The sequence below is a fragment of the Hibiscus syriacus genome, unplaced genomic scaffold (assembly GCF_006381635.1).
Source record: "Hibiscus syriacus cultivar Baekdansim isolate YM2019G1 unplaced genomic scaffold, ASM638163v2 tig00111621_pilon, whole genome shotgun sequence".
NCBI classification, from domain to species: domain Eukaryota; kingdom Viridiplantae; phylum Streptophyta; class Magnoliopsida; order Malvales; family Malvaceae; genus Hibiscus; species Hibiscus syriacus.
Window position 1 is genome coordinate 2,677,935 of NW_024063138.1, and position 55,194 is coordinate 2,733,128.

The window sequence follows — 55,194 nt, forward strand, 5'->3', positions numbered from 1 at the left end:
AGTCCATGCCAGCTTTGCAAACGCTCGAAATAGGCTTTCCTGGGTAAAAAAAGAAAAGGTTGTTCTTGGCTAAAGAGTGTTTGTTTTTGTTAGAAAATGAAATTGGCTGTATATTCCAAAATATGGTTAACTGTCCAACAACAATGAAACGAGAAAAAGTAATTTAACAAAAACCAAACCCATAAAATAGTATTAATGAAAAAAAGGGAATGTTGTTTTCAAGATTCGAATTTCTGTAAGCTACGTCTATAAGGTGTGTACGGATTACTAATGTTATGAATTACCTTCAGTGAGACTCGATCCCACGACCACAAAGTTAAGTACCTTGTGTTATACCAACTGAGTTTCATTGTGAAGTTGATAATACCATTTAGAAAGTCATAACATTTCATATCTTGGCATACCAAAAAGATCAAAGAGCAGGTGAAAATTAAATGAAGCAAACAAAATCTCCAATTGAAGTAACACCACTATACTATAGAAATGTTGAAGAGTCAAATGACTACATAAAATACAAAGTACACAATTGCGGTTTTATTATCAGTATTAGCTAATAAAATATAGGGTAAATTTTGCATTTAGTACCTAAACTATCAGTTTTGGTCAATTTTAGTACCAAACTTTCCATTTTTCTAAAACCATATCAAATATTTAGTTTTTGTTTCATCTTAGTACCTCATGTTCCACCTTTCGCATTGGTCATCCGTACACTGGATGTATGCCCCGTCGGCCTGTTCAATAAGTTTTTAACGACATGATATTAAAATGAAATCTTACGTGTGATAGGTACTAAAATAAATTAATATTGATAGTCAATGTACTAAATACGTAATTCACCCTAAAATATACAGCGCACATGAAAGTTGAAGGCATCGTGTGTCAGTTGTAGTACTATGCCGAGAGTTGCTAAAAGTAAAAGATTATTTGCCCTCTATTTGTTATTAAAACTACAAGCATTCTCCCTGCATAAATTGATTTTTTTATTTAGAGTAAAATTACGTCAATGTTCACTAATATTTGGATAAGTTTTTATTTTTTCACTGATATTTGAAAAGTCACAAATAACTTGGATAAGCTGAGTTAGTTGATTTAACATGCAACGTCAATATTTCGTTACTGTAATAACGATTTATTAATAGTTGTTAACGTCAAATGATCATTTTATAACAAACAATAACATTAGTGACCCATTATAACTTTTCAAATATAAGTAGTGAAAACGAACATTTATCCAAACATTAATAATCATTGGCATAGTTTACCCTTTTATTTATCGTATTTTTCTTCTAATTATTTAAATTAAATAGTTAATAGATTATGAAAAAGTTTTTTTCCAATGATTTCTCATATTATCAGTGGCGTATGTATATGGAGATCAGGGTGGGTAAGTGTCGAATTTCTTTATGTTAATTGTCTATTTTATTGAAGGTATTCATTTTGAAATTTTATTTGTACATACCTTATACAAATTTTTTTATTAGTAATACATATATGCCTAAAGTAAAAAATATTTTTGGATATACCATTGCATATTATCTTTTTTATTTTTGTATTTTTAGTAAGCTAAAATAATTATAAAGTAGTATATATTATAAATACTCTTAATCATTTGATAATGAATACTCAATCGTCATGCTACAATCGATTATGCTTGAACCCATGACCTTTGAAAACAACAATAATTATTTTATTTTTATATTATTAAATGTATGGTTTTAAAAAAATAATTAATGATAAAATGTAAAAAAAAAAGATTAACTTTGGAACTACAAACGCGCAAGAAACAGTATATGAATCCGTTGGTGTTGCGAATGAACAGCGCATAACGAGAAAGAGCATCGGAAATTTCATGGAAATGAAAAGATAGATCCATTTGGCTCTTTCTATGTGGCCATTCTCACCACAACTACACAACCCCTTCAATCTAACAAATTATCTTCCCTCAACTCTCTGTTTCTCTTTCTCCTTCAATTGATACAACCTTTTCACAGGTTTCCTTCAAACTTTGATACACTTCTCGTTTTTTGCTTGAAAACAAATTGTGGGCTATCTTCATTTCGTGTGAAAGCTTATTGATGGGTCAGAATCTTGATACCATGCGCCAAAAGCAATCGAAAGACGAGTTGCTTTATCAGGCTGCAATTGCTGGAAACGTGGATGCCATTAAAGCTCTGGGCAGAGAAAGTGCTGGCCTTGAGGTGCATAAACTTAACTACGTATTTCTCTCCCTTTTTTTTTAAAATAGTTGTATTCATTCAGCTTTCTAAGGTAAATTTGATGGAAAGCAAATAAAGAGATGCCCTTTAGCCAACGTTGGTTTGCCTTTCAGCTTGCTTTATATTGTATATGTTGAGTCCAGGAAAGATAGTTAAATATAATGAAAGTAGTAGTTTTTTTTTCACTTATGGTTAATACGTGCTTGTGTCATTGTGTGTGATTTTTGTATGATGAAAGTTGTCATCTGAGTTGTTTTTGTGATGTAGTGGATAGACAGAGATGGAAAGACTCCCCTCACTGTGGCCTGTATGAATCCTGAATTAATAGATGTGGCCAAGGCACTGATTGAAATGGGTGCCAATGTCAATGCTTACCGCCCTGGTAGCTTTCTTTTGATTGTATATTTTGATTATTGCACAAGATTCGCTTTTTATAATAATCCGTTGTTGCACGGTGCATGTACTCTTGCTTTATGCTTACAACTTTTTAAACTGCATTAAACAGGCCTAATTTTGATTTTTTTTTTTGTCATTGTAACATGTAGTATGTTGTGTTAACTCTGCTTCTTAATTGACCTGCGAATGTTTTAGGGCGTAATGCCGGGACTCCGTTACATCATGCTGCAAAAAGAGGCCTAGAGCGAACTGTTAAACTGCTTCTTTCTCATGGCGGTATGTCATCCTCTTAAGTTATGTTCAGGATGCTATTTACTTTACTCTTGGAAAAGGGGTGAGGAGAAGGATGGGGAATTATGATCTAGTTTGGTATTTGTTACATGTATTATGAACACTTCTTTGGCATTAATGTTTTCAGCTAACTTTTTATTGAGGAATGATGATTCTCATACCCCACTTGAGGTCGCTAGAAATAAAGGGTGTGCAAATGTTGTCCGTGCAATTGAGGTATGCTTGAGGGAAATTAGTCTGTATTTTATTTGAAGTTTTTACCTTTCAATAGCAAGCTGTTTTCTTAAGCTTCATGTTTGTTTTCTTCTATCCAGAATCATATTTGCTGTTTCTCTGGCTGGTTTCGGGAGTTTCATGGTCCAGGCTTTCTTGGTGGATTTGCTGCTCAGTTGTTATCACGGAAAATGTCCGTAACATCTTCCACGCTTTCAAGTTCATAACCAAATATATAATTAATTGTTCAAATTCCTTGTAATGAATTCATTACTTGTGTTGTGTGCTAATTACCATGCGTTCTTGCAGCTGGGTTGTGATTATACCTTGTGGTTCCAATAATCCCCAGAGGCCTCCCAGACTTCAGCTTGCCATATACTCCACTTTGCAGGTTAGGCCACTACAATGGTCAACTTGTTTGAACGCAATGCTTTAAGATTTCTATATTCAATTGGGCCATTATCCTAGACCATTGGAAGAATATAGTCCGACTTCGAGGATTATTCATTAAATAACTTGTGAAGAGCTGTTCCTATATCGATTTAATTCATTACATAATTGCCTTTTGGTTTTCCTTTTAAGTTTGCTTTAGGGGCATAGATATGATTTTTACCAACATTCAGTGTTTTGTAAATTGTTTTCATGTGAGAAGGGAAGCTGTAATATGCAATCTTCTTGGTGTAGTGACATAGTGTAGGCCTTTGGTTTTACCTCCAATATAGCGCCCAAACTGAGTGGTTTCTAATTGGTGGAATTTTTAAATAGTTTCATAGTTGTGCTATGAGGATTTTTGTGTATACTATTCAGTCGAAGAGATGACATGATTCTTTTAATTTTTTGTATATTTATATATGATACCTACATTCTTGATATGAACAGGATGCCCAGCCTCAGGCAGTCATTGCTCTTTGGAAAGCCAAAATTGAAGAACCGAAATTTAATAAGTCGGATCCATATCTTGCCATATATGATCAGTCTACCAGTAACTTCCTACATCCTATAGCTGAACCTATTGCCCTTTTTTCTTTTGTTTTCTTCCCCCCCCCCCCTTCTGATGAGTAACTGATGAGACAAGTATCTGGCTGTGTTAAAAAATGCTTTTAGTCCTGTTATGGTTCTTTTTGTACTTTCCTCCCCTTAGGCACTGGTTTGGGGTTCTCATTAATTGAATCGGTTGTTCATTCTGTTGGTGTTGCATGTGATCTTTATGCATCTATAATGCTCCTGCATCTTGCTTGCCTCGTTATTTTAGGGATCTTATCAACTTTGCTGTTTGATGGCTTCTATACAAATTATTAATATAGAAAGTGTTGATTAAGGGTGTAAGTTCATACCAACAAGCAGTTGGTCTATCCTTTAATTATACTCTGACGTTTGCGAATGGAGCAAACTAGATTTGGAGTGTCACCCCCATAATGGGCCTCAGTAAAACCCGATCTAGATTAGTTGTTCAATAGGATACTGGTGATTAATCAGAAAAAAAGGTATAAGTTCAGAATCTTCAGATCTATGATTGCTCTTGTTCTCTTTTAATTATACCTTTGTTTTATCCTATATATCAATAAGATCGACTTTTGTCATTTTCCCACTGTATGTCAACCCCCCGTTTGAACTTTTATACTCATTTCGTTTTTATCTATTAGGAACTCGATACAAGCTTGCATCTGGAAATGAGGGGGACAAGCAACAGCTTCAATGGTTATATAGTGCATGCAAAGGAACTCTTCAGGTACATGTTCAGGGATCTATAGGTTTAGTTGATTCTATAGATATCCTAGTTGAAACTAAGAGGTCTTAGTTTTTGTGCAGAAAATAAACTAAATACATGCATGTTCGAAGTGGGAATATTAGTTTTTGCGATAAGGAATGATGTAGATATCATCTTTGGAAATAGGTGCTTTGTCTTTTCTAGGAGGAATATTTAGTGTTACTTCAAAATGTGTATTTGTATTGACGATTTCGAATAAGTTTCATCATGACATTCTTGTGAAACTAGAATCATTGCATCTTTGTAATTGTATGGGAGAGCCGTTTTGAATGCCGCCTTCTAAGTTGAGAGGCTATATAATCGGAGTAAATGTTGTCAGTCCTTTGGATTGTTACACTCTTTGCCTTAAAGATCTGGTTTATGACTTAGCATCTTGATTTGTTTACAAGCCAAGTTATTCGAGGGAGTGCCTTTTTTCTTATTAAATCTGTCATATTTCAGTTGGGACATTGAATCTTTTTGTTCATAACTCAGTGGTTTTGTTTTAGTTTTGGAAAATTGAGTTGTGTTTCACAAACTGTATTATTTTCCCTTGTTTTGTTTATCTTATTATATACAATGTCGTACTAACCAAAGTTGCAATTTTCTAGGTTGTCCCTTCCCCAACAGTTCTTGATGCAAGTGCAGCAAATGCACATCAGACTGCTGCTCAACCTGCAGACTGTAATAGTATCCCGTTCTCTGGGACAGTTCTTGCAAACGGGTGGGAGCCGGAGGATTCTACAAACACCGAAAGTTATAACGGTTGGGGTCCTGCTGATGCACCGAAACATTCAGAGTTAGGCAACACAGGATGGATTGATGAACCAACCAGAAAAGACTACAATGGTTGGGGTGTGCAAGATTCCTGGCCTACTGGCAAGCAAAGTCAGCATGTCCAAACGCTTGGGGACCACAGTGGTTGGATGGAAGCACGACCGGAAAAAGGAAACGACTGGACTGTGCCTGATTCTAGGCCAACTGGTAAACGAAGTCATCATGTCCAAAACCTCTCGGATCCTCCGCCCCTGGTCCAAAAAAGTGGATTCAACGCTTCCGTATCTTCATCTCCATCTGCTCCACCAATTCCTGATGATCTTTTAGTTGAAGAATCAAGATGGTATCCTTTAGTTGATCTCGATCCAGCATTTGTCTGCTCCGATGACAACAGAATATGGAGCCTCAAGAACAAATGATGCCAAAGGAGATGGTGGTTCCTCTTGTATAATATGTTGGGAAGCTCCGGTACAAGGTGCGTGCATACCCTGCGGTCATATGGTTGGTTGCATGTCTTGTTTAAATGAGATAAAGACCAAAAAAGATTTATGCCCCGTTTGCCGATGCAAGATAGATCAAGTTATAAGGCTCTATACTGTATGATGGGTGCAAATTTGGTCGTCCTATCCATGGCAGATTATAGCGTAAATGAAATGAAACCGTTATCCTGATTGTACAAAACCTGGAATTATCATATACACCTGCCAATTTAATGATTTCTGCCATGGTACCAAGAAAACACATTAATTTAGTGAAATACAGAAACGAATGTAATGTTCGTTTCAATCGATTTTATTTATTTATTTAATGTTCATCTCAATGAAAAACGCTCTAAACTCTATAAATCTAGCATATAAATAGTGATGGCACTTTCACCTTGACTCAACGAGTTTCGACCTGAATTTATAGGGTTTTTTTTTTTTTGTTGAAAGTCGGGTTTGAGACGAATTGAATTTGTGAGGTATAAGATTGGATCAGGTGTAGGTTAAAAAATATGGTAAACTACATAGGTGACCACTCAACTATGGCCAAAATGATTTTTGACCACTGATGTTTCAATTTGATCAAACAAACCATTCAATTATTTAAATGCTTCAATCAAGTAACCTGCGGTTAACAATTAACAGAATAGGTGACGTGACAGTTAAAAACATTTTGATATAATTACACATTTGGTCCTGTTACTTATATATTCTTTCAATTTGGTCATCATTTTAATAAATTAAAATAATGACATGTGTCATCATTCGATTGATGACTAAATTTATTTTTAGTTTAATAGAATTACTTTCCTCCAATCAGAGAAAAACACGTGTCACCATTTGGTTGAAAGAAAATAAACCAATCCATAAAGTGGAAGGTAGGATTTAAACAAAGGACTCATTGGGTCTAGTAGAAACCATTGGACCAAGACATTCATTTGGTTTTATTTTATACAACAAATGATATATATCTTGTATCTTAGTAAATTTTACTTTAAACAACAAATAATATAATTAATAAATAGAAATTAAAAATATTTTTTACATTAACAAAAAAAATATGAATATATAAAACATATTAATTTTTAAAATTATATAATTTAATATTATATATGTTTATATATATTTTCCTTTTCTATATCGTATTTTTACTTCTTTTGTTTTTTTATTTTCAATAAGTCTGCTTGTGTTGTACGTTTTCATCTGCCTTTATGGTATGTTTTCTTATGTTTTTTGACATGTTTTTTGATTTTTTGGCCTTTTTTCATTTATCTTTTTTTTTTCTAAGGGCTGATTTGACATCTCCACGACTTATCAAGATGACATTTATCTGATACCTTATGCGATATTAAGTTGCTAGTTTTATTTCAATGATTATAGGAAATTTTTCTAATTATGTGCTAATTTACGATTGTGATTGTAAATCTTTATTTTAATTTGAGATATTTTCTATTTTGAATAAAATTAGTTTCTTCTGTAAAAAAATATTTTTTTTATCTTAACTTATTAAATATATTTTACTTTTTTCTTAACAAATTAAATATATTTTATTTTTATTTTGATGTAAAAATATATATATTATCTTTATCTTCGCTTTAAAATATTTTTTTATTTTTATCTTAAATTTTTAAAAAATATATTTTTAAATATATTAACTTAAAATATTTTAAATATTTTTATTATTATTTTAATATATTTTATATATTTTTTATTTGTTCATGTAAAAATATTCTTAATTTTTTTATTAATTAATTATAATATTTTTTTGTATAAAGAAAAATTTAGATATATATTATTTGTTGTATAAGGTAAATCAAATGAATGCCTTAACCTAATGGTTTGGTGCTTTCTGCTACACCCAAGGGCGCCTTAGTTTATTTTCATTAATTAATTAATGGTTTATTTTCTTTCAACATGATTGGAGGAAAGTAAATCTATTAAACTAAAATAAATTAAAATAAATTAAGTCATTCAATTGAATGATGACACGTGTTATTATTTTTAATTTATTAAAATATGATCAAATTGAAAGAATATATAAATAATATAAACTAATTGTGTAATTATAACAAAATGTTTTTAATTGCAACGTCACATGTTCCGTTACTGTTAACGACTGGTGGCTTGATTGAAATATTTAAATAGTTAAGTGGTCTGTTTGATCAAATTGAAACATCGGTGGTCAAAATGATTTTTGACCATAGTTGATCAGTCACCCGGGTAGTTTACCCAAAAATATCCAATCCGACCTGACTCAGGATAAAAGTATAATTTTCCTCCATACATCTAAAGATAATTGTTATATTGTCTCTCTATATATTTTTAATTAAGTCCTTATTTTATAGGAAAAAAATTATATTCAAGTCAGATGAAGCTTCTCTATACTCAAACCGGATGGTTGGATCCAGGACAGGCTATTAGGGGGTGCACCCTTAGCAATCGCTTAGGGCTCTATCTTTTAGAAGGCCCCTATTTTTTATTATATTTTTTTACTTTATAATTGAATCCTTTAATTTCCTTAAATTTTATTTTTATCTTTATAATTGAGATCCTTAATTTTTGTAATCCTACTTTTTATCTTTATAATGAAGACCCTTAATTTTTTTTCAATCCCACTTTATACCTTTTTAATTAAGTTCTTAATTTTTTAATCTTACTTTCTACATTTATAATTCAGACCCCTAATTTTTTTAATCTCACATTTTATCTCTATAATTGAGACCCCTAAATTTTTCAATCTCATTTTTTTACTTATATAATTTAGGCCCTTAATTTTTTAAATCTTACTTTTTACCTTTAAAATTGAGACGCCTAATTTTTTAATCTCACTTTTTACCTTTATAATTGAGGTCCCTACTATTTTTCAATCATACTCTTTACTTTTATAGTTTAAGCCCCTAGTTTAATTATTTTTTACGATTTATTAATATAATATTAAATTAATTGTCCAAAGTATAAAACATACTTTTGTTTTATAAGGGCTTATTTAGTTGGAATTATATAGTTTTTAAAATATTTTTTAGAAAATACTTTACGGTGTTTGGATGATGTTGTGTAAACCATTTCCAATGGTTGATAAATTTTCTAGAAATTATTTATTATAAAAATTAGATTCACTAAATAATATTATTTATTATAAAATTTTCATATTATTATTTTAAAATATTTAGATAATTTATTTAGCATTATTTATGTCAATATTGATATTGAAATATTGTATTCTATTACAATATAATATTATAAATTATATTAATTATTTATTTAAAAAAAGAATATTATTATTAAAATATTAAAAATTAGAATATTATATCCATTTTGAAATTTATTAAAAATACATTTTAAGTATTTTAATTAAAATATTATTTTATAAAAGTAATAAATTACATAAACTTTATTAATACATATTATTAAAATAAAAATACAAAATCATATATTTTTATAATATAACTAAATATACTATTATAATATTAAAGTCATTAATAAATATATTTTAAATATTTTAATAACTATATTTTTATTAAAACAATATTAAAAATATTTTATTAACATTAAATACATAAAATAATATTATTTTGAATATTTATGCTTTGGAGTGGAAAAGTTCAAAAAATAATTTACGAAAAATCAGAATGTATATCATTTTCCATAAAATGCAAAAATTTGTTGATCAGGAAAAATGTTTTATATTGATCAACCTATTTTCCGTTAATCAAACGCTGAAAAATAAAAAAACATTTCAAAAAAAAAAATTTACATGAAGAAAAACATACCCAAAGAGTACTATTGTGATGCTAACAATAGAGACGATCAAGATAGTCAATGCTCAACTACAATATATGTTTTTATACTTAGATCATGAATAGTTTCTTAGTGTAGCAAAACGTAGCTCATCATGTCTTTGTTAACCATCAAAGAAGAGTATCGTGACCAATAGTGGTTGGTTCAAATGGTAAGCAACTTTATATCGTTTAAGTAAGATCTCAGGTTCGAGTCATTGTGTATGCAGAAAATCCTCGCTGGGAGACTCACCTACCAAAACTAGGTGTACAACCCGGATCGGTTCAGATTAGTATGCAATAACTAGACATATGAAGGTAATTATCCCTTTTGTTAGAGAAGAAATAATTCAAAAAGAATCAAGTTTAAACATATAAAGGTAAAAAACTAAGTTACACTTATTCACCAAAGATTTAGATGTGTATTAACTCGATAATTTATGTCGTTATTATGACAAATAAAATTATAATTGATATTGAGAGGGTGTGTTGGAATATCAACACAACCTATAATTATTCAGTTAAATTTATATTATATCTAAATAAATTGTTAGTAATTTTAATGTTTGTTTAAAAAGACAAGATATTAGGTTTACAAGAGAGTTTTTCAATATCTTATTCTTATTCTCATAGTGTTGTGAGTTTTGTTTGGGCGTAGATTGAGGTGTTTATCGAGTGAGTTGATTATAAGTCAAGTAATGCTCGATTTGACTCTAAAATTATTTGATTTGTGTTCGATTCGATATTCGATAAGTTCAATAAAATTTTGTTTGATTCATACTCGTTAAGGAAATTTATTACTTGTTTGATTCGACTTGTTGCTTGTTAAGCTCGTGCAAATTTTTTACCTTTTTTATAGAAGCCACTATTTTTATTTTTTTAAAAAAGGAAATATCCCAAATTACAATGTAGATATGCAATCATAATCGTACATTAAGTACATAACTATGACATTTTTCTAAAATTAGCAACTTAAGATCACATAAGGACTATACAATGAAAGATTAAAAAAATCTAATTAAAACTCGAACAATACAAAACATATTTAATCGCATCGACAAACGAATAAAAAAAAGGATCAAGCTATTGAAAGATCATTGAAAAAATAGCAAATAAGAGTTGAGCGACATCAAAAAACTATCGAATATAACGCAAATCAAGTATCAAAATCCAATATGAGGTCCAAAGTATGGAAGATCAATATGATAATATATAAATGTAATCTTGATCAGTCGTGGTGATGTCGAATCAATCCTTAAAAAAGATAAATGAAAACAGTCAAACAACTGAAACAATGTCAAAAGACAAAGAAAAGCGTGTCAATAACAAATGAAAATGTGTTATAAAGACATACTTATTGAAAATTAAAAACAAGAGAGAAACAAAGATTAGATTAAAAAATTAAAAGAAAAATAAAAAATACTGACAGTCGACAACCGACATCAGGATTTGTTCCGCCATCAATCAACAAAGATGAAAAGAAGAAGTATGAATGGCACAACACAAATGAGAAAAAGTAGAAAACTAGGGTAAATCTAATAATATTATATATAGCTTAGTATAAACATAAATTAACAAAAAAAATCAAAATAGTATACGAAACAATTTCAAAGTTTATTTTCTAAGGTAACAATTCATAAAAACACCAAACTAAAATATTATAATCATTATTGAAAGAAAAAAAAGTTTAACAATACATATCAATCTTAAAAATATGATAGAAAACATCTTAAAATTATATAAAAATAATAAAAATTCCTCGAAAACCTATCAAATCGAGTTGGATGTTATTTAACTCAATTCATAAAAATTTTAAACGAAACTCAAATTAAAATCAAATCAATCTATATTGAACATTGATTAAATTTTGACGAAACTAGATACTCCCCCGTCCCATAAAAAATGTCTCTTATTGACTTTTTAAAAATTATTATTTTTTAACTTTGACCATGATTATTTTAAATATTTTAAATAATACAATTTGATAAAATATGTATATGAAAACTGCTTGATTGACGGTTATTAAAATATATTTTTATATATTTTTACCAATAATAAAATTTAAATAATGACTAATCAAAGCTTAAATATATTGACAAAAAAAGCCAATAATGAACAAATTTTATATAACAGAGTACAAATTGTTAGCAAACTACTGCCAACTGGTAAGCTGCTTAACTCAATTAATGCTTCTAATGGTGAGGGTTGAACAGTAAATCTAATAATTATTTAGGTAAACTATACTATTTAACTATTTAATCCTTTTACTTTTATCACATCTTTTAAATTTGTGTATAAGACCACTAAAATATATAATTATTCTCAATTAACCCACTTACCGTTATAATGTAACTGATCAAATAATATGGTAGTTAAATATTTTTGTATAATTAATATTTGGTCTCTACTACATATTATCTAAATTTAGGTATATTTTTAATAAATTAGAATTAATTTGATAATCGAATAAGATAATAACATGTGTCACTTTTCGCCTCTCAAGAATTTACTTCTTTTTGCTTTTCACAGTCCAATTTTATTTCGGAGAACAATAATAATCATAGTAATTATTGAAAGAAAAGAAAACGCGGCGAAATAGCCGGGAGAGATACTTTTCGCGGATCGTATTGTCTCACGTAAACTACGCTGCAGCGCAAATTTCTTTGCTTGCTTGGTTCATTTCGAAATTCGATTATCAGTTTTTTACTTTTTTCAATATTTATATGTTGTTGACATGCAGAACGTTAAGGAATTTTTGTTTGCGTGATATTTGATTTTGATTAGAGAAAATGGATTCAGCGAAGAAGGGTTGGCTTTCGAAGCTACAACCGAAGGATAAATTGAAGGCTGGGCAGAGGAATGAGGAGGCGTCCAACGCTGGAAACGGAGGGAATGACGAAGCCAATGTGGACGATGATGCTCTCTCCAATATCACCAGACAAAAGGTCGCCGCTGCTAAGCAGTACATTGAGAATCATTATAAGGAGCAAATGAGGAACCTCCAAGAAAGAAGGGAGCGGTATGGCTTCCTTCGGCCCTTTACCTTTCTAATATTATGCTTAACTTGCTCAACTATCTTTCATTTCTCAATATAATTACATGGAGGAACGAGGATATCATCAGATATATCTGAAACACTAATATTCAATCCAACTTTTGGCTGTGTGATTTTTAAATAGTTATTCAAAGTTATGGCAAATTGAGGAATTCTCTCATGATTTTTAAAAGACAGTATGAAAAAGATAATGTGTATGCCAAGAACCAAGACGTAGTAATCGATGCACTGATTTATTCTAAAGACATGATTAGTGATAACTAAGAGTCAAAAGAAACACGGTAGAGATGGTTTATGAAATATATCAATTTGTAATTGATTTCTTCAAATGAAACTCTGGCATTGGGAATTTTATTTCTATGTTTGTTAAGCTCTAGTGTAGAGATTATTATCTCCTTTTGCAGATCCATTTTCTAATGATTTGAATTTTGATAGACGAATAATCCTGGAAAAGAAACTGGCGGAAGCTGACCTCTCCGAGCAAGATCAAAATAACTTACGTAAGTACCTGGAGAAAAAAGAAACTGAATACATGCGCCGTCAAAGGCTTAAATTGGGTGTTGAGGACTTTGAATTACTAACCATGATTGGCAAGGGTGCATTTGGAGAGGTATACTTGTTCTATTTTGCCCTTGTGTGGGGGAGTACCTATGGTCCTATACCATAGGTTACTTAATTTCCTCCTCCAGATTTGTTGAGTTACTTAAAACTGTGTTTATGGTGCAGGTTAGAGTGTGTAGGGAAAAGGCAACAGACCTAGTATATGCTATGAAGAAGCTTAAGAAATCAGAAATGCTTCGAAGAGGCCAGGTATTCATTCATTCTGCCATGTGGTATTCTTGAGGTTTTCTACTTTATTTCATTTTTGGATGTTTTCTTCGTTATTTAAGGTTGAGCATGTGAAAGCTGAAAGGAACCTGCTTGCTGAAGTTGATAGCAATTGTATTGTCAAACTCTACTATTCTTTCCAAGATGATGACTACCTTTATCTCATAATGGAATATCTACCTGGAGGAGATATGATGACCTTACTTATGAGAAAGGATATATTGACTGAAGATGAGGCTAGATTTTATGTTGCAGAGACAGTTTTGGCTATTGAATCTATCCACAAACACAATTATATTCATAGGTTAGTATGCACACAAAATAAACTGTGAAGGTGTTTTTTCTTCATTTTTTCTTAACTAGGGTTAACCTTTCGAGTGCTGAACGTCGTAGGGATATCAAGCCTGACAATTTGTTACTGGATAGATATGGACACTTGAGATTGTCAGATTTCGGACTATGTAAACCCTTAGATTGCAGTACCATCCAAGAAAATGATTTTACTGTAGGAGGCAATACTAATGAGGCTGGGGGAAATGGTGAACGCTTATCAGTTTCAAAGCGAACACAGCAAGAGAAACTAGAACATTGGCAAAAGAACCGTAGAACGCTTGTGAGTCTCAGTTATTATGTCTCAACTGTCCCTTTATCCCACTATATCTCATTCAATTAGTTGCTCAATAAGCTAAATTCATAAATTGGTGGCTTTCAGCTATGTTGCCCTTGTTGGGTGAATTGACGGTGGTCTCGCTGTGCATCTTTTCAATCATGGAATCACTAAATGAAACATATTGGACCCTGCATCACTTTTATATCATGATATATATAAATATAAATATTTCTGTTTGTATGTGTTTGTGTTACTGTGTTTGCTTCTTAAAGTAATGGTTCTGAGTTATTTGAAGCACTCAGCAGTGACTGTTAGATGATTTTTTTTCTTGTCTAATGCTTGCATTTTGCAGGCTTATTCTACTGTCGGTACTCCCGACTATATTGCACCTGAAGTCCTCTTGAAGAAAGGTTATGGAATGGATTGTGATTGGTCAGTATTTATGTATTTTGAAAAGAAATTCCATCTTGTTGCAGATAGCAATACCTTGGTCTGTCAGACATTGCAATTTAAACTGTAACGTGGTAATTTAAAAAAGAATTCGCTATGTCTAGTTGCAGTTTAGAGGATTTTTCATTTTTAATTATTTTATATAAAATGCTGACTTCATTTTTAAAGATTAGCTTTAATATCTCAGTGAGACAATGTGAATAAAAGTAAAACTGTTCTCTGATGATGTCTATAATTTATTAATTTCATGCACATAGACAGTATCATAGGTTATTGTGACTGATTATTATTTTGCGTAGGTGGTCACTTGGTGCCATTATGTTTGAAATGCTTGTGGGATATCCACCTTTTTATTCAGATGATCCAATGTCAACATGTAGGAAGGTAACCTGACAAATATTGACAATTGATTATGTAATTTTTCCTTCTCATTAGATACTTTTGCCTGGATCTATCTCGTATTATTTCTGTTAATTGTTGCTGATTATGCCGAGGCTGGAATGTGAAAAGAAATTGTCAGAGTCCATCAACATATATGTTTTTCGCATATTTTCCTTGTTTTATGAATTTTTATTTGAAAAGGCAGTTTCTGGTATAATTCTTAGACGCAAAACAGGTAATATAGTACAATAAAATGATTGAAGCGAAGTAGAAAAAGGAGGAATTTAAGAAGTTTCTTTTGTCTAACAATGTCACATTTTTTTATTACTGGCATAGATAGTGAACTGGAAAACTCATTTGAAGTGTCCTGAAGAGGCAAAATTATCCGAAGAGGCAACAGATCTAATTAGCAAACTCTTGTGTGATGTTAATCACAGGCTAGGATTAAATGGGGCAGGTGAAATTAAGGTATTGTTTGGTGTGCTCTATTCTATATTCTTGGATATGCTCCTTACACTTGTTTCCAGATAAAGAAGTTATCTTGTTTCTTTTTAATTCTCCAGGAACATCCATGGTTTCGAGGTGTGGACTGGGATAGAATATATGAAATGGATGCTGCATTTATTCCTGAGGTTAATGATGAGCTAGATACTCAAAATTTTGAAAAGTTCGATGAGGTACTGTTATCCCTTGATTTTCGAATTCAGTACTGCTAATCATGCTGCAACTTTATTGTATTATGATGTTAGTTTTCTATTTGCTTGTATTTAATTGTGCAGTCCGAAGAAATGTGTTCTAGGCCATCAAAATCTGGTCCATGGAGGAAAGTAAGCTTTCAGTATCATTTGTATTGTATCAAAGTAATCTATATAGCATTGTTTAATGTTAGCAGATGATAAAGTTGTCATTCTTTTCTTTGGCTCTCTACTGTAGAGTTCTATAGTTGAATACTGCTTTTTCTTCTTCTTATTGTTATTATGCTTATGTCAGGATGGTTTTTTCATGTATGTACTGTTTGTCTGCTGATAAGCCAAAGAGGTCTTTTTATGATGAATTTTTCATGGCATACATTATTGTTTTTTCTTGATCATCCTTCTATGTTGCAGATGCTTTCGTCCAAGGACGTAAATTTCATGGGATACACGTACAAAAACTTTGAAATTGCCAATGATTTTGAAGTGCCTGGAATGGGTATTATTCCTTCTCCGCTTTATATGGAATTATGTACATAGACAGCCATGTATTTGTTCCATAATCATGTGTAAGAATGCCTGTCTGACAAATATTTCTAGATGCTTAAGCTTATAATAATAATAATAATTTATTATTATTATTATACGCTGCTTGAATACCGCATCTCAACTTTATAGCCCCATTCTGCTGTGTCTGAAAAGTGGTTGTTTTAGTATTTTGTACTTAGTATTTATCCTTAATCACAGAATTTCAAGGGTTATGCATTAGATTCTTGTGGAGTTTGAGGGCACAGTGAACTCATATTTATATTGCTATAATTTCATCGAGGTCAAATGAAACATGGCTGGAAAGTACAACACAATCTATCTAGTCTGCTTTTGATTTATTGCTGGCATTACATAATAACTCTGTTTTTGTGACACAAGATTTTTACGAGTTTTAGTATTTTGAATTTGGAAATCACCTTTTAAAGTTGACAATTTCTTTCTATTTTTAGCTGAGTTGAAGAAGAAGAGCACCAATTCAAGTAAACCATCGGTCAAGACACTTTTCGGTACTTCTACATTTTTTCCCTTATTTATACTTAATATGCCGTTGGTTGTTATTTCTACATCCGCAGACATATACCTTACTGCCACTATCTTTAACATATTCAATTTTTCTATCTGATACTCAACATAGATGGTGAGACAGAGACTTCAGAAACACCTAGTGATCAGCCTGTTCAAGGGAGCTTTTTAAATCTCTTGCCTCCTGAACTGGAAGCCATTGAAAAGCAGTCTGGATCCCAGTAACTCGACCCATTTGTTTGAACTGTTAGAAGGACAAGTTGGTTTGGGTGACTAACTAACCGCATCCTGATACTTGAACGGAATTTTTCCATGATGTCTCTTGCATTTGGAAATGTTGGCGGCTCATGTTTTATCTACTGGAACTTCAGGTTTGATTCACCTTTAAGGTCTAAAGACCAAGGAATGCTACTGCTGATCAAAGTAATTTTTTTTCCAGTTAAATAAAGGTCAAAACAAACAGGAGGAGTGGAAAGGAAAAATAAAAAGAAAAGAGAAAGGAGTATCTACTGATTTTAGTAGGTGCAAAATATTTTCTTCTGTTTATTTTTTTTTAATGTCAAAGGCTGCAGAAGTGTTGTACAAAGATACAGATGCATATCATACCATCATGTATACATGCTTTAACTTTGCAATATGTTAACAATTTAGCACCATGGTAGATACTGACTCTGCTCTCTATAGTATTCATGTTTAAAGAGTCTTGCTTGCCTTGAGATGGTCTGAATAGGGAGAAACTCTACCAAATTTTCCCTTGAAAAATTTTATAAAATTTGAAGTTTGTAACCGTAGATGTCATCTGATATCCTAGACAGGCAGCCACCTGATAGACCTTGAACGGATGTGTTTGTTCCCAAACTTCTCCCACCCCTAGGTCCAGCTGTGAATACATACACAACTTTGCCACATAACCACAAGTGTTTTAGATGGAAGCCGCGGTGAAAATGGAGGGAACGGTAGAGGGTTGAGTAGATGAGGTTCGAGCTTGATAATGCTTGTTTTGGAATGTGTTTTCAGTTTTACAATCTTGAAGAAGCTCATAGAATGTTGCTTGAACTGACCTGATGACTTCTCATTATGCTCTCTTTCTTCTGCTGAAAGGATTGTCGCATATCTTGTTAATGCCGTGTCTCGTAGAGTTATCATGTTTAGGGATTTGCGCTCTCCATTGTCAAACCATAAGAGCATTCAATGCGCCTTTCAAGCCTTCACAACAAATATAACTCTCCCCTTTATCAAATTCGCTCTCTTCAAACTATTCTCTTTAAACTTATTTCATTATTTATTACCATCTCTTGACTAGACAGCACGAACATCTTGAACCGCCACAATCCCACACTTCCTGTTAACATCACTAAAATCCAATCAAAGTAATCCACTGCAAAAACCTTCATTATTGCAAAACTCCAGAAACTTGAAAGCTTGAGTAATTCTTGTTTTCTTTCTTCTGTTAGTTCCAGTCTAAGCGGTGGAGATGTAAGTATTGTCTCGTGGTCGGACTGTGAAATGTGTCCGAGTAAATGCACAAAAAAAGGAGGCCCCACCCGCAGTGAACCATATTAGTATGAAGAAAGGCACAACAGAAGAGTGAAGCATTTTTATAATTTTAGCTTTATAAATAAATCAAATGACCAATTAATCCATAAACTCTAATAATAAATACATATTTAGTATAATTCATGGTTTGATTTTTAAATTATACCTGTTTACTCATTTTGATAACCTAAACTCACCTAATAATTTTATATAAATAGTAAAGCTATACACAAACTTTAATTTGATATGTAATATGGAACATAAATTCTAATTTATATTTTTTTCATGCAATATTGAATACATTATGACTGTTCAATTTTTATGAATTAATGTAATAAAATTACCCACATTAATTTGAAATTAAAATTTTCCCATACATATATAAATAATTGAAACTCAGTGTGTGTGAGTATATATGTATATATGAGGATGAACAAAGATCATGCTGTCTAAATAAATATCAATTAAATATTCTTGTTATAAGATTTAAATTCAAAAGCAGCCGTTTTATGAACGAAGCAAAATATAAATTCGTGACTATTTCAAAAATTATTTGATTCAGACAAACGTGTTCTCATGTACTTTTCATTTTCACCTTTTAGTTTATTTTAAATTAAATAAAAAAGACAAATATATAATAAAGCTTCCGTTTCTTTTCTTTTCTTTTCCCCCCTTCCTATCTTTTTCTCCTAAATTCTCTTCATTTCGCCGTCTTTCAATCGTTTTTCATCCTTAACAAACAGCTGCCGAAAACTATTTCTTTACTATTTTTCTTTTATTTTTATCCCAAAGAAGAAAAAAAGAACAAAAATTTTCTTATTTAATTTGATGCTTTCTTTGTTTTCGGCCATTTTTCCAGACGTCTTCTTTTATTTGATTGCATATATGGATGTTTAGTTTCCCATGTTGATTCGTCTTCTTCTCCTCAAGTCAGTGTAGCTTTCTTTTCCTTACCAAATTAGGGTTTCCTTTGCAAAATTTTGGGATTTTATTCTCAAGTTATGCCTGCTATGTAGTTGACGAAACTTGGGTCTTTTTAATGATCATTATAACAAAAGCTTCTTTCTTCCTTTCTTGCTTGCCTTTCCGGGGCTTCGATTGAAATCACCGAATTTTTTAGCCTCATCTTTCGTCTTATTGTTCTTTTAGTCAAAGCATCGGTTTTTTTATCTTGACGATTTTGTCCCTGCTGGTTATTGAAGAAGATTAAGATTTTTTTATATCTTCAGTTGATCCATTGGAGGTTTGCTATCAATTTGGTAAATCCCCCAAGCTTTGAGGGTGTTGGTTTGAGGGGAATAGACTCTGAATTTGACAAAAGTCTGTTTAAAACAACTTAGGTTTTAAGCTCTTTTGGGGGCATCTGGTATTATTAAAAAGAGTAGCTTTTATATTTGTGGTTTGAGATGGATCGTGTAATTGGTGGCAAGTTCAAGCTTGGAAGAAAAATTGGGAGTGGCTCTTTTGGAGAGCTTTATTTAGGTATAAAAGTCCTTATCACTTTAATGGTAAATGTTTCCTGTTTCTTTGTCTGCATCGCATCTCACCTTTTTCTGATTTTTTTTCCTTTTGTTTTTGAAGGGGTAAATGTGCAATCTGGAGATGAAGTTGCTGTCAAACTGGTATGTGATACAACATTGAGTATGCTTTTTTGGTAGTCTCTTTGTTGCTCTTCTGCTGGACTTGTTTGCAGCTGTGTTTATCAACTGCTAATGATGAATTTTTGGTCTTTGAATTAAATAATATTTGTACTGTTGTTAACCTTTGACTTTACTTGCATTGTATTATGGACATCGAGTAATAACATGATAAGAAATAGGCTCTTTTAGTAACTTTTTTTTTCTCAATAAAATAAAATAAGTAAGAGTTGGTTCGCAAATGCAGTTCAAGTTTGCAGATGCTTTTCTTCAGTTGTGAAACTTGTTTTCCGTATCCAGCTCTGTTCATTCAATTTCCAATTTGAAGAAGAAGAGTGTTTTTATAGGAATGAGAAAATGGAATCATGCTTCTTATAGCAAAGGTGTTTAAAATTATCATTGCTTAAGTTTAATTTTGGAAGACAATCTATCAACTTTGATCCAAATTCCAACTTGTACTGCTCTCTGCCTCTCTCTTTTTTCTTTGAAACCAATATGTGGTTTTTCTTTTCATGTGCGAATGCATGATTTTAGGTGAGAATTTGAAGGGTGCGGATTAATTCCTAATCATGGTTTGTGAACAACAAGCAGCTGAAAACAATATTGTATTTGGTGAATTTTTTTTTAACTTCAAATGCAATGACCTTTCTCCCCCCCAAAAAAAACGCAAACACAATTCAGGAATCTTTGAAGACCAGGCATCCACAACTTCATTACGAGTCAAAATTGTATATCTTCAGGAGGAAAGTAAGTCTCTGCCTTGCTCTCTCTTCTGTATGTCTGGAAAAATTGTTTGGTACGGACATTATAATTTGACTAAGTCTTTGTGGGTTTGCCTTTTCCACTGCACTGTCACTATACGAGAAAAAACTGAGAGAAAACATGCACTCTCTGATGTGATGGATCATTGGTTTTCTTACTATATTCATTTAAATGAGTCTTCACTCTTCACTCCATCCACAACTTCATTACGAGTCAAAATTGTATATGCTTCTTCAAGGAGGAAGTAAGTCTGTCTCTGCCTTGCTCTCTCTCTCTGTATGTGTCTGGAAAAATTGTTTGGTACGGACATTATAATTTGACTATAGTCTTCTGTGGGTTTGCCTTTTCCACTGCACTGTCACTATACGAGAAAACAAACTGAGAGAAACATGCACTCTCTGATGTGATGGAAGTCATTGGTTTTCTTACTATATTACATTTAAATGAGTCTTCACTCTTCACTCAGTTTAGTATTAGTCTTGGTAACTGTTGGTTTTGAAAGACAATGGCAAATCTCTCTCTATAATCATGCACTATCTACTTAATCTTTTAAAATTTGTTCATTTTATCTTTGAGTAACTTGGTTTGGATTCACCTTGGTACAGCGGGTATTCCCCACCTCAAGTGGTTTGGAGTTGAGGCGGATTACAACGTCATGGTAATTGACCTTCTTGGACCCAGTTTGGAAGATTTGTTCAACTACTGCAGTAGGAAACTATCATTAAAAACCGTGTTGATGCTTGCTGATCAATTGGTAAATATATGACTTTTCTGTTAAATAATTAGTTTGCAGGTATTTTACTATTTAATTTTAATTTCCCTCTTTGTAACCTTTTCCCCTCTCCAGATTAATAGAGTAGAATATATGCATTCGAGGGGTTTTCTTCACCGTGATATAAAGCCTGACAACTTCTTGATGGGCCTTGGACGCAAGGCAAATCAGGTACTAGTTATTGTGTTTTTCTTGCATGTTACATTGGCAAATAAAACACATGCATACTTATTAAACGGTTAGTACAGCCAGCTTTATTTTTTCATCTCTAGTTATGATAAAAATATTTTCCATTGTAGGCGATAAGACTTTGTTACACATCAAAAGCTTGAAATATTCTGGTATATTTTTCCTTTTAAATTTTGTTTCTACAGGTATATATCATTGACTACGGCCTTGCAAAGAAGTATAGGGATCTTCAGACTCATAAGCATATCCCATACAGGTGATTATAACTCTGTTGATTTCATAATGTAGAATTTCAAATTTGAATATCTCAAGATTTTATAGAGAAAACAACTGATCTAGTTCTTTACTGCAGGGAAAACAAGAACCTCACAGGCACAGCTCGTTATGCGAGTGTGAACACTCACCTTGGTATCGGTGAGTGATTTTCAAATAGTAACAGCAAACCATAAATTATGGATGCAACTTACTTCTTTCTTTTATTAACTTACATTCTTCAATGTTTCTGGCAGAGCAAAGCCGAAGAGATGATTTGGAATCCCTTGGTTATATGCTTATGTATTTCCTAAGAGGAAGGTTGGTGTATATAGTATTGACATTGTCATATTTGTTTTGCATTTCCAGATAATGTTGTTACTGAATCTTCATTCTTAGTTCTCTTTACATTAAATTTTATTCAATCGGCACTATTCTTTGCTTCAGCCTCCCCTGGCAGGGGCTAAAAGCTGGCACAAAAAAGCAAAAATATGATAAGATTAGTGAAAAGAAGGTTTCAACTCCTATAGAGGTATGATCACTTACGCCATCCAACGAATAATTTGTTCTCTTTAGGAAACTTTTTTGAGTTATTAATATCACTGATATCTGGATTTTTCGTGCCTGCATACGACCTCTTCATCTTTATAGACCTGGTCTGTTCTTTGTATTCCCTTTTTTCCCCACTTTTGTGGAATGTCTGATGAATAGTATAAACTTTATGAAGCGATTTGAATTCTGGGATGGTACACTGGAACCATAATTGCTATTTCCACGAATGTTTTTGAAAGGATGAGATTTCCTATGTAGTTCTATGATGTTTGTTATGGTGAAATTTATTTTAGCTTACCTGGCAAATGGAAGTTTGTTGTATAAATTTGACAAAGGTTTGGTATATAATCCCAAAATTTAGTGTTAACCCATCTTATGGTTATTATACTTGTTTCCTTGCTTAGTAACAATGGCATATGTGTATTTAACAGGTGCTCTGTAAGTCATATCCATCTGAATTTGTCTCATATTTTCAATACTGTCGATCTTTGCGGTTTGAAGATAAACCAGATTATTCATACTTGAAAAGGCTTTTCCGAGACTTGTTTATAAGAGAAGGTTAGTTATTGTGATTGTGGCTTCCTTACTAATGGTTAGTTTTGTAATTTTTTTTCTTGGTTCTGAAATTCACTTTGTTGCAGGTTATCAGTTTGACTATGTCTTTGACTGGACTGTGTTGAAGTATCCACAGATTGGCGGTAGTTCCAGAAGCAGGGTAAATGTTTTATAAACTTCTAGGCTCTTGATTGCTTCCACCTTCGGAATATTTACAGCTTTTCTATCTGTTTCTCAGCATGCTAGTGGAAGGGCAGGTTTAGCTGCAGGACCATCCCTTGAAAGACCAGAAAAAATCTCAGGTCTGTTTTCTTTAATATAGATTGATTTCTCATTAGATACTAGACTATCATCAAACCATATTCTTGGAACTTGAATATTTGATACTAAACTATATGGTTCGGAAGATGCTCATTTGAGTTTATAAAAAAATTATACAATGTGGATGAAGGAAAAATTTTGTTTGTTTTTCAGAATATTCTTTTATTGCTTTTACCAAGGATGATATGATATTATACTAACAATAATAACCTCTTTGCTTTATATTTTTGAACTCGCTTATGGGTTATTCCCCTTGACATCAACATTCAGTGGGAAGAGAGGTTCGGGATAGACTCACTGGTGCAACTGAAGCGTTTTCCAAAAGGAATGTTTCGAGTACTAATCCTCGTCCTGATCATTATAGAAACAAAACTGCTGAGGATGTAACTTTGTCCAAGCATGCGGTGAGCTTTAATTTTCTTTCAAATATTTTCTTTTATCGAGTTCCAATCTTGCTTGAACCTTCTCTTTTACCAGGTGTAAAGCTTATTAGCACACCAAATTCCTTTCTAGCGGTGTTATGACAAAGCTTTAGATCCACATATTTCTCCTTCATGATTTTTGCTTTCAAGTTCCAATTTCATATCCTTCTGTTTCTATTATATTTTGTAAGCCAAGCCAAGTTGGAAACCTGCTGTCTTTAATCTCAAACTCTGAATTAGAATTAGGTGATTTATGGAGTCGTGTCGAATTTATTCCAAATTTCACTGCGTTGTGATCGATAGACATATAAGGAACATTGATCCCTTATTTATTCATTAGCTTAATTTTGTTGAAGCCAATACATTTTAGTTGCCATAGTACTGAGACTGATTTGATCTGTCTATTCAGTTTTTTTTTTCTCTTTTAACTCTGTTCATCTCTCATGTTTTGTTTTTGGCTCATCTTCCACATTCTTATTTTTTGTTGGCTTGCGATTCCCAGCACCCTGATTCAGGTAAAAGACGCAGTTCTTCTCGACATGGCAGCGCTTCAAGAAGAGCTATAGCAACAAACAGGCCAAGTTCATCCGGCGAACCCAATGACATTCCACAAAACCAAATACCATCAAGTAGTGGTCGCTTGTCTACCACACAAAGAACCCAACATTCCCTCGAGGCCAAACATTCTAGTCGTGCCGCCCCTGTTAGAGGAAGCCGTGACGATCACCCTCTTCGAAGCTTTGAACTTCTCTCGATTAGGAAATGACGGAGAGTCGTACATCAATCTTTAGTCGTTTTTACAAACTTGCTATCTCAACTGTGTATGAGGGGGAATATCACCCAAGATTCAATGCCATTACAACAGTTCATGCCACATCACTCATCATATTGCCAAATTTCTGTCCATCGATTGTTCGTTTTCCCTTCAAGAATTTGTGACCATTGTAAGTGTTTTAGACAACATAAAATTGAACTCGTGTATCAGAATATTATGTCATATGCAAGTTGAATTTCTGCAATGCAAAAAAAAAAAAAAAATACTAGCCGGTTTCTTTTCAAAGTTAGCTTCTCGCTATATCAGGTGCATCAACGGAGTCTACATCACATAAACAAAGCCTCTATTACAGCTTATTCCATTGCAGTGGCAATCATTTTCAGCTAAACATAACTAAATCTCAGCTAAAAGCTGTATGTCGTGTTTGATACATAAGCAAGAAGCTTAATTATTACATTAGTACAGAATTTAAGTTTGAAATTAAAAAGATGAGTAAAAAGTCACTATTTAAAATAAACGATATTCATTCATATTTTTTTTTGGTCTTTATTCAGTCTAAGTAACGTTTGTGACTAAAACTGAATAACAGGAGCCAGTTTGTTAATAACTCATGTACTAAAACATAGTAATAAAAAAGATAAATTACACTTAAGGTCACTTTTATTTTTTATTAGTCTTATTCTGATCATTGATGCGTTAATTCGATGATATTGTACGTTAGGAAAAGTATTACTTTTTAATTTAATATCTGAGTTTTAAATAAGGTAAAGTATATAAATAGTTCCCTGAATTTTTAGGGTACTTTTATTTTGTTCACTCAACTTTTGAAACATACAATACAGTCATCGAATTTTTATTTCGTTTTCATTTCTGTCCCTGAAGTTATCTCCTTTAGTTTTTTCACTGACATGACAGGTAACGCTCGTTGACCCATCCCCTTCTTCTTCTTCTTCTTATCCTTCTTATTCTACCACCGTTGAAAACTAACCTCTAAAAGATAAAAAAAACCCAAAAATCGTAACCCCATTGAAAATCACAACCTCCACAAAATCAAAAACTCAAAAATCGTTTTGAATAGATCCCAGAAGCATTGGCAACGCCCAGATGCTGTGAAAGTTTTTCCATGGAAAGGTTGGAAATGCTTGGGGATTCCGGGGTTGGGCATGGTGGGTAGTTAGCAAATTTGGTTCCAAAGGTTGGACCTTTCGCCTCGTAGAAAGCTTTTTTTGTAAATCCATGACCAACACCATGTTTCAATAGAATTTGTAAATCCAAATTATAGACCAAAACACAAGACTGTTTAGAAAAGAATAGTATGATAACATTGTAACAGGTGGAGAAGCAACAGGGATTGCTCCAATTCTTCAAAGGATAAAATGAAAATCTATGATCAGCATGACACGGGAAGAGAGCAAAACTTACCTTCTGCAACTCAACCTAAATCATCCGACTTACCCTTCTCGACCGGAACCCATGACCAATTCTTACACGAGCCAACTCGACCATTACGCACTCTTCCAACACCCGAAGAGCACACACACATAACGTCGATAAAAAGGGGCAATTACACAGAGAAAAAAATTCATATGCAACCTCTGCTGCGGTAGATAAAGTGGTGTCGGCCAAGAACATTGTTGCTTCAAAGCTCGGGTACGACAAAAAAGATCAGGCTCAATCTCAGAGTCCGAATGAATCACGTGAAGATCAAAACACAACTAAGGCACGGTGGTTAGTTAGCAACTTTGGTGCCAAAGGTCTGTCAATTGTACCATTGTTGACACCGGAAGCAGACCTGTGGAGTGGCGTTGTCGATGGATACTCGCCTTTTAGGCTGAAGGACTTGAATAGTGGTTGCTGGAGGTTTGATGGCAATGGAAGAATGCCTTGGTTTTCCGGTTGTCATCGTGGCTGGTTTCGGAGTGGTTTTCTTTGTCGTTTGACGATACTACCATCGACATTCTCGATGTCTTTCTGATGGTGGCCAAAGGTGATGTCGGGGGTACGAAGTTGCTTATTCTTCGCAGTGGTAACCTCACTTTCAATGGACCAAGTGTTTGGGGGAGGTGGGAAGAAGAAGAAAAGGAAGAATAGAATTGACGGAAGGCTACTTGTCACGTCAGCGAAAAACTAATGTAATATCATGGACAAAAATGAAAACAAATTAAAAATTCGATGACTGTATTATAAATTTCAAAAGTTATGTGACTAAAATACAAACTTCCTAAAAATTCATAAACTATTTATATACTTTACACTTTAAATAAAATAATAATTTGACCCTTAAACTACAAATAAATTCTAATTTGACCTATGAATATTATATAAAATATTAATTCGATCATTGAATGAACCAGTCCCCATGGCTCACAATCATCGCTAGTTGCCAACTATATTGTATCCAAAATTTCTAGTTTCATCTTTTTTTGATCTCCTAAACGCTAATCAGATATCCAGTTCACTAAAAAATACATAAAGCTCTACAAATCTAACTTATTTTTTTACTTCTTTTAAAATTAAATCACAATAATAATATGGTTAATATTCATTTCAAATTGAATACTCGAATATATAAAATGCAAAAAAATAATGATTTTCAGCTAAGTTATCGATTTTTTGTTGTTGCATATTCGACGTTTATATTTACTAAAGTCATATTTCAAATATAAAACTATAAATAAAAAGTTTTAAAATTAAATACATCTGCATTAAACACACCCTTTTTCCTAAAAAAATAAAAATAAAAATGATAAATAAAGCAATCATAATATATGTTGATACTAAATAAGAGAGTTTGTTAAAGCCTTCCTAGAACTAGAATTTTCAAAATGACACAGAACTTATTATGTCTCCTCAATGCTTTGAGATGCAAACCTAAATTTTCGACAAATATCTGGTTTTAATTAGCTAGTCTAAACTGTGAAATGATGCACTACCATTGAATTAACGAAACTTTTGCTTAAATCCGAAATTTCCCCTTCCTAATTCTTGTCTTGTCATCACCATTCACCACCACCCTAATCACACCTTTGTCAAGAGCAGTCCAATGTTCTTTTATCCAAAATTATCTTCTTCTTTTTTCTTTTTGATTCTAAAATTGATTTCTGTTTCTTGAAGAAAAGGGGAAAGGGTTTGATCTCCTTTGCAGCCATGAGGTGATGCAATTCTTTTTCTCCTGTTTTTGCAGGCTAACCAAAGCCAAATGCTGTTTTAGTTTAGGATCAAAGCCTTTGGAGATGGCATCGAACAATAAGATGAAGGGCCTTTTAAAAGGCCTTAGATACATTTCTGAAATATTTGGTATGCCATTCCATCTCCTGCCTATATTCAAATTTTAGCCAAATGGGTGTTGCAGACGTTAGTAATCCAGAAAGAAGCCACGAGTCCTGAGAATGAGAAATGTGTGAACTTTTGTGTCTTTGCAGAGAATGAAAAGGAGCCTGAAATGCAGATTGGTTTGCCAACAGATGTAAAGCATGTGGCTCACATAGGATGGGATGGTCCATCAGCAGTAAAATCTGCACCCAGCTGGGTAAATCGATAGACCTACTGTATTATTACTGTGATTAATTATGACAATTAAGTTCTTTTCACTTTTTTTCTTTTACATATGATAACAAAAACTAGCATATGGGGTGTGAATTCTGGCTTTCATTTTTGTAATGCAGATGAATGAGTTTAAATCTTCACCTGCCAATAATTGTGAAGCTCGGGAAGAAGATCCTCGCAGATCGGTCTCTCAAGGTACCGCATTCCAAATTAACACTTCAACGTTTTTATGGAATCCACTTTACATTTTAAACTTTAAAATTCACCTTATATTCAATTTAGTTCCTATATTCACTAATCTTAAAAATGTACAAAAGAAAATGAGAATAAGATAAGCTTACGAAGTCGTAAATGAGTTTAAAAACGAGCTTATTCGATAATATAAACGAATAGAACACGTATCTGCTCACCCTTCTATTAAACGAACCTAAACTATTTTGTTTATGGTAATTTATTTAGTTTATTAGACGAGCGTACCATATTGATTAGTATTGATTTTACAGACGAGGTTAACGTAGAAGGTTCGAGGAGTCGAAGCTCATCAGCAACAGACATGGCAGAAGTGCCAAAATCATCGAAGCGCAGTTCAAATTCTTCAACAGGAGAGTCAACAGGGAAGGAAAAATCAGATAAACCAAAGCATTCAAAGAAGAGTACCAAGACCACTTCTTCTTCAAAGGAAACTTCTGAAAACCCCACAAAGCCTAAGAAAAAACCAAAGGAACCCAAAGAACACAAGGAACCAAAAGAACCAAATGATCCTACCGACTCAGACAAGAAAAGTAGACGACGAAAGAAATCCAAAGACTGTGCTGAAGGATCCTCCAGGCGGTCCAGGACCCGGGACTTGGATAATGGATCCGATTCCGGGTCGGTAGCTGGGATCCGAGAGGACCGACTAAGTGGTTCGGGTTTTGATGAAGGGGAATTCTGAGGGGAAAATTATTTTTTGTTTAAACGTTGGTGACCATTGGTTTTGGTTGTATACTGTAAAACACTGATAGGTACTAGCTAGACTGAAACTCTCTTTTGCTTTAGTAGAAAAACCAAATATACTTGTTTTTTATTCCCACATCGAGGAAGACCTAACCTTTTATGATAAAAAAAGCTCCATTGGAATTAATTGTTGAAACTTGGAACTGATTCAGCTTTCAATGGATGAAAATGGACTGTCAAATAGATGAGACTGATGATCATGGATGGCTATATTATGAATTGATTTTCTTCTTTTGGATGGATATATAGTAATGGATTGTTCATGTCTGCATCAACTGTGATAACCTACATGGCTTGTGATTTGATTAATGGACAAAACACAGCAGAGAAGTAAGTTATTACATTATCGGGAATGTCTAGCTTGTTGCATTTATTCAATACTCTCGAGCAGCTGCCCATGCTTTTACTTTGGATTACCCTTTAACCTTAACTTTCACCAAGTTTTAGCATCGAATTTAGCCAGTTGGAAACAGGTATGTTACGGAGACATTACATGTAGTTTTCTTACTTCAACTTGCCTTCTAGAGAACAACACTCTTTGAATAACTCGTGACGATGGATCTCAAAATAACATACAAGAGTTTGACATTGGCATCTCTGTTGCTTTAATGACGGCGATGTCTTACCCTCAACCTCCTTCCCTTTAGTCTGTTGTTTTGGAATTTGAGGATCCGTCGCCATTGGTGGTTTAGGCTGAGTTTTGGGTTTCGGAGGTGACTGAAACTTTTGGTCTCTTTGTTTTTGAACAGCAGAGGTTGAAGATGAAGCTGCCGGAGCTTTGAGATGAGGAATTATTCTTTTGGGCGTTGATGGTGAGAATGTCAATTCTGAAAGAACCCTGAATTTTCTCTATGATGCAGTTTTCCGTTATAAAAGAAGTTTGATTGTGTTCTACCCCAGTGCTTTCTTTGCTTGAACTGTAGTGGTACGAGAAGCATCTACATAGGTCACGTTAAGCTGTTAAGCTTGATTGAATCGACTTCGTGTGTTCTTCTCCATAGGGCAAGTCGAAGAAGGAAGATTCAAAGTAATCATTCACAAGGTTTGTCATGTTAGACTTAAGTGATCCAAATTTGATGTTCTCAAAAGATTTGTCGAGCTTGATGGCCAGTTCTAATCTTCATATGTTTATGTCGGGAGCTAAAGTGATGACACAAAACTTTTCGTTGGTTAATTTTCTAGATGAAGGTAAATTTGGGAAGAGAAAAATTGTAAAAGATGAAGTAAGTCAATAAAGTAATTTTTTGTAAGTTTATATGTGTTGCCATATGATAGAAAAGATACGTATTAAAATATTATTGGTGGGCATAAAGAGGGGTACGTATAAGGGGTCGACGGTTTTAATTTTTAATTGATCTAATAAAGTACGAGTCACGTGTGCAGAAATACATATATAATTAATTTTAACTGATGATAAATTGATTAGAAATTATTTTTTTTAGAGAAACAACTAATTTTATTCAAAATAGAAAATATTTTAAATTATAAGAAATATTTATAATTACAATAGTAAATTAAGTACATAATTAGGAAAATTTCCTATAATCATTGAAATAAAACTGGTAACTTAAGATCACATAAAGACCATACAAGAAAAGATTAAATCTAACCAAAAAACTCGAACAAAGATAGATACAGACAGATTTGGTCGCATCGGCAAACGAACCACAAAAGGGATCAAACTATTGAAAGATCACCGACAAACAACAAATCAGACTCGAGTAACATGAAAAGCTATCCACGAATGTAAATCAAGTATCCAAATCTAATCCGATGGTCTAAAGCAGGGAATATCACAAGATATCAGATAAGTACCATGACGATGTCAAATCAACTCTTGGAATAAAGATAAATGAAAATACGACCAATGAACCAAAAAAATGCCAAAAAAAACATAAGAAAACGTGTCATAAAGACAGATGAAAATGTGCAACACAAACAAACTTATTGAAAACAAAAACAAAAAAAAAAATAAAGATGTAATATAGAAAAGAAAAAGGTAATGAAGAATACCGACGGTCAACAACTAATATTAAAGTTGATGTCACCGTCGATCAACGAAGACGAAAAAGAACTTTTCTTGGGTTTTATTAGAAATTAATGTTAATGTGCAAGAATACCTATTAGGAATATGAACCCTAAATTATACGAGTTAACTTTCTTAATTATCTCATCGTTAGAAAAGTGAGAGCCATCACCTCTAGATGATTTGTTGCTAATTTGAAAGATCTAAATCAAATATTCAAGGTTTTCTTTTCATTGAGAGAGTCAGGTATGTTTCCACAAATAATTTATTGTTCTTCATGGTACATCCTAGGTTAATTTAGGTTTTATATTAGTTTAGATTTTATTTATGGTTCTAATAAGGTATAAAAGTATTTTAGAGAGAGAGAAATTCTTATTACTCTACAGATGGGATATTAAAAAAAAAGCTAATTTATGCATAATTGTAACTTTTATAAATAATTTAGGATAAACTATACCAGAGACTACCCAACTATAATCCTTTTTCATTTCGATCACTATTTTTGAATTTTTGTCAGTCAAACCACCCAATTATTTAAATGCATTCAATTAGGCCACTTGTCGTTAACCGTTAAAAGGAAGTGTTGACGTGACCGTTAATAAAATTTGTATTTAGTCCTTATTACTTACACAATCTATCAAAGTGGTCATAATTTTAAATTAATTCAATATATTTAATCCTTCATTTATATAATGACATCTGCCACGATATCAAAGTGGCACCATCTGATGAAAAGAAAACAAATTGAATTGAAACTCTACCCCCTTGGATGATAAGGAACCACTTCAACCACTAGCCCAAGGCTATTTTCTAGTATAATGCTTACTTCAACTAATATTTGTCTTATAATATAATAAAGACTGGAAAAATAAAAATAGAAACAACACTAAAACGACTCAAGTCAGAGCAAACAATATATTTTAAAATATATTATTTTTTGGGTGGTTCGAATATAATAAATATATTACTTTGACCATTTGAAATATAATAAAAATAGAAACAACACTAAAACGACTTGATTTGAATAAATTAATATTTTAAAATATATTGTTTATATTCAACCCGTCCCACCCAAAAAACATATTGTTTATATTGTTTAACAAGAAGCACTTGCTTTTAGTCGGTGGTTAGATAAAGATCGGATATTATTAAGAAATATAATTAAGTCACGTTAAAAAATGAGATACAAAGAAGTGTTGCATGCTATATATTTCGAAGAAATGATAATGAGATGCTAAAAACTATAGTGCTGTCCTTTTTACTTTAGTAACACTGGGGGTACAAAGAAGTGTTACATGCTGACTACCATCTGGCTGATTTCTTTTCCAGGTTCTTGCTTATATCCAGACCGCACAGAGATCCGGGCTTACTTTACACCCTGGTGTTCTTGTTATCTTGACATCATAAATTGTACCTGCAGGGATGCTGTTATTATACAAATTCTTCATGCTTTGACAATATATGTTTTCAAACTGTCATCATACTTCCACTTGCGTTGGCTTTCGTGGTGGTGTGGCTGTGGGTTCACGCTTGAATGTAAAGAGTTCATATAACCAGCTTTATTGTTAAGATGCATCTGATACCAATTCGGCAACAAATATTATCACCAAAACTACACAAGTCCTCTTTCTCTCATCAACGAACTAGTATATGGATGACCTTTTTATTTGTGTATTTTTGTTATGTTCTCACAAAGTTTATTCAGGTATTGTTTCTTGATTTTTGGTTTAGTGCAGGTGTTTGCAACGTGTACAGTTTTATTTGGTACAATTGCATCTGTTCTGGATGGCTGATCCATGTGCTTGGTACTGTTTGTGTGATAGTACTGGAGTGACTTCGTCTCAGATTATTTTTTTATATTGCTTTGTTTTGAAGCATGCCTAGTCTTATATTATTGCTTTTGGTCATGGCTTAGGTTTACTCTCTATGATTTAGTATATTTGAGCTGATATTTTGCGTAGTTACTATCCCTTTTCCGATGATGGATTTTGCCTGTTCTTTACACAGCTGTAAGCATGAAAGTTGGTTCAAAGTTGCAAAGTATTTAATGGATGATGTTTCTAATCTTGTTAAGTCGGATTATGTGAAAGATATTCAAAAGATTATCTCAGTCGTCTTCTCATCACTTCCATCAAATTTTGAAGAGTTCATCAAGTGGGTTGCAGAAGTTAGGAGAAGAGAAGATGGTGATCAAAACCTTAGCCTAGAGGAGAAAGGAAGGCTTTCTCTAAAGGTGCTGTAAAACTTCATTCGTCGTTTTTGTTTCCTTTTCCTTTTAGTAATTCGATTATGTTTGCTATATAGTTCTTTGTAAAATTGTACACTACAAGTTTTGTCCTTCCAGGAAGCTGTGTTGAAACAAGTGCAGGAAGCTGGTCTTTTTACACACGTCGTAGAATTTTTATCATCAGTGACTTTATGCTGTAGAAATGCACCAGCTTTAAGTCATGAAAATAATCTGCCCGACATTGCTGCAACAGTTTGTTGCCAAGGTTCAGAACTGTTGGCTGGGAAGTTTGGTTCCCCAGAGAGGTATTTCTTTCGTGAAACGTGTATTACAAGCTTGAATGCTAATGGTGACAAGCCTATTACATTGGTGTCTGGGACAGTTGTAAATGGTAGCTCTGAGAAGGGCGTCGACGTGCTGGCCCCTTCATGCCCGAATAATCCGAACTATTGTGGCTCTAGCCCAACTAATTGCAGTGGGATTTACCCAGCTGGCAACGATGTTCTCACAGCTCTTGCTGGCATTGCCTCCTGAAACATGGCATGGTATCAAAGATGAGAAGCTTGAGTGAAATGTCGTCTCTTGTCTCGACCGAGAATCTTCTCATTTTGCACCGGGAAGAGGTAAACAACGTAACATTGGCCTATTTTTGTTCTTTCTATTCCCTTCTATGGATGCGTTCAAATCATATGATAAAATAATAAACAGATATGGTAGTGAAATCAATTTTTTTTTGTTCCCGCTGACTTTGTTTTGAGTTCCTAGTGAGAATATGACCAAGTTCAAAGGGAAGAAATATAATATAACCGCGTGTGTCGGTTACCTTTCGGATGTGTCATGAGATCATTACTCTTCTTTACCTCTCCAAAGCGTGACAGTCGCACCTTCAAAATTTTCTAACAAACTGCTAAAAGAAATTATGGATCTATCTTTCAAAGATTTCTGACTAGTATTATGTTGGTATGGCAGGTATTGCACCTACGACGGCAGCTGCATCTTCTGAAGAAATGCTAGGAGAACAAGGTAGATGATGATCTAGGTGAACCTTTATGTTAGCGTATTACACCATCCATTATTTTCCAATAGCTTTACATTGTTAACAAAAAAAGGGGGGAGGGGGGGGGGGGGGAAGAAGAAGCAAATATTACACCATCCATGAGAAATCTGAAAAGCTAAGATAGAAGTGTAGACATTAATCAATTTGTAAGAGGCAGGGCAAGGGCCGTCTGTTTCCAGGAATCTATACCTCATTGCAAACCGGGAAGGAATTACCTATTCTTTTTAATTCTTGGTCCTCCCAACTAATTTAGTTCAAAACTCTCTTAATCATTATAAGTGCACTTTGTAGCCTTATTGTAGGGGTTAATTTTGTATTATTTTTTCAAAGTACGGTGGAAAAAATATTATTAGATTACCTGATTTATAATTTAAATTTTTTAGGTTGTTATGACTATTTTTCTTTCCAATAGATTAACCTATTCTGTTCCCAACGTGCCCCTCGTGAAATTATAAAATTTACTAGCCCCTTCACTCTTCGTCTTGATTATTTTTACCACGTAAAAATAAAACATAACTTACTGAACACATCATTTTAATAATTAATAAAACAATCATAGTAATAATTATAAAAAAAAACTACAAAAGAAATGCATGTATATCTGGAACATACAAAGGCTTGCAACAAACCATCCAAATTTTATAATCATTTCATAACGTCATTGCGGAGCCATAATACCCTACCATAAGATTATTATAACTTGAACCAAATTTGCCAACACACGAAATAAACTTAAAATCGAAGAAAAGGGTTTGTTAGAGTTGGGGTAAGTGACATGTAAGCAAAACGGGCTTTATTTCAGACTTTTAATTGTAAGCCTAACTGTCAAGAAGCAAAATTCCACGAACCATTTTCGTGGGGGCAATAAGTTAATCATTAACAAGATTCAATGAGCTTAATTTATTAAATAAAAAACCATAAATGTTGTGAAAGACGATAAGAAACACATATCTTAAAGCATCTTATTTGCTGGCGGCTTTAACTGCTTTTTCCGCGGCATCATCCAAATCTTCAGCTGTTATAAGTGTCATTCCACTTTCCTGCAGTCCCATAGGCAATCAACAAGGATATCGAAATGGCATTAATAATTACGGAGATATAGTAAGACGTTTAAGTGCATCTAATTTCCTAATTACCTTCAAAATTCTCTTCCCTTGCTCAACATTGGTACCTTCAAGACGGACCACCACAGGTACTTTTAGGGCAACCTATTACGCATGCCCAAAAAATTGTCAATGTCTACTCTAAAAGGATTGTGGACATCGAAAAAATCTAATTTAATGCAACTCTCACATTTTTGGCAGCATTGACTATCCCACTTGCAATCACATCACATTTCATTATTCCTCCAAATATGTTCACCAAAATTGCTTTCACTTTCTCATCAGAAGTCAAAATCTTAAACGCCTCAACCACCTGTTCCACAATATCTAACAATTAAAAGTAAACACATATTCTACTTTTTTGGACTAGTAAACGAACAAATACTCTACAGTTATTGTAGCATCAACTGTTTGAAACTAAATTTTCCGTAAAGCTAATAACCCTGCAGAATGACCAGTAATGCCAGAGCCCAGAAATGCATGAACAGCAGCAGAAACAACATAGAATCATGTCCAGAATTATGATCTTTGTTGAATGAGGGTAAGATTAATGAACTGTCAATCTACCAGACCCAGAAAGTAAGCAGACTTGAACCCAAAAACAAACAAATACTACACAAATAAACTGTGAAATTTAATTAAAAGTAAAGAACATCATTACCTGGCCTTCAGAAGCATTTCCACCAACATCAAGAAAATTGGCAGGAGTTCCCCCATGCAACTTAATTATATCCATTGTAGCCATTGCTAACCCTGCACCATTCACCATGCAACCGATTTCTCCATCTAAGCCAATGTAATTCAGATCAGCTTTGGCAGCTGCAACCTGTAATAAGCAAAAATGCAAAATCAGGGCCATTAGTACAAACATTGGATAATCATGTAACTTCTGATACTGTGTTTAGAAGACAACCAAGAATAACCATTTGGCAAACATGATAAAAGAGAAAAGGAGACTATTACACACTTCTCGAGGATCCTCTTGTGATGGATCGCGGAGAGAAAATATCTGCTTTTGACGAAATGCAGCATTATCATCAAAGTTTAACTTTGCATCAGCAGCTACTAATTGGTTGCTAGAAGTCTCAGCGAGAGGATTGATCTGTTGACAAGAATAAACAATTCATACAAAGATGAACATAAGATAAACAGAAATCCATATAAGATGACTGGCTACACATGAGAGAGAGTAAAATGTAGCCAAACAAAGAAGGAAAACCATACTCACTTCCAACAATGTGCAATCAGATTCACAGAAAAGCTTATATAGCTTCTTCACTTGTTCAATAGAATCATTTCTATCAGCAACCTTTGGAGCCAAACCATCCACAACCTTGGCAGCATCTTCATCCGTAATTCCTTTGAAAACGTCAATAGGTACCTATCAGAAATAACTGATGAGTCAGTTGCATAGCCATGATCACTGTGGATGGAGAGATTACCTTGTTGGTAAGCACCAAAACATCATAAAACGATTATATTAACCTTAATAATCATGTCAGGGTATTTCTCTGCAAGGTCTTCAATGCTGGTTCCTCCCTTGCTACAGGCAATTATAAGCTGAGAAACAAAATATACAATGAAATATGCACATCACATTTTGACTTCCTAGTTTTTACAAAATTAATTAACAGGTAAACAAAGAATATTGCTTCCAGCAGGTACAAAGATGAAAGGTTCGTTTTGGGAACATACTGGACCAGCAGTATTACGATCCAGAGTGATAGCAAAGTACATCTCATTCACAAGTGACAACTTTTCACACAGGTAAACCTGTAAAAAGAAAATGGAGTGATTCAAGCAATTCAATCCCCATAGCATAACTAAGACTGACTGCACAGGCTAATTAAAATGCAAGTTTCACTTTTAAAAAGAATTACAGGCAGCTAACCTTGCTAACAACTTTGCCTTGGGGGCCAGTTTGTTTGGTAACAAGTATCTGCCCAAGCATCTTCCCTGCATGCAACAAAAATAGTTATCATAGAAAAACTAAAGAAATTCCTTTGCTTAGGTGAGGATAAATGTAAAAGAAAAATCACTAAATGCTAAATAGCATGCAAACTTCACAATGAATAAGAAACAAATATGTATAACTTGAAATATTGTCTTCAGCAAAGATAAACTAAAAACTCGAGAGGAGCACTCATAATAAATGTATTTACTTCGTAACAGAATGCTTTACTGTAAAGATAAAAAAAAATACCCGCTGTATCTTCAACCTGATCGGTCTTGACAATGTGAACTCCACCCTTAAAACCGTTTTGGAATGTTCCCAAGCCTCTTCCACCTGCCAAAATTTGACTTTTAACTACCACCTGCAGTATAATCCAAGTTACCAATACTTGTATTATGTAGTCATTTTATATCAAAATGCCATAAAATATTTGCTCAAAATTAAATTCTCCAATGAAAAACACATGCCGATAGTTACATTGTTCTTAACAAAATCAACAAGCAGACTATTAAACAACAAACAACTATGGCGCATAAATTTAATAAGTTACCTCATTTTGATTGGGGAATGCTGTCTTGACAGCATCTTTAACTTCGTCAAGAGAAGAAACAGCGACTCCTTTTGGCACGTTAATTCCGTATTTTCCCATCAACTCAGCCCCCTGATTTTCAGATTACCAAAATCACGTCTGTCACCAAGACGCTTACATGACATTTATATTTCCAGAAAGACGCATAGATCCATAAAAACTATCAAGGGAGTAAACTAGAAGATCAATTTCCATACAAAAAAATTCGTCAACTACATGAAATTTATTTCATAAGAATGAAAATCAGTGTAAATTTTAGATCAATAATCTAAGGAATAAAATACAAAAAAGAAAAAAGGTAGTAAATAAACCTGATATTCGTGGATGTTGAGACGGCGAAGCTGCTGTTGCTGCCACTGGCCGGCGACGGAGAGGGAGCGGGAGACGAGTTTGTTTACTAATCCTCTCATTTTAGTAATTTGTTTCCTCTGGAGGAAAGGGACTAAGGGAGATCTGCAGCAAAACCTAGAAAAGACAATGAGAAAGAGATTTTTGCAGGGGATGGGAAAAAAGCGGGGTAGTTAGTCTTAATATACGAAAAAATGTCATATAAGAAATATTAATATTTTTGGTAAATTATTATCTAAAATATTATTATTTTTTATAGGAAATACTAATTTTACTATTTAATTTCTGGTAAAAATAATATTTAAGTAGTCAATATTAATATTTTTGGTAAAAAAATATTTTAGGTAACGTTTTATTAAAAATATTAAAAAATTTAACATTTTTTATAGCACCTTTCATTAACCGTATATTAAGATTGTCGTATTTAAAACATCAAAAAAAAAGAGAGCCCATAGTAGAGTTAGATGAGAGATTTTGATCTAAGGTAGGACGGAAAGTAAGATTATATTTAAGAATAATATTATTAAAATATAATATTATTATTTTATTTTATTTTATTTATTTAATAGTGATACAAAATTACATTATTTAGTTAGAGAAAATAAGATTATTTGACTTATTTGTTATATCAAAATATTATTTCTACAATTGTTTTATCATATTTGATTTTAATGATCTGCAATAGTAAACTAGAACCATTTTATTTTGGTTAGTCTGTCCGTATTTATGAATAAATAGTTTCAACATAATTATGTTTTAAAATGTTTATTGATTAAGCAGTATTTAAGCAATTTTATATAATTTATGAATACTAAATTGCCTAATTGCTGTAAAAAAAATTGATTTGTTTTAAATGTTCAAATATTATTTTATGATTTTACACCCTTATTGAAATATTTTTAAAGTTAATATAGGAATGTTTTAAAAAGAAATAAATTTTAAGCGTCTTTGATCAATGAATGTTTGTAATATTGATGTAATATCTTTAATTTGTATTTCGAGACATATATGTGTTATGGCGTTACATTATTTTTTTCAAAAGTAGAGGAACCTCTCATGCTTTTTTGCTTCTTCTTTTTTTTGTTGATAAAATTGGCATTTAAAATATTTTTGTTATCAAAATAGATATTTTAAATAAAAATAAGTATATAAAGTATTCAATTCTTTTCATCTAGGTTCTAAAAGAGTTGACAAGCACGCAAAATTGATTAAAAAATAATTTAGGTACTTAAATAAAAAAATTAAATACTTTAAGTAACTATTTTAACCGAAAAATAAATTTAAATACTTTGACCAAAAAATACTTTATTTGCTTAAATGAAAAAATGATATATTTTTGTAAACACTCATTTTCGTCCAGATTTTTTTATTTTATATATATATATATATAGTATAATTTTTGAATTTTTTTTGAAAAATATAATATATATTTTTTTAGAAAACGGTTTTTTGAAAACACATAATATACTGTTTAAAAATCGGTTTTTAAAATTATATATATTATATAGCTTTGAAAATGTTTTTTGAAAATATATAGATATTATATAGTTTGCAAATGATTTTTGAATATATATATATATATATATATATATATATAATATAGTTTCTGAAAACATTTTGAATATATATTATATAGTTTTTGAAAACATTTTGAAAATATATATAGAATATATAGTTTTTAAAAATATTTTAAAAATTTATATAATATTTAGTTTTTGAAAACATTTAAAAAAAACTTATATAATATATAGTTTTAAAATCATTTTGAAAACTTATATAATATATAGTTTTGAAATCATTTTGAAAACTTATATAATATATGACTTTTTAAAAACATTTTAAAAACATATATAATATATGGTTTTTAAAAACATTTTGAAAACTTATATAATATATGGTTTTTAAAAAACATTTTGAAAATATATATAATATATGATTTTGAAAACTATATAATATATAGTTTTGAAAACTTTTTTAAAAATATATATATAATATATAGTTTTAAAATATTTTTGAAAAAATATATATTATTATTATTATTTTTATTTTTATTTTTATTTTTGTGGTCTAGGTCCAAAGTTCAGGTTTGGGTTAAAGCCCAACTGAGCCTGTAAGCCTGACCTAGCAAGCAGACCCGGTGGAAGGCCCAATAGAGTCTATTAGGGTTTTCACGTTTCAGTCAGGCGTCGCACAAGTAGCACGCGTGAAATCCACACGTAGATCGAAGCCAACAGTCGACCGAGATTTCTGGCACACCGACGAAATAGCCAACCATGTACATAATCCCAGCTAAATCGGGACTGACCCATCTCGTTTAGCCGATCAATAACAATAAACCTGAGCAAATCGGGGACGAATGGAACTACCCCTTTCAAAGCCGGAAACAGCCCCATCGGGGGGCTGTGTAAATAACACAACGGAGCAACAACAGTGGAGGTAGGGGTGTATTCGGTTTGGTTCGGTTCGGTTTTTTACCAAAAATTGAACCGAACCAAAATAAACGAGTTTTCAATATTTAAACCGAAACCGAATAGTTAAAAAACCGAAAAAACCGAAACCGGTTTTTTCGATTCGGTTCGGTTTTTTTAACGGTTCGGGTTTTTCGGTTCGGTTTATCTGTTTTTCAATAAAAAAATCACTTGAAACTATAATTTTTTTTACAAATATTGCCTATTCGGTTCAATATGGAATAAATGGGTTCCATATGGAAAACCCGAATCGAACCGAATCAAAAAATAAAGCCTTTAAACCGAACCGAAAATCGAACCGTTTAAAGCCAAACTGAACCGAACTGAACCGTTTTACTCGGTTCGTGTCGGTTTTTCGGTTTTCTCGGTTTCGTTGCTCAGCCCTAAGTGGAGGCACGAAACCAACATCGGAACACAACAAGCAACCGAGAGCACAAAACCAACAAACAGTGAAACGAAAACATCGAGCAAAAGAAAAACAAAAGCCAACCAAACCCAAGTAATAGTCGGCCAAAACCGAAAACAACCAAACCAAAAACGATACAAAAGACAAGGCTTTGCCTCATCAAGGGTCGGCGGGGGTGCGTGGAAGCCTCATCGGAGAATAGGAAGCCATTAGAAGTCGAAAGGCCACCGCCGAACTAAGGTAAAAACGAATGATTTGAGTTCAGATCTACGATAATTGGGCTTCTTTTAGAGGAATTGGGGGATCATATTTGGGTTTACGGGGCTAAGGAGAATATTTCGGGCTAGGTTAGTTTTTCCCGGCCGCCGCGGGTGGCGGTCGGCGCGACGAGGAGGTCATCGGGCGATGGCCGACCATTGGCTGTGTAACACCCCCAACCCGGATCCGAGTCCTAGGTGTCACATTGACTTTTCAAACAATCAACTTTACAAAAGAATAAAGAATTCAAATTTATTAAAATAATTAATATACAAAACATATCAAAGCGTAAACTATTCAAATCTCTTAATTACATGCCAACTATATAAATTAACCAAAATACATACTAATCATATCCATTTCTTTTCTGATCTGAACTTCGTAAGGGAGATGTTGACTTGTCTTGCTCCTCTTTGCTTCTCTTCTCACTTTCTGGAACCTACATGTGAAACATTCACATGTTAAGTCGATGACTTAGTGAGACATATAAAACTTACAATGCACTTTATAACAATTAGCAATGCATGATTGTTTTATTCTATCATGTTATACATACTCACTTCATTTCATCACATCATATAAAATTGTCCGCTCTTTGTGAGTACTATAAATGAGTGCGAATGTGTGTACAAGTATACACAATCGAACAAGAAATAAAGTGATAAGTAGAGTATCATCTCCACAGGGAATTGGAGAAGTCAAATAGGTTTGTCAAGGCACTTTACTTTGTCACCTAAGTAAAGTTAGTAATGGTATATACAAATAATAATGCAGTGGAAAAATGATATGGATGTTGTGGAAATGGAATGGTGGTATGGTAGCAAATGGATATGTCATGGCAAAATAGGTTGTGTTTAATGCAAACAAATAAAAATGTCAAGGCAAAATAAAATGTAAATATTGGATTTAATTTATAGGACTTTAGCTCTCTCACATGACAAGCAGCAATGGGAATGAGCGATGGGAGTCACTAGGAAAACCTAAGTCTATTTCTCTGAATGGTACTTCCTCTATGCTTAACCTGCCCGACAGAGTCTACTAAAGTTCCCTAAGCTATCTCTAGTAAGGGACTCGATAGATTAAATATGCCCTGGCAAATTCGATTGGCGTAAACTCCTGCAGTGATCCTATTGGTTCAGATAATAGGATATATCTCGGCAATACCTTTTTGCGGCAGCATTAACATCTAACCTATCGGTTATGCTCTACTCCTTTTAGTCGAATGAAATCATATTCTTATCTCTAAGATGGATTAGGCCTAATTACTTTATAGAACCCCTTTGTTTATGTAGTTCCTCCATATCTTCTCTCGAAGACTAAAGATATTTTGCCTAAGCATTCTCTTAAACCCTAAACGCCTTCTAAGGAAAGACTACTCTCATAGCTCCTACAACCTCAAAGTATTAAGTTTCATAAACAAAACAGATTAAAACATAATAAAGCAACCATTCATTGAAAATAAAACTTAGACATCTAAGTGAACTCCCACCAAATAGGATTAGTTCATGGTGGGGTTCGAAATAAACAAGTTTCATTCGTTCCTTACAACCCAACAACAAAATATGAAAACAAAGAACTAAGGGAATGAGAGAAAGCCTTCGACGTGCACTGGCCAATACTCCTCTTGGCCACCACGAACTGTTCCCAGTGGACTAGGTCCTCTCAGACGCTCAGAACGCCACTCCCTTCTGCTAGTCAAGGAGAAATGCCACGGTAAGACGGATTGACTGAGAGAGTTAAGACCTTCTCACTCTAACTTTTTAAGCTCAAATCAGTTTGGAACTAAAGTCTCTAGCAATGTGGCTTCATCCTCTATTTATAAGGGAAAATTAACCCTTGAACTAAGAGTTGACTTTCCCAAACCATGGTTAACTTTGCTTGGGATTCGGGCAAGACAGGCGATGATACAGCCTGGGTAGGTGGCTGAGTGACTGGCATAATCCCATGGCAGACGCCCAAGGACAGCCAGGATCTGCAGGGTCAGGTGGCGTCATCAGCAGAACCAACGGTTGCAGCGCTGATCCCTCCAGGTGTATCTTCGAGGTGGATTTCTCGGGCAGAGCTCTCGGACAGCTGGATACAGTTGGCTTCAAAAATATCTTCCCGCACATACAGCACCTTCGAAATGCCGGTTGACCTCGACAAATTCATTTTGCTCAGCAATCTCTTTATGTCACGACATTTTCTTTCCTCTTCTCCTTGCTCTCAATACCTGCATATCATCAGACAAGTACCTTTCCCATAAAGTAGCACCGTTGTAAAAATAAAATGCCATGGTAAACCGAAATCCACCACATGAAACTAAATGCTTCTGCATGGTCCTAAATGAGCCTTTAAACACTCAATAACTTAAGTTAAAAGGCCCCAAAATGTGGCCTTTTACGGAGTTATCAAAAATTATATCATATCACATAGTGTTGAGTTAATCGATTGACGGAATTGGCCAAGAGGGGGGTGAATTGGCAATTAAAAATTTGGTGGAAGCTTTTGCAGAAAATTGAAAGTAATTGCACAGCGATTTAGAGTGGTTCGACTTTCTCAATCAAAGTCTACGTCCACTACCTTAGCTATCCACACTAAGGATTTTCCAACAAATTCACTAATTTGTTCTTTCTTTTGAGGCTAAAGAGATAACCTTACAACACCCTCAAGAATATACCCCAATTCTTGAGAACACTCTTTCCCAAAGAGAAGATTACAAATTTGCAAACTTACAAGGAAAACCTCACAAGGTAAGATGTTTGCACAATTCTAGAACAAGAAAAGAACACTCAAAGATAATTACAAATGAGCACAAATGGTGTTCTTGAAAGCAAAATGAATATTGAAAGGAAAATTGGCTTGATTTGCACAAACTTGGTGTTTGATGCTTTCTCTCTTGTTTCTCTATGATTTCTTATTGATCAAGGGCTTCAGAACTTGTTTAAATACACCTTGAATCACTTTTGAACGTTGGGGATGATTAATGAAGATCATATAGCCGTTTTAGTGTGAAAACAATTAATAAAACAGCTTGGAGCGTGGGGGAATCGGTACCCCCTATGGGGAATCAGTTCCCTAAGTGTAAAATTCAAATATTTCGACCGTTATACAAGGGGGGAATCGGTACCCCCTGGGGGGGAATCGGTTCCCTCCGATCATACTGGAATTCTCGGAGCCAAACCATTCAGGGGGGAATCGGTACCCTCTTAGGGGGAATCGGTTCCCTCTGAGCAATCTGGAATTTTTGGCTTTGAAATGGTTCGAAATACTTTGTAAAATTATTTTGAAATTGTTTTAAGATTAAAACTTAATTTTACACTTTGAGTAAGGATTAAAAATGATCTTTGAAAGATTTGGAGTAATGTTCTGATATTCGAATAATTCTATCGAATATACTTAGAAAATCATTTGAAAAATCTTAAAATTCATTTAACTTAATTTGTTATATCGAAATATCAAAATGTTTTCAACAATCTCCCCCTTTTTGATATAACAAAACATTTTAGTAATTTTAAGATTTTGAAATCAAGTTTTGAAATTACTCCCCCTTACTTTAACACTTCTCCCATTTATCATTTAAAAACACTTTAACACTTCTCCCCCTTTTTGTTAAATCAAAAAGACATTTTAAAGAATTTAAACAAGGTTTTGAAATCATTTAGCCAATTGATTATATATAATATAAGCTGCTAAGATCACAAGAAAGAGAAACATTAGCCATTAGTTTCATAATCAATATTCATAATTAATGTGAAATGGCAAAATTGGTCATATATCTAATCATGAAGTAAATGATGCAATAATGAATAAATTTAATCACACCAAATAGATAATTTCTAACCATTCATAAATCCAAACAAATTCAAAGTCAATCAATCCACAAATTCAAACATTCCAAAATATTCAAAATGTTAAAACAACAAGTTTGGAGTTCAAAGCAAAACATTGAATCACATATCCGGATCAGGAAGAGGAAAACGAGCTCGCATAGCGGCCATTTCGTTAGTGAGGTCATTAATACGTGCGTTGGTTGCTTCATTATTTGCACGCATTTCCCGAAGAATTTCTAATTGTTGAGCTCCCATTGTGGATAAATGAGACTCTATAGAAGTAAAGCACGAATCCATAGTAGCGTATCGAAAATCGAATGTCTCCATAAAGGATTAGAAATATGGAGGCATTGGATGCGTTTGTTGTGCTTGCTCTTCGGGCTGCTCCTCGGGCTGTTCAGGTTCATCTTCGGCTTCATCGATGTCTCGCATTAATTGCTCAAGCTCGAGATCTTCGTCAGCTTCGGGTGGAGCTTGTGAAGAACTAGCTCCCGGAGTATTTGCAGGAGATCGAACCCATTCACCGGTTTCCTTATCCTTAATCCATCCCTCTCTCATTAAGGAAAGAAGGTTAATTTGTTTCTTAAGGGGAAAAACGGCATCTAGACCGACTCTAAGCCCAGCTTTGGAAAATAGATTACACAAAATGCAACCATAAACAAGAGATGAACAGAGTTTTTTGTTAGGAACAAGATTTACGGTTTCAACAATTTCAGCAAAAATAATCTGAGGTAGGTTGATTTTAATATTGTTTTCGAAACAATGTAACCACCAAAGATCTAAGGCTCTAAGAGTAGAATAACGACCTCCGAATGGTCGAAACCACCAAGAAATCATTAGATGAAGAAAACGTCCATGAAGGTCTAGGACACTTGCATTATCCCTTCTTTTATAACGAGATCGTAAAACCTGTTTTTCATTTGAAATCCCATCATTATCTAATCCGAATATATTGGCTATGTAAGCCGAGTTAATATATAAGAATTATCCTAGAAGGTAGGAACGAATTCCTATGGTTTCAGTTTCAGTTTGATTTTTAACACAAACGGCATTAGAATAGAAAATACGAACAAGTTGATGGTAAACGATGGGTTCAAGGTCAAAGAGTTTATCAAATTTCCACTCTTGTAAAAGAGGAAGATATTTAAAATTGATAGCTAACATAGCTTGATGAGAAGGAATACATTCTTCCCGGATTTTGTAAGAGTCGAAATATTGATAATACCAAAAACGATGATTTCTAGGACCAGGATGATTGAAACACGAATTTTGAATAGTCAAATTAGGATCAATAGGATTAGAATTAGAAATTGGAATAGGTGGAGGATTTGGAAGTGGATTTGGTTGACGGTGTGAACAACTAGATGAAGACCTAGCACGTTTAGGATTGGACATGGTTTAGGAAATCGGAATAGAATTGATAACCTGCAATTTAGAAAACACATGTATGCAATTCAATCAATCCCAAAACTCAATTGAGTCCTCAATATTTCAAGGTTCTCTAAATCAATCCTAATGGGCAAAGTTTTTGAAAAACTTTTGAAAATATGGTTTTGAGAAACAATATATGTATAGTTTTCATAACAACAACATAATTTAATCAAAACACAATAATTTGAAAATTAACATTTTTTTTAATTTCGAAAATTTAAAATTTTTTTGGGAAATTCTTGTGTTTTTGATGAAATTGGTTGTAATATCTAGTTTCTAATCACTAAACAATCAATGCCCGATCTAAAGTTCATCCTAGAACTAATTAAAACAAGTTCTATGTTCAAAATCAATAAAATAGGGAGTTTAGAAAATTTTACCTTGAAGGATGAGATTGAGTGGATTTTGATGTTGTTTGCACGATTTTAATGATGATTGCAAGTTTAGGAGATGATATTTGAAGTGAATTCCGATTAAAATCGATGATTTGAGGCAAGAATGGAGATATGGAGAGAGTTGAGAGGGAACGGCGGAAGAGAGAAAAGGGTTTTGAACAAAAATAAGGGTTCTGCCCGTGTATAACCAGAACCCCAGGGGGGTATCGATTCCCCTGTGGGGGGGAATCGGTTCCCCTTCAAAGGGGGAATCAATTCCCTCATGGGGGGATCGATTCCCTCTGCACCAAAATGCTAAAATCCAATTTTAAACACGCAAAATGCTAAATTAATTTCCTCTAGTGGTATTGGCAACTTATATATTGAAAATTAATCATGTTCAAATAATTAAACTAATCTTTAAACGATATTTGAACATAAAATTAATTTTTCATTAAGAATCATAAACTCCCCCTAACTAATAGCAATGAATGCAATCAAAAATTACTATTATAAGCATTTTTCATTTATTATTAAAAGTGCTAAAATTATTTTAAACACTAAGTGAAGATAGGTTGGTCAAACCTAATTCTCTCCTAAGTGTCCAAAATCTTTCATTGTCTAAGGGTTTTGTAAAGATATCCGCTAATTGGTGCAAAGTATCAACAAATTCTAGAACTACATCTTCCTTAGTGACATGGTCTCTAATGAAGTGATGTCTTATTTCAATGTGCTTAGTTCTAGATTGTTGGATGGGATTTTTAGTGAGACAAATAGCTCTAGTATTGTCACACTTGATAGGAATGGTAACTACTTCAATTCCATAATCAAAAAGTTGTTGTTTCATCCATAAAACTTGTGCACAGCAACTACCAGCTGAAATGTATTCGGCTTCAGTGGTAGATAATGCAACACAATTTTGTTTCTTTGAAAACCAAGAAATTAGCATATTTCCAAGGAATTGGCAAGTACCGTAGGTGCTTTTCCTATCTAATTTGCATCCTCCATAATCCGCATCAGAAAAAGCATGCAAGCTAAAGCTAGAGTCTCTAGGATATCAAAGTCCTAAACTAGGAGTGTCCTTAAGGTATCTAAAGATTCTCTTAACAGCTAGTAAATGTGATTCCTTAGGGCATGATTGAAATCTAGCACATAAGTAAACACTAAACATAATGTCAGGTCTACTTGCAGTTAGATAAAGTAGAGATCCAATCATTGACCTATATAATTTAACATCTACACATTTACCTTCTTCATCTAAGTCAAGCTTTGTTGAAGAGCTCATTGGAGTGTCATGAGGTTTCCCATTTTCCAGTCCAAACTTCTTGAGCATATCTTTGACGTACTTAGCTTGATTGATGAAGATGCCATCTTTTCTTTGCTTGATTTGGAGTCCCAAGAAAAATGAGAGCTCCCCCATCATGCTCATCTCAAACTCACTTTGCATTAGCTTAGAAAATTCTTGGCAAAGAACGTCATTACTAGAACCAAATATTATATCATCAACATAAATTTGAATTACTAATAAATCTTTACCTTTATGCTTCAAAAACAATGTAGTGTCAACCTTCCCTTTTGAAAAACCTTTTTCAATTAAAAAATTTAACAATCTTTCATACCAAGCTCTAGGAGCTTGCTTTAAATCATAAAGAGCTTTTGTCAATTTTAAAACATGATCCGGAAAATTTGAATCTTCAAAACCTGGAGGTTGTTCCACATATACTTCTTCTTTTATAAAACCATTTAAAAATGCACTTTTAACATCCATTTGATATAATTTAAATTCATTGAAACATGCAAATGCTAGTAACATTCTAATTGCTTCCATCTTAGCTACGGGAGCATATGTTTCATCATAGTCTATGCCCTCTTCTTGAGTATACCCTTGAGCAACAAGTCTAGCCTTGTTTCTCACTATATTACCACTCTCATCAAGCTTATTCCTAAATACCCATCTAGTACCTACAGTAGATTTATTACTAGGCCTTTCAACTAATGTCCATACTTTACTTCTCTCAAATTGATTTAACTCTTCTTGCATAGCCATAATCCAATGTTCATCATTTAATGCTTCTTTAATATTCTTAGGCTCTATGCATGAGATAAATGCAACATAATTACAAATATTTCTAAGAGAAGATCGAGTTGTTACCCCTTTTGATGGATCACCTATAATTTCACCATCCTTGACATAGTTGTACTCTCTTGGATAAGATACTTCCCTTTCTTCAATGGTTGGATTCTCAAGAGGATCATGAGTTTCCTCATTTTTCATTTCTTCTTTTGATGATGGTTCTCCAAAGTCATGTCTAACGTCATTTGTATTTATAACACCTATATCATCATTCACACAAGAATCCTTCCTCGGAAGGGGATTATCATCGAAAACAACATGTATAGACTCTTCTACAACTAAAGTTCTTTTATTAAATACACGATAGTCTTTAGAATTTAAGGAATAACCCAGAAAAATTCCTTCATCACTTTTAGCATCAAATTTGTCAAGGTTTTCTTTACCGTTGTTTAAAACAAAACATTTACATCCAAAAGGATGAAAATAACTAATGTTAGGCTTTTTATTTTTGAAAATTTCATATGGAGTTTTCTTTAAAATTGACCTAATCATTACTCGATTTACAACATAACAAGCGGTATTTATGGCTTCCGCCCAAAAATATTTTGGCAAATTATTTTCACAAAGCATGGTTCTAGCCATTTCTTCTAAAGTTCGATTTTTCCTCTCAACAACTCCATTTTGTTGAGGGGTTATAGGTGCTGAAAAATTATGGCTAATACCGTTAGAGTTACAAAATCCAGTAAATCCAATATTTTCAAATTCAGTTCCATGATCACTCCTAACACTAGTTATAGAGTAACCTTTTTCATTTTGGATTACTTTTGAAAACGTGATGAATTGTTCTAATGCTTCATCTTTAGTATTTAAAAATAGAACCCAAGTATATCTAGAATAGTCATCTACCAAGACAAATGCGTATTGTTTTCCACCCAAGCTAGTAGTTCTAGTTGGCCCAAAAAGATCTAAATGGATCAATTGTAAAACTCTACTAGTTGATACATCATTAATGGATTTAAAAGAAACTCGCTTTTGTTTTCCTTTAGCACAAGCACCACAGATTTTATCATTATCAAATTTAAGCTTAGGCAACCCTCTTACTAGGTCTCCTTGAATTAACCGTTGCAAAACACTCATACTAGCATGTCCTAGTCTCCTATGCCATAACCAACTATCATGTTCATCCTTAGCAACTAGGCATAAATTAGTCATATCAAAAGAATCTAAATGCACCATGTATATGTTTCCTATTCTATAACCAACAAGCATAATCTGATTAGATACAATGTCAATGACTTTACAACCATTAATTTCAAATAAGACATTGAATCCTTTATCGCATAGTTGACTAATACTCAATAGATTATGCTTTAATCCATTCACATATAAAACATTTTTAATTTGTATGGAAGAGGTATTACCTATTGTACCAATACCTTCAATGTGACCTTTTGAATTGTCTCCAAAAGTCACTTCTCCTCCATTTTTGGCGTTAAGCTCAATGAACCGACTTTTGTCTCCGGTCATGTGTCTTGAGCATCCACTATCAAGGTACCATGAATTTTAATTTGTTTCCCGTGCCTTGTAGCAATGCTCCTTTCCCTACAAACATAGATTAATTTTTGATTTTTGGTACCCAAATTCTTTTGGGTCCATATTCATTAGTTTCCAAAATCCTAGTCCCCTTAGGTATCCATTTGTGTAGGATATTTTTATCTTTAGTAGTAATGAGTTCTTTCGGAACCCACATACTTCTAATGATTTTTCCATTAGAGGTTCTTTGGGGACCTCTATGATTGTAGTTTCTAAAACTTTTTCTAACAAAGTTGGATTTTGAATTTCCACATTTTTCAAAATGTTTTGTTCCAACTTTATCAAAAGAAGTTTTAAGACCATCAATTTTCTTTTGATGATCATTATTGATCTTTGAAAGTAAATTTTGCAAATCTAAATTTTTCTTTTCAAACTCTTCTAGTTTGATTTGCAAATCTTTGATTTTACTTTCAAGATCGTTGTTGGTTTTGGATATGAGTTTGTTTTCATTTTTCAATTTTGAAACATCATTTTTATATTTTAAAAATAATTTCTCATAATCCAAAGCCAACCCATTATATTCCTCTAATAACTCATCATAGGATAAATTATCAAAATCGGATGAGTTAGAGGTTACCTTAGAATCTTCCCCAAATGCCATCAAGCACAAGTTAGCTACTTCTTGTTCCTTTTCATCGGAACTTTCTTCATCGCTCCATATAGCCACATGAGCCTTGTACTTATTCTTTGATTGACCCTTTTTCTTTAATTGTGGGCAATCATATTTGACATGCTCTGGCTTTTTGTATTCGTAGCAAATGATTGGGTCCTTCTCTTTCGGTTCATTTTTGAGGCCTTCATTTCGTTTGAATTTTCTTCCTCGATAAGGTCTCATCATTTTTCTGAACCGTTTGGCAAACAATGTCATTTCCTCGTCATCGTTATTCGAATCACTCTCATTTTTTGTGGATTTGAGAGCAACTCCAATGTTTTTCTTCTTCTCCTTCTCCTTTGGTGTCTCGTCAATCTTGTCGAGGTCCACCTCATCTTCGAGCATCATTTCATGAGTGAGGAGTGACCCAATTAGCTCTTCAAGAGTTAAGGACGTTAAGTCCTTAGACTCGATGATTGCCGTCTTCTTTGATTGCCACGATTTTGGGAGGGAGTAGACTAACTTCCTCACAAGCTTTTCATTTGAAATGATCTCTCCATATGATTTGAGACCATTGACAATCGTTGAAAATCTATCCGTCATAGCTTTGATATCTTCATTTGGATTCATCTTGAAATTTTCATAGCTATGCGTTAGAATACTAATTTTAGATTTCTTTACCTCATCGGTACCTTCATGAGTGACTTGAAGTTTGTCCCATATTTCTTTGGCGGTTGTACACGATGAAAATCTTCCGTATTCATCTGGTCCAAGAGCACAAAAAATGATATGGATGGCTTTGGAGTTGAGCTGGAACATTCTTGTCTCTCCTTCACTCCACAACTTTGGATGAGTGAAAGGTTTGATGTTTCCTTCTTCTACAGCATTCCATGCTCCCATGTCACTTTCTTGAATGAAGTACATCATTCTATTCTTCCAATAGGCATAGTTAGCTCCATTGAAGAAAGGAGGCTTGTTGACGGGCATCGAGTCGAGACCGGAGTCGAAGTTTGAAGCGGAGGCCATTGATGACTTTGATTATCGATATAACTCTTCCCGAATCGACTCAAGAGGTGATTAAACCTTCAAATGAGTTGGTCTCTGATACCAATTGTTGAGTTAATCGATTGACGGAATTGGCCAAGAGGGGGTGAATTGGCAATTAAAAATTTGGTGGAAGTTTTTGCAGAAAATTGAAAGTAATTGCACAGCGATTTAGAGTGGTTCGACTTTCTCAATCAAAGTCTACGTCCACTACCTTAGCTATCCACACTAAGGATTTTCCAAAAAATTCACTAATTTGTTCTTTCGTTTGAGGCCAAAGAGATAACCTTACAACACCCTCAAGAATATACCCCAATTCTTGAGAACACTCTTTCCCAAAGAGAAGATTACAAATTTGCAAACTTACAAGGAAAACCTCACAAGGTAAGATGTTTGCACAATTCTAGAACAAGAAAAGAACACTCAAAGATAATTACAAATGAGCACAAATGGTGTTCTTGAAAGCAAAATGAATATTGAAAGGAAAATTGGCTTGATTTGCACAAACTTGGTGTTTGATGCTTTTTCTCTTGTTTCTCTATGATTTCTTATTGATCAAGGGCTTCAGAACTTGTTTAAATACACCTTGAATTACTTCTGAACGTTTGGGATGATTAGTGAAGATCATATAGCCGTTTTAGTGTGAAAACAATTAATAAAACAGCTTGGAGTGTGGGGGGGAATCGATACCCCCTATGGGGAATCGGTTCCCTAAGTGTAAAATTCAAATATTTCGACCGTTATACAAGGGGGGAATCGGTACCCCCTAGCGGGGAATCGGTTCCCTCCGATCATACTGGAATTCTCGGAGACAAACCATTCAGGGGGAATCGGAACCCCTTAGGGGGGGAATCGATTCCCTCTGAGCAATCTGAAATTTTTGGCTTTGAAATGGTTCGAAATAATTTGTAAAATTATTTTGAAATTGTTTTAAGATTAAAACTTAATTTTACACTTTGAGTAAGGATTAAAAATGATCTTTGAAAGATTTGGAGTAATGTTATGATATTCGAATAATTCTATCGAATATACTTAGAAAATCATTTGGAAAATCTTAAAATTCATTTAACTTAATTTGTTATATCGAAATATCAAAATGTTTTCAACACATAGCAAGAAATATATACATACACATAGATCATCATTAACAGTCTTATCTTTGAATCACATACTTTTATACTTAACCTTCTTAATCAAACACTATACACACAACATCATATAATTTCTATAACATATTTCATATCACAAACATATATTTGTTATTATCTCTTATTAGTCCATGTGCATATGTGATTCAATATAAACAATAATAACATGACAACATACAATAATGCAAACACTTTTTATATCTTTTATAGGCCTATGTACATTATTAAGAACTTAAGGTATGCGAGTACATTGAGGTTGTGCACATATGTTGTCACCACAGCTCGTATAGGGTCCCACTAGGGGCATGTGAAATTTGTCCCGAAGAACCTATGTATATCCCGAAAGACCTATGTATGTCCCGAAGGACCTTTGTATGTCCCGAAGAACCTCTGTTTGTCCCGAATGACCTATAAACCCTCGACTCTTGGCATGCCAACTATACAATTAGCTCTCATAACACATAACATGGGCTTTAGCATTATACCATTTCACATATTCATATAATCATATAGCTCACTTTCACATGTTTTTTATCTCTTGTGATCATGTAATCACATAACTTTGTATCATATTCCACATATTCATATCACAAATATATGTATTCAAGTAACTCATAGTCATATATCTTATAACAAATTCTTATCTTATCACATATATCATATATACTTATTCACAATTACACTAACATGTACTCACATATATCATATAGCATATGCAATAACCAATAACACACATATACCATGTCAAACATATGTTCATATTAATGAATTCATGCATTCTATTATAGGAAATAGACTTGTCGCAAGTCTTATTTCCATTAAATATCATATAATATCTAATATGCACTCACCTGGCCTCACTAGTCAATACCGATCGCTTATCTCTTCTCGATGATTATCAATTGTAAACTTGTCTGGACGTTGCTCTCAATCGATATCTACACAATCATGTATACATATCAGCATTCCAAATACTATGATTCGATCCTTGATTTCTTAAGCTATAAGAAAGAGTAAATCTCAATTTTCTCTTGTAACAGTGTCAGTACACCCCCATAGGTATCGATACCCTTATAACATTCGAAATTTTTTCGTTTCAAGGGGGTATCAATACCATCCTTAGGGTATCGGTACCTTTTGAATGTCTTTCCAGATTTTACTCTTGAGGTATCGATACCTGATGAATAGGTATTGATACCCCTTTGCCCAGAAATCACTTTTAAGCCCGAAAATTCACTCAATTCAGCTCAAATACTTCATGTATGAACCCCTTTCACCCATTTAACTCAATTATACATATATAAACCAATTTATATTCATCCAATATGTCCTTAACCTCATAATCCTATTTTCTATATATAAATCAAGAATTACACCAAATTTTCAACAT

At 33.3% G+C, this 55,194-nt stretch overlaps 4 protein-coding genes and 2 pseudogenes across 4 annotated transcripts; 5 read left to right on the top strand and 1 right to left on the bottom strand.

Moving 5' to 3' along the window:
- Positions 1–1,849: 1,849 nt before the first annotated feature.
- LOC120166151 lies at positions 1,850–6,365 on the top strand (annotated as a pseudogene).
- A 6,322-nt stretch (positions 6,366–12,687) lies between these two features.
- LOC120166152 (serine/threonine-protein kinase tricornered-like) lies at positions 12,688–17,291 on the top strand. The gene is made up of 13 exons (XM_039175511.1): positions 12,688–12,917; positions 13,389–13,563; positions 13,680–13,763; positions 13,844–14,085; positions 14,175–14,394; positions 14,744–14,823; positions 15,141–15,225; positions 15,559–15,690; positions 15,786–15,899; positions 16,002–16,049; positions 16,329–16,413; positions 16,913–16,969; positions 17,098–17,291. The coding sequence occupies exons 1-13, from the start codon at positions 12,688–12,690 to the stop codon at positions 17,208–17,210; spliced, it is 1,665 nt and encodes a 554-aa protein (XP_039031442.1). The 3' UTR covers positions 17,211–17,291.
- Positions 17,292–19,633: 2,342 nt separating this feature from the next.
- Positions 19,634–25,004, top strand: LOC120166155 (casein kinase 1-like protein 9). The gene is made up of 16 exons (XM_039175515.1): positions 19,634–19,861; positions 19,893–20,003; positions 20,103–20,143; positions 20,840–20,905; positions 21,134–21,164; positions 21,526–21,674; positions 21,768–21,863; positions 22,067–22,137; positions 22,234–22,295; positions 22,391–22,454; positions 22,581–22,665; positions 23,117–23,243; positions 23,327–23,400; positions 23,479–23,542; positions 23,832–23,965; positions 24,486–25,004. Exons 2-16 carry the CDS (start codon positions 19,928–19,930, stop codon positions 24,747–24,749), a joined length of 1,404 nt encoding a protein of 467 aa, XP_039031446.1. The 5' UTR covers positions 19,634–19,861; positions 19,893–19,927; the 3' UTR covers positions 24,750–25,004.
- An 877-nt stretch (positions 25,005–25,881) lies between these two features.
- LOC120166062 (CRIB domain-containing protein RIC7-like) lies at positions 25,882–29,238 on the top strand. Its single transcript, XM_039175446.1, has 6 exons — positions 25,882–25,924; positions 26,366–26,669; positions 27,943–28,055; positions 28,181–28,287; positions 28,424–28,499; positions 28,808–29,238. The coding sequence occupies exons 1-6, from the start codon at positions 25,882–25,884 to the stop codon at positions 29,236–29,238; spliced, it is 1,074 nt and encodes a 357-aa protein (XP_039031377.1).
- A 324-nt stretch (positions 29,239–29,562) lies between these two features.
- On the top strand, positions 29,563–34,609 carry LOC120166063 (annotated as a pseudogene).
- Positions 34,610–35,512: 903 nt separating this feature from the next.
- Positions 35,513–38,666, bottom strand: LOC120166137 (succinate--CoA ligase [ADP-forming] subunit beta, mitochondrial). The gene is made up of 12 exons (XM_039175493.1): positions 38,568–38,666; positions 38,218–38,328; positions 37,917–38,028; positions 37,605–37,669; positions 37,409–37,486; positions 37,199–37,273; positions 36,942–37,094; positions 36,681–36,815; positions 36,375–36,539; positions 35,904–36,026; positions 35,747–35,818; positions 35,513–35,650 (listed from the first exon to the last, which is right to left on the bottom strand). The coding sequence occupies exons 1-12, from the start codon at positions 38,664–38,666 to the stop codon at positions 35,573–35,575; spliced, it is 1,266 nt and encodes a 421-aa protein (XP_039031424.1). The 3' UTR covers positions 35,513–35,572.
- Between the last annotated feature and the right edge of the window lie 16,528 nt (positions 38,667–55,194).

Excerpts from the sequence above, each read along its gene's own strand:
- LOC120166062 (XM_039175446.1), top strand. The coding sequence starts at position 25,882 with ATGGAAAGGTTGGAAATGCTTGGGGATTCCGGGGTTGGGCATG. Across the intron at positions 25,925-26,365 it reads GGATTCCGGGGTTGGGCATG|ATAAAGTGGTGTCGGCCAAG; the intron begins GTGGGTAGTTAG and ends CTGCTGCGGTAG. Across the intron at positions 28,056-28,180 it reads ATACATTTCTGAAATATTTG|AGAATGAAAAGGAGCCTGAA; the intron begins GTATGCCATTCC and ends GTGTCTTTGCAG.
- LOC120166155 (XM_039175515.1), top strand. The coding sequence starts at position 19,928 with ATGGATCGTGTAATTGGTGGCAAGTTCAAGCTTGGAAGAAAAATTGGG. Across the intron at positions 22,296-22,390 it reads GAACACTCACCTTGGTATCG|AGCAAAGCCGAAGAGATGAT; the intron begins GTGAGTGATTTT and ends TGTTTCTGGCAG. Across the intron at positions 23,401-23,478 it reads GCGGTAGTTCCAGAAGCAGG|CATGCTAGTGGAAGGGCAGG; the intron begins GTAAATGTTTTA and ends TCTGTTTCTCAG.
- LOC120166152 (XM_039175511.1), top strand. The coding sequence starts at position 12,688 with ATGGATTCAGCGAAGAAGGGTTGGCTTTCGAAGCTACAACCGAAGGAT. Across the intron at positions 14,086-14,174 it reads AAACACAATTATATTCATAG|GGATATCAAGCCTGACAATT; the intron begins GTTAGTATGCAC and ends TGAACGTCGTAG. Across the intron at positions 16,414-16,912 it reads TTTTGAAGTGCCTGGAATGG|CTGAGTTGAAGAAGAAGAGC; the intron begins GTATTATTCCTT and ends TTCTATTTTTAG.
- LOC120166137 (XM_039175493.1), bottom strand. The coding sequence starts at position 38,666 with ATGAGAGGATTAGTAAACAAACTCGTCTCCCGCTCCCTCTCCGTCGCC. Across the intron at positions 38,029-38,217 it reads CATTCCCCAATCAAAATGAG|GTGGTAGTTAAAAGTCAAAT; the intron begins GTAACTTATTAA and ends ATTATACTGCAG. Across the intron at positions 36,540-36,680 it reads CACAAGAGGATCCTCGAGAA|GTTGCAGCTGCCAAAGCTGA; the intron begins GTGTGTAATAGT and ends TGCTTATTACAG.